The sequence below is a fragment of the Pteropus medius genome, unplaced genomic scaffold (genome assembly GCF_902729225.1).
Source record: "Pteropus medius unplaced genomic scaffold, Ma_sr-lr_union100, whole genome shotgun sequence".
NCBI classification, from domain to species: Eukaryota; Metazoa; Chordata; class Mammalia; order Chiroptera; family Pteropodidae; genus Pteropus; species Pteropus medius.
In genome coordinates this window covers 16,419,382-16,477,136 of record NW_024342471.1, presented here as the reverse complement: position 1 = coordinate 16,477,136, position 57,755 = coordinate 16,419,382, and the positions used below count along the sequence as shown (strand labels likewise).

At 50.1% G+C, this 57,755-nt stretch overlaps 3 protein-coding genes, 1 long non-coding RNA gene and 1 pseudogene across 17 annotated transcripts in view; 2 read left to right on the top strand and 3 right to left on the bottom strand.

The window, feature by feature from the left end:
* MMP9 (matrix metallopeptidase 9) overlaps nt 1-2,284 on the bottom strand; it is a 7,339-nt gene extending 5,055 nt beyond the window's left edge. The window contains exons 1-5 of the mRNA XM_039863728.1: nt 2,125-2,284; nt 1,367-1,599; nt 853-1,001; nt 425-553; nt 159-336 (exon numbers count right to left, since the gene is read on the bottom strand). Coding sequence (XP_039719662.1) covers nt 159-336; nt 425-553; nt 853-1,001; nt 1,367-1,599; nt 2,125-2,262 — 827 coding nt within the window. The 5' untranslated portion in view covers nt 2,263-2,284. The remainder of the gene's footprint in view (nt 1-158; nt 337-424; nt 554-852; nt 1,002-1,366; nt 1,600-2,124) is intronic.
* Nucleotides 2,285-17,933: 15,649 nt separating this feature from the next.
* Nucleotides 17,934-24,407, bottom strand: LOC120603743 (uncharacterized). Its single transcript, XR_005653107.1, has 3 exons — nt 24,187-24,407; nt 21,536-21,705; nt 17,934-20,151 (listed from the first exon to the last, which is right to left on the bottom strand). It is a non-coding gene; the product is annotated as an uncharacterized LOC120603743 (long non-coding RNA).
* Nucleotides 24,408-24,590: 183 nt separating this feature from the next.
* On the top strand, nt 24,591-48,577 carry ZNF335 (zinc finger protein 335). 8 transcript variants are annotated; one of them, XM_039864463.1, is made up of 30 exons: nt 24,591-24,735; nt 25,408-25,658; nt 27,006-27,246; nt 28,032-28,109; nt 28,353-28,658; nt 28,755-28,883; nt 29,729-29,872; nt 31,071-31,323; nt 31,407-31,584; nt 32,608-32,720; nt 34,177-34,195; nt 34,320-34,436; nt 34,522-34,598; nt 34,684-34,844; nt 35,624-35,856; nt 36,897-36,993; nt 37,126-37,220; nt 39,612-39,871; nt 40,796-40,907; nt 40,984-41,358; nt 42,061-42,203; nt 42,284-42,438; nt 42,577-42,680; nt 42,774-42,851; nt 43,023-43,106; nt 43,195-43,260; nt 43,338-43,419; nt 43,516-43,612; nt 43,968-44,082; nt 45,140-48,577. In XM_039864463.1, exons 2-29 carry the CDS (start codon nt 25,458-25,460, stop codon nt 44,038-44,040), a joined length of 4,071 nt encoding a protein of 1,356 aa, XP_039720397.1. In that variant the 5' UTR covers nt 24,591-24,735; nt 25,408-25,457; the 3' UTR covers nt 44,041-44,082; nt 45,140-48,577. The 8 variants fall into 8 exon arrangements, with proteins under 8 accessions (XP_039720397.1, XP_039720398.1, XP_039720401.1 ...); XM_039864464.1 differs by having other exon boundaries at nt 28,752-28,883; nt 43,519-43,612; XM_039864462.1 differs by having other exon boundaries at nt 24,592-24,735; nt 28,752-28,883; nt 36,900-36,993.
* Nucleotides 36,090-36,208, top strand: LOC120604043 (uncharacterized; annotated as a pseudogene).
* Nucleotides 44,486-56,049, bottom strand: PCIF1 (phosphorylated CTD interacting factor 1). Of its 7 annotated transcripts, none has more exons than XM_039864468.1 (18): nt 55,480-56,048; nt 53,501-53,786; nt 52,694-52,749; nt 52,086-52,228; nt 51,870-51,994; nt 50,622-50,759; nt 50,296-50,426; nt 50,021-50,175; nt 49,308-49,455; nt 49,129-49,212; nt 48,760-48,859; nt 47,585-47,747; nt 46,697-46,869; nt 46,463-46,549; nt 46,198-46,382; nt 45,404-45,497; nt 45,131-45,306; nt 44,486-45,048 (listed from the first exon to the last, which is right to left on the bottom strand). In XM_039864468.1, exons 2-18 carry the CDS (start codon nt 53,573-53,575, stop codon nt 44,820-44,822), a joined length of 2,262 nt encoding a protein of 753 aa, XP_039720402.1. In that variant the 5' UTR covers nt 53,576-53,786; nt 55,480-56,048; the 3' UTR covers nt 44,486-44,819. The 7 variants fall into 7 exon arrangements, with proteins under 7 accessions (XP_039720402.1, XP_039720408.1, XP_039720409.1 ...); XM_039864474.1 differs by having other exon boundaries at nt 44,794-44,996; nt 55,480-56,049; XM_039864471.1 differs by having other exon boundaries at nt 44,820-45,048; nt 52,595-52,749; nt 53,613-53,786; nt 55,480-56,046.
* Between the last annotated feature and the right edge of the window lie 1,706 nt (nt 56,050-57,755).

Sequence of the window (57,755 nt, the reverse complement as noted above, 5' to 3'; positions counted from 1 at the left end):
CACATTACCCCAAGTTTATTGACCCCTGTACTCCATCCCTCCTCTCCTCATTTCATAGTTGAGGAAACTAGGCCCAGAGAAGAGGAAGGTGACTTGCAGGCCACACAGCACTAGTGGCAGAGCCGGGATTAAAATCCCCCTTCGCCACGACCCCGCACTCACTCTCGCTGGGGCAGAAGCCGAACCGGCGGTCAGTGTCAAAGTTGGCAGTGGTGCTGCACCAGAGCAAGTCGTCCGAGCGGCCGTCCGTGGTGCAGGCGGAGTAGGAGCGGCCCTCGAAGGTGAAGGGGAAGTGACAGGGGGCTCCATCTGCGTTTCCAAAACGGGTCGATACCACTGCAAGAGGAGGCGGACCGGGTCAGGGGAACTGGTAATGGGCGTGAGAAGAGAAGGGAATAGGGGCCGCGGCAGCTCAGGATCTCACCGACGCCCTTGCCCAGAGACCACAACTCTTCGTCGTCGAAGTGGGCGTCTCCCTGAATGCCCGGGCCAGGAGGAAAGGCGTGCGCCAGGAGTCCGTCCTTCCCATCGAAGGGATACCCATCTCCGTGCTCTGAAAAAAGCAGGTGGGAAGAGGCGAGCTAGCTGAGTACGGGTGTGCAGACTGTGTGCTGCCCAGGGCGCTGGACCGAGAGCGGGCGGAAATTCCGCCCGCGGGCCGCTGTCCAAGCCTTGCGTCCCTGCTCTGGACCGTGTCGCGCAGGAGAGGGCGCCACAAGGGCGAGCGGAGGCCAGGTGCGCTGGGACAGGCAAGAGAAAGCCGGGTGCAGTGCCCCCTCCACTCTCTCCGTAGTCTTGTCTCCCCTGTCCCCGTCCCAGACCCGCTTGGCTTCTCCCTTCTCGCGTTCTCACCCCTAACTCCGAACTGGATGACGATGTCGGCTTCCAGGCTGTACACGCGAGTGAAGGTGAGCGGCGTCACGGCGCTCCAGGCCGCGAAAGCGCGGGCAAAGGCGTCGTCGATCACGTCGCGTGGCAAGTCTTCCGAGTAGTTTTGGATCCTGTAGAGGGAAAAAAAAAACAGGGGGACAGAGTCCAGAAGTGAGGGGGGGGGGAGGAAGCCGGAGCAGCAGCAACACCCCTGTTTCAGCAACTTCAGCGTATACAACGCTCCCTGTGCTCCGCGTTCTCATCAATAAAGCACTGCCAGACGCGTTTCTCTCTTCGGACACTCACAGTGGCCCTGGCAGGAGGACTCAGATTGCGAGGCCCATTTCCCCAAAGGAGAGACGGAGAATGCCCCAGGCTGCATCGTTAGTGAAACGCAGGGATGGGTCTAAGACAGTAGGAGTTTAGCCACAGCCCGCGCGCGGGCACCTATGCCCGCACCCCACCACGCCCGCCCCCGCGGTACCCCGCCGCGCACCAGTACGTGATGTTTTGGTGGTGCCACTTGAGGTCGCCCTCGAAGGTCTGGAATTTGCCCAGGTCTGGCACGCCGCAGCGCGGGGCGCGCATAGCCTCCAGGGTGGTGCTGTCCAGCTCACCAGTGACCGGCAGGTTCAGGCGCCTTTGGAGGACTCGCAGCGCCCGACCCAGGGACTGCTTGTTGTCGCTAAGCTCGGCCACTTTAGTGTAGCCATAACGGTACAGATACTCCTGTGGATGGAGGGGCAGAGACATCCCAGAGACTTGTCTCCCTTTCTCTACTGGGCCAGGACCTCAACCCTCTGGACGTTCAGGGACTAGCAACAAGGCATTGTATGCAGGATTTGGTGCCTTGGACACCAGTGCTTGTGCCCACCCAGGCATCTCCCCTCCCTGTAGCCATCCTCAGCTTCTTGGCATCCCTAGTTGCCCCTGGCCATGCCTACCTCAAGGCTCCCTAGGGTTTCCCCCTGTTCACCCATAGCCCATGCCCACTCCAGAACCCTCCAATGCTTTCCCACACCATTTCCCATTGCCCATCTAGGAAACTCTTATTAACCCATTTCTAGCCATCACGGCCCAGAGCCTCCACAGGACTCTGTCCCCGCTCCCTGGTGCCTGATCCTGGACACTTCTGTTCTCTAGACGTGCCCATCACCCGCAGTATGCCCCAAAGTATCTCCTCTGAGCCCCCATGACCTCCCTGGGATTCAACCGGCGGTCAGCGTCATAGTTGGCAGTGGGATGTTTGCCTACCTCTGCCAGCTGTATGTCAGTGCGATTGCTTCTCAGGTCTCCTGGGAAGACCACAAAAGTGGGCTGGCGCCGTCTGGGGGCAGCAGAGCAGCAACCCAGCACCAGGAGCGCCAAGACCAGGGGCAGCTGGGGGCTCATGGTGAAGGTAGCAGTGTCTGGCTGCAGCTGCCCTGGTGGGGGCTTTAAGGAAAACGCCTGTGAATCTAGTGACCCCACCCTCCCGATGACAGGAGGCAACTCAGGGATGGGGTGTGTGTGTGTGTGTGTGTTATTGTTGTGTATTATTATTATTGAGAGAGAAGAGAGAGAAAGAGAGAGAGAGAGAGAGCGCAGCTCCGGCATGAGAAGGCAGAGAAAAGACTTACACCACCTCCTCCTCCTCCTCCTCTCCCCGCTGCTTGCAGTCCCCATTGCTGAGTCAGGGAGGACCCCAGACCCACAGAGACCACAGGAAACCACAGACCCATAGGGGAAGGTTGGGTTTTGCAAACTGCAGAGCTTGGGAGAACTGTATGAAAGAGAAGAAGGAAAACGAGGCTGGAGGACTCCTTGAGCTCTCCGTCTGAAGGCCCCAAGTGGTCAGGCTAAGGGAAGGGGATGGAAAATTCTCTGAGGCCTCTGTCTGAACCCAGTGATTCCGCTTCCTGGTTAGACCCCTCTGTGGGCCACTCCTCACACTCCCTTCTCCTTTTCTTGTCCCTGGAAGCCTCTCTTGACTCAGCTTCCTCTCCCTGCTCCACCTGGCCTGGAAGGAGTGGGCTCAGCTGGGCAGGGATTGGGGAATTCCACTGGGGCAACCCCCTGTCTTCACAGGCTGACTCCTTCAGGTTAGTGAGGGGGAGTCTGGCACCTGGAAGCAGGCAGACATGCCTTTACTCTCTTCCTTCAGTGCCTCAAGCAAATGTCCTCACCACTCTGAATTTGTTTCCTCTCCCGTAAAAAAAGGGCCCTTTGTCCCTAAGTTGATGTGAAGATAAAATAAAATCAAACCCGTAGAATGCGTAATATAGTGTAGTTGCAAGTCCTCGACAGACGACCGTGATTGCCAGGACCATGATTCCGACTTGCAGTCAGGAGACTGGGGTCTTGGGCTCTAACCTGCTGTGTGACCTAGAGTAAATGCTTGCCCCTCCATGGGCTTTGGAGTCTTCAACTGCAAAATAGGGGGAAGGGGATGATCCCCAGGAGCCCTTTTGGTTCTCCTGCCCTGGTCCACCCACAAAAGCTCCAGCATCAGTTACCACCACTTATGTCAATAACCAGCAGCCTCCCTCCCTTCCTTCTCAGCCAGCCAGTGTGGGCCAGGATCTACATTTGCCTTTTTAGAAGCATTATTTGGGAAGAACAACAATAAAAATTCAACAAACTGTACTTAAAGGACTTACCATGTGCCAGGGACTTTATATACTTATCTAATAACTGAGTCTGTGCGATAGAGACCATTTGCTTCTCTGATAGGAAATGGAAGCTCTAGAGTTCACTAATTAAGGAGCATTTGCTTTGGAGTCATGCAATTCTGGTTTTCAGTCCCAGTTCTGCCATTCCCCAGCTATATGACCTTGGGCAAGACACTTCACCTCTAAGCCATAATAATAATGCATTTTTTGAGATTTACTGTGGAGTATGGTGATAAGTTTCCTATAAGCATCTCATCTCAACCACCATCTGTGAGGCAGGTTTAATCAGTACCCCTCCCATTTTCAAAGAAGGAAACTGAGGCTCAGAACAGTGAAGGAACTTGCCTGTGATCACCCAGTGAGTTAATACACAGAACCAGGATGCAAGCCCGGGGCTCCTCGGTTCTGAAGTTTTTCATATTTATGTCAATTTACAGGCAACTGAGATAACCAAGGGTTGGAGAGGAGTGGGGGCATGGGGTGGGGGAGGGGAGACCTAAAACCTGGACCTTTCTCCCCTGACCCCTTGCACCCACTGAAAATCAGAGAGGAGGTTTTGGGACTTTGGGGAATTAGCAGCCAGGATAAGGGACCCAAGGGGACTATATTCCAGACTTGAGAGTGTGGGCTCAGAGCCTGTATGATTTTAGAGATGGAAACAGAGAGACCTTCTAATCCAGGGGGTCTTCATCTGGAGGCAGACATAGGTGCTAGCAGAATCTATGAACCACCCCCAACTTGCCATCAATTGTACAAAATATGTCATGTCTATGTATATATGTCACATTTCTCAAATTTAGCAATGTCAACATTGGGAGCTGGTAATTCTTTGTTGGGGGTCATCCTGTACATTGTAAGATGTTTAGTAGTATCCCCAGCCTCCACTCTCTAGATGCCAGTAGCACCTCCCCCTGCCAGTTGTGACAACCAGAAATGTTGCCAAACATTGCCAAATGTCCTCTGGATGAGTGGGAGGGGCAAAGTCACCCCCAGTTGAGAACCACTGATATATGTGGATTCTTCTGTCAGGCATCCAAAACTTTCATCATATATTCAAACCATTGATGACCATCCTCAAATCTTTAAAGACCATTTATTCTGCAAATATTGGTTGAGTTTTTACAGGCCAGGTATTATGCTAAGAATTGGGAATATAATAGTGGCCAGGATAGCCTTCGTCCCTGTGCTCATGGCACTGACAGTCCAGTAGGGGAGAAACTGATCGAGTAATTCATTACCAGAGAGACAGACATCACAAGATGGAGGTGTACTTATCTACTCCGATTATCCCCATCGTGCAGATGAGGAAACTGAGGCCCAGAGTGAAGAACTTGCCTCTCTTAGGTCACAAAGCGAGCCAGGGATCAAGTGTGGGGGGCGATAAGGACTGGTAGCTAAGAGCCGACACTCTGGAGCCAAGCTGCTTAAGTTCGAATCTCAGCTATGGCATGGACCTGCTGCGTGATCTGAGCAGTTGACAGAATCTGTCAGTGTCTCAGTTTCCCCATCTGTAAGATGGGGTAATAATAGTGCTTACCTCAGTGAGTTAACAGATATAAAGTACCTGGCACATGGTAGTAAGTGCTTGGGGCTACTCTAATTATGTTTGCCTCTGGGCCAGCTGGCTGTTTTTTTACCAACTGGGGAGCGGGAGAGGACACCTCAACAAGAACTCCAAAGGTTGATTCCTGGAGTCAATCTAAGCAAGAACGCTCACTCCCTCCCAGCTTCCTCCTTTAGCCCCTGGCTCCCCAACCCCCATCAAGGGGAACTTGAGGAAAGCTTGGCTTTCAACAGCAATGGCAGGAAGTGGTTCTGGTTACCACATCCCCTTCCCCACTTCCCCTGCCCCTCCTTCCAATACCACAACAGAGTTTAGCCAAGGCCCTGGGAGAGGAGGCTGGGAGCAGGATACACCCCCAGGTGGGCACTCTCTAACCCTGACCCAGGTCATAGCTTGGACTCCAAGCTCCTCACCCAGTTAGAGGCCTCTTCAGGCTGGAGAAGGGGCTGATCCTGAAGCCCTGAGTCACCAGCTAGATGACACAGCCCTACAGACTGCTATTAGTAACTCCAGGCCCCCAAACCAGGGTCAGCCTCACGAGATGAGGAATCTCTCCCCCTATTTAGGATGGGGGAACTCCAAGCCTGTTTCTCCCCAACCTGTCAGAGAGAGGAGGGGTAGTCAGGCCTGAGAGGCCCTGGCAGGATGTGGAGAAGACGCTTGTGTCTAGGATGAAGCAGAAAGGTGTGTATATTGCAAGACATTGCCCTAGGGGAGAATATCACTCAAGTACACACACTCCTACCCACAAACACACCTGCCATCCCTAGCCCCAGGGTGGTGGCAATTCCCAGGCCGACTCTCAGAGGCCCTATTAATAATACTGTCGTGCCTCCCACTTATCTGTCTCGAGCTCCTTCAACAGGAAGCCATAGAACATAGACTTTGGAATCAGACCTCTTGGATTCAGATTCCAGCTCCTATGCTTTCTGACTGTGTGACCTTAGGCAAATCACTTTGCCTCTTTATGCCTCTATTTCTTCAGCTGTAAAATGGGAAGAGAACAGTCCTCACTCAAAGGATCGTGGGGCATTAAATGAGATTATACAGTGCAAGTTTTTAGCATATCGTAGGTACACAGAAACAGATTTAGCTATGATGATTCTGTTACTCCAGTGCTCTCATCTTTACAAATCAGGCCTCATGATCCCAGTTCACTTTACAAATCCAGATTCATAAGCCCCTTTTACTGGTGAGGAATCTGTGAGGCTTAGGGAGGTACCCAGGTCCACACAGCTAGAAAGGGCAGACTGGGGACTCAATCCAGACCTGACACCAGCACCCTGTTCTCTCTACCGCATTCTGCATGTGCCCCGAGCCACCTTAGTCTGTGATCATTCTCATAGTCAGTGAAGGAGTGGGGGAGTAAGTTTATCCAGCGCTGTCATGTATCTTATATCACATCTGATTTGCACAAAAGACAGATCTTAACATTGTATTTGAATCTGAGCTTTCAGAACTCCTTGGCATTCATGACAGGCAGAGACTGTAAACCATTTTCAAGGTGACTTGCCCAAGGCCCAGAGAAGTGCTTCAATTTGCTCACTGTCACACAGCTGGTGAGTGACAGAGCTCCTGCCCAGGCCTTCTGACTCGGAATCCCGTGCTAATATCAGGTCACTGGATCTGGCAAGAAGGAAGTCAGTGAGGGAAGCAGCCTGGGGGAATAGCGTGGCCCAGAAGTCAGGTTGGAGGGGGTAAGCCCAAGGACTAACAGGGGTGGGGTATTTGGCTGGGCTCTATAGGAAAAAAATGGGGGAGAGGATAAAAGAGGGAAAATTAGAGATTAAGTTGGCTGGAAGGGGCAGAGAACAATCAAGGAGAGTTTCCTTTAAGGTGAGAGGTTTGTGTGCAAAGAAAGGGATGGGGCTGTGGACGGAGAGGCGTGTGAATTAAAGGGGAAAGAGGTTCAGCCTGGGACCAGTTCCTTTGGTATCAAATTGCCCACTGACAGGTAAGATCATGCTTGGGAGTCCCAGCAAAGCAGGTGCGGCTCCAAAATACACGTTTAAAAGATTGTTTGTTTATTTGTTTATTAGGATTTTTGTTAGAGAGGTTTTAGGTTCACAGCAAAGTTAAAAGGAGAGTACAGAGATGTCTCATATACTACCTGCCCCCAACACATGCACAGCCCCGCCATTATCAATATCCCCTATCAGAGTGGGACATTTGTTACAACTGATGAAATTTCATTGACACATCATTATCACCCAAAGTCCGTAGTTTACCATTCACTCTTGGAGCTGTTCATTCTATGGGTTTGGACAAATGCATAGTGACATGTATCCACCATCATGTTATCATACAGATTAGTTTCACAGCCCTAAAAATCCTCTGTGCTCCACTTATTCATTCCTCCTCACCACAAAGATTGTTTTTGATATTTAAAAAAAAAAAAAAAAATCCTTAAAGTAGCCAGCATGGGAAAAATCAGATCTTTGTTGGACTTCCTTATATAGTCATTTCAGGGTTTAGTGTTGTTTTACTTTGGATGACATATGGGGAAGGGCACCATATTCTCAGTGATCGCAGCCCCTAAAGGTCTGAATCTGATCTCATTCACAGTGGCGACGGGGAAGCCCTAACCTTTGAAAATCCTAGGTTAAACATTCGGTGGCCACTCAGTCTGTGTTGGCCGTGAGCCATGGAGGAGGGAGACATCCACATAGCACACAGAGCAACTGGCAATTTCTTTGCCCTTTTACAGACCTAGGTTGCACCCCCACTCTTGGCTGGGCACGCTTTCTCGTGCATCTTCTAGTTCACGCAGTCCTCGAAGTACGGTCCCAGATGGTCCCAGAACCAGGAGCATCAGCAGCACCTGGGAACTGGTTAGAAATGCAGATCTTGCCTGCCCCCAACCCCACAACTATTGAATCAGCACCTCTGGATGGGGCCCAGCAATGTTTTAACAAGCCTGCCTACCAAGTGATTCTGATGCATGCTCGAGTTTGAGATCTCTGCTTTATTCTAGACTCATCCCAACACAGAGAGAGGGAGGGCTTTTGACCCTATTTCCAGAGGAGGAAACTGAGGCTCAAAGAGATGAAGCCACTTTCCCAAGGTCACGGAGCTAGCAGGTGGGAATCTAGGCCTTTCTGGCTGTAAGGCTGATGCTCCTCCCCACAACATTACAGCCGGGGCCGACATTCAAATATTTAACAACCAGCATCAGGAATCCTGACCAATCAAGAACTGATTCAGTATTGGGGGGGGGCAGGGTGGAACGGCAGTTTTTCATCCTTTCTCTCTTGGATCTGCAGTTTTAGGGGCCTGGGGGAAGGAGGCTACCGCTCTGAGGCACTTAGAAGGTTCAAAGCAGCACCTGTTACCAATGGGTAGGGAAAGATTTCAATATTTAACAACTGGTGCTTCTGTCCTGGTGCATACCAGCTGAACATCCACCTTGATGACAGTCCCCTCCCTAGGAGAGGTTCCTGAAATTTGCACCAGGGGTGGAGGACCTGGAGCTAAACATAGACCCCGAAGAGAACACAGGTATAACACATGTCTTATGAGGATACTGCCTGTTCAGCAGTGCTTCTCAAAAGTGGCTGCACATTGGGGTCACTGGGATTTTCTTTCAAACAGTGACGCCTGGATTTCAACTGCCGCCCCCAGGATTCTGACTTAATTGGTCCAGGGTACAGCCTAGGCTTTGGGATTTTTTTAAGCTCTCATGATTCCTATGCAGCCCAGGTTGAAAACAGGGCTCTATAGGATCCCTGAAACACGTAAGAGACTTCAGATTAAGAACCTGTGGTTTGCATCTGTATTTCCCAAGGCTGGAGACTTAAAAAAAATACAGATTCTCAAGAGATTCTGATTCAGTAATCAGTGGGGTCCGGAATTGGATGTTAGCAATCTCCTCTGGTTTAGAAATCAGTGACAGGGACAATCCCCCAAGGGCCAAGGGGCATAGAGATGTAGAGATTCTACCGCCTCCCCACTAGCCCACCCCCCAACAGAGTTGAAGCAATTGAGAACATTTTGCCAGGAAGCATCCAGAACCAATTTCCCCAGCTCTTCCTTCCTCTGTGCTGCGGAGACATTGCCTCAAAGAACATATTCTGAAACACAGCTCAAGACACCCTCCCGGGAGAGCCATTTTCGGGCGAGCCACAGAGCCCCAGGCCTGCTCTGATTGCCTTTTCTTCCCATTAATCCTGGGACACCCTCATTTAGATGCGATCTGCATATATTTGCATATTGAATTCCAGTGCCGCCTCCCCATCCCTGTGGCCTGTTAGGGGAAAATAAAACGAATGTATTCACAAAGCCTGCTGAGATCTGTTGGAACCTCACGCAGCGCTGAGGCTTTGGTACACCTGAAGCCAGGCGCTGGGGTGAAGGGAAGATGGCGCAGGTCTGGCGTGGAGCTGCAGGAAGGCTGCAGAAAGGACGGCACTAGAGCTCTGGAACCAGCAGTCCGGCCCTGCTCCCGATGAGAGACAATTTAGAATTACTCCAGTGGGAAAAGACGAGCAACACCAGTAGATGGGGTGAGGGGGCGCCCCCTTTAAGGCGCCGGTGAGATTCCTTCCCACCTCAGAAGGTGCCTAACTTAGAAACCACCTCTAAGGCTCTCCCACCTCCAGCTATGGGCTCCATGAAGAGCCTACCAGGCAACGGCTGATGCAGTGCAGGGGCCTGGGTGCTGGAATCCAACAGACCTGGTTTGAACTGTATGGCCTGGGGCAAATGACTTTCCCTCCCTGGACCTCAGTTTCCTCATCCTTATAATGGGAGCAGTCAGCTCTTACATGGTGATGGGAGCCATGCCTTTATTTGGTTACCCGGTAATTTCCTAGGCACCTTCCGAGGCTGGGAAGGAATCTGCTAACAGATACGAGTGGGAGGTGGCACTGGGAGCCCAGCAGCCTTGAGAGTTCTCCCCGCTGTCCCTGGACAATAATTCTGGCCTTGCTCACATCTGACCTCCTTCCCTTGCCTCCAGCTCACTTTACTAGTCTGGCCTCGAGCCTTCCCATCACGGCTGGGAGACTCCAGAAATCTTTTCAATACCTTCCTTTTTTGCTTAAGTTAGCCCAAAACAGTTTTGGCTGCTTGCAACCAAGGGCCCCAATTGACACAAGGACCATTTCTGCTCCTTCTCCTCAGCCTCATAAGGATCTCGCTTTAATCACAAGCACCACCAGCCTCATTTCCCAAAACCTCCTGGATAGCACGCACCTCCTGAAGGCCTCAGGACCCTTCCAGTGCAAAGTGGTCCAAATTCACTCCTCTCCAGCCCTGCTTTTCCCTCTAGGCACCCCCTTCCTGCTTCTATTCATGGCACTCTCTCCTCCCTAGTCTTCTCAATTTCTAAAACATCTGTGTATAATCCTATAGCGCATCCCCTCCCTGCATGTCATCCGAATAGTTGACAACCTGGTTAATCCTTTTAAATCCATCTTCTCTGTATTAGTCAGCTAGGGCTGCCATAACAAAATACCACAGACTGGGGAACTTAAACAACAGAAATTTATTTTCTCACAGTTTTGGAGGCTCGAAGTTCAAGGTCAAGGTGTGGACAGGGATGGTTTCTTCTGACGCCTGTGTCTCTGGCTTGTAGATGGCCATCTTCTCCGTGTGTCTTCGCATGGTCTTCCCTCTATGTGTGTCTATGTCCTAATTTCTTCTAAGGACACTAGTCATACTGGATTAGAATCCACTTTAATGAACTTGCTTTAACTTAATTATCACTTTAAAGACCATATCTCTAAATACAGTTACATTCTAAGGTACTGGGCATTAGGGCTTCAACATGTGAATTTTGAGGAATGCGATTCAGCCTATAACACCCTCCAACCCCTGCATTCTCACTGCCACTGCTGGCACTTCAGCCCTACAACGTCCCTCCTGGTAGTACAATAGCTCAGCCCCTCCAGTACTCAGCAGCCACGCTCCAAATACATCTCTTTGGTCAGCAATCCCTGATCATGCTCAGAAAGCTTCCACAGCTCCCTACTGTCTTTAGAATGAAGGCTGAACTCCTTAGCTTGGCATCTGAAGCCCTTCAGAATCTGGCTCCCATCTGCTTTAATAGTCATCATTGCAATTAGGGCCAGGAAAAATGACAATGTTGTCTAGCACCTTGCTCTTCAAGGTGTAATTCATGGACCTACAGCATTGGCACCACTTGGGAGCTTGTTAGAAATGTAGACTCTTGGACCAGCCCCAGACCTGGTGAGTCAGAATGTGTATCACCTGCACAGACCCCAGGAGATCCACATGCATCCTGGAGCTTGCAAGTTCACAGACACCAATAGTAACCAGAGAGGGACTCACAGGAGTGAGACCTGTGGTCACCTTGTTGAGTCAGAAACTTGACTTGGTCCCAACCGAACCATACAATTCACAAGAGTCTGGGATACACAACAGATGACAATTCTGAACAAATGAACTTGACTTCCCAAGGCTATTAAGAATGCCTAACACACAAGTATAAAATAAGTGAAAAGGTTGCCAGAGATGGCTCCCTGATGGGAAAGGCAAGGTTCTCATCTTTCATTTCCACTCACCAAACAGATATTGAGGCCCTGCTGAGTGCCAGGCTAGGTGCTGGGCATATGGAATGAAAGGAGGCCTGAGCTTTGTTCTGTAGGAGCTCACAAACCAGGAAGGGAGGCAGACCACAGGATATGCATTCAATAACCAGTGTCCATGCCAAGGGCACCCACCCACCCGCTCTATTCCTCCATTCCTCCAACCTCAGTTCTTGAACTACACCATGCTCTGGCCTCTGGACCTTTGCACTGTCTATTTTCCCTGCCTCAACCCTTCCCAAGCCTCCCTCTCTGCCCACCCTGTGTGTCTGGCTAAATCTTATTCATCTTTTAGATTTCAGCTGAGATGTCATTTTTTCCAGGAAAATGCTGCTGACCCCCCCAACCTGAGAAGTGGGCTCTTCTGTGCTCCCATGACCCCCCTCCACCAACCACTTCCCTTATGTGGCATTTTTTGTAATTCAGAGTGAATTTCCTGCTTATTCATCTATCTCTCCTTGCAGGCTGAGATCATTATGAGGGCAGGACCCTTATCTGCTCTGTTCACTGTATTCATAGGTATTTTTTAAACACAGAAAAATAATAGTAATACTAGTCAGCTTTTTTTTTTTTTAGCTCATACTATGTGCCAGGCACTGACATAAGTATTTATATGTATTAACTCATTTAATCCTCACAGCTACCAGTGAGGTGTGTGCTATTTTTCCCATTTCACAGATGATTTAAAAAAAAAAACAAAAAAAAACAGAGAAGTTAAGAAACTTGTCCAAGGTAACACAGCTATTAAGTGGCAGAGTAGGAAAGCAAAGTCAAACAGTCTGGCTCCAGAGTCTGCATATTAGAAGAGGGGTGGCTTTAGCAGGAATAATACCTGAGCCAAGTTTTGAAGAGTGAAGAGGAGTTTGCCACCTGGACAAGGAGCAGGACTTTGCAGACTTGACATCCTCCAACTCGCATCTGTCAGAGCAACAGCATCTTCCTGAAGGGCAAATGGAAGACAATTGACAGCACTCCAGATACTGGCTGATGAGGCTTAAAGAGGGTGAATGCCTTAGCATCCAGTTTCATCCTGAGTCACCCACGGGTGGGGCAAGCCAGGTTACTCATACCATAGGGCTCTGGTCCTTCAGTCCTTGTGTGGGTGGAGACACTTCCCTCCTCTCTTGCCACCCCCCAACCCCCAGGATTTGAGGCTTACTCCTAAACTACACCCCCATTGGTTGCAGGGATTGGCTCAGCACCTCAGAAGGAAGATCCCAGCCAGCACCCCTTCAGGTAGGTACAAGCCCAGAGCAGACCTGGAGACTGTGAGGACAGTGGGGATTTTCCTCAAAAACCCCACTCTGGGACCTTACAAACACTGTGGGAGCCTCCTCTGGCTCAACGGGCGGGCCCCTAGCTTTTTATTTTTTTAATTTTATTTATTTATCTTTTTAATTGAAGAAATGACTTAAATTTTTCCCTCTGTCTACCTCCCCCCTCCCCTCTGGTAACCACTAGTCCATTGTCCATGTCCATGAGTCTCTGTTTGTTTGTCCTGTTCATTTGTTGCTTTTAGGTTTATATCCCACATATAAGTGATATCACGTGATTTTCAACTTTTTCTGTCTGGCTTATTTCACTTAGTATGATTATTTCAAGGTCCATCCACGTTGTTGCAAATGGCAGTATTTCACCTCGCCTTATGGCTGAGTAATATTCCATTGCATATATGTACCACAGCTTCTTTAGCCAATCATCTATCATAGGACACTTCGGTTGCTTCCATGTCCTGGCCACTGTGAATAATGCTGCTATGAACATCGGTGTGCAAATATCTTTTCAGATATCAGTTTTCAAGTCTTTGGGGTAAATACCCAGTAGAGGGATTGCTGGATCATACAGTAGGTCGATTCTTAGTTTTTTGAGGAACCTCCATACTGTTTTCCATAGTGGCTGTACCAATTTGCAGTCCCACCAGTAGTGTATGAGGGTTCCTATTTCTCCACATCCTCTCCAACATTTATCATTACTAGTGCACAACAGGCCCCCAGCTTTTAAAGCTCCAGAACCCTTTCAGGAAATTAGATGTCAAGGGAACCCCAGTTTACAAGACAGATAAAGAGGAGTGCTGTTCAGCTCCCCATCTCCACTGATACTGTCCCTGTGAGGAACCCTGAGCCACCTCTTTTCACTTTTGAGATAACTAAGGCCTGGAGGAGGCCAAGGACACACAGCAGGTCAGGCCAACGCCTGGATGGGAACTCGGGTGTCCTGAGTTGGACCAGCACTCTTCTCTCTAAACAGCACCATCTCACCTGTCCTCTCTGTCCTGACCCCTCGAGTTTGAACTAGAAGACTCTACCCACCACCTCCATTCACACCATTCATTCATTCATTCATTCATTCATTCAGCAAACCTTTACTAGGCTCTTTCTAAGTGTCAGGCACTGAGCTGGGGCCATGACCTCAGAGAGTGGCAAACTAATGTGTAAGACAAACACATTCACAGACATGTACAATCCACAGCAGAGACCCTTCATCATTTTATTCTTGGGGTAGACACTCAAAATATATGAGGCGCACTGAGGAAGGAGAGACATGAGGATGGTGGGTTGACACGGTGGGAGGGCCATATTAGACTTCAGAGCCCCTCCCTCTTTTCCCTCTTTCTCTCCCTCTTCCCATCACTCAGCACCTCCTCAGTGACAATTGGCTGAGGACAAGAGATCTCAGCCCCATGCTCTGCCTGAGGTGCCAGCTTTATGCACTTGTTGGTCTAGACCCTGGCCATGAAGCCTGTGTGCTTGTATCAATTTGTTAATTAAAATTAGATAAAATTTAAAATTCAGTTCCCCAGGCTCACCAGCCACATTTCAAGTTCTTAAAAGCCAAATGTGGCTAGTGACAGCCATACTGAACAGCACAGGTTACAGAACATTGGTGTCATCACAGAAAGTTCTTGTGACCCATACTGCTAGTCCATAGCAGTGACTCCCAGATTAAAAATATTTGGGAACTGACATAAGATTGCCAAGTCTTCATTTTGCCAGAAAAATTTTAAAGCAGCAATAATGATTTTTTAAAAAGAAGAGCATAAACACTAAAAGAAATATGAAAGTTTTTATTGGATCCTGGGTTTTAAAAACTCACATTAAGGGCTATCCATGGGACAATTGGAGAAATTTGAATAGATTGAGTATTGAATAATTATACTCTGGTGATGGAAGAGATTGTTCGTTCTTTGGAGATTACGGGTGGAGGATTTAGGGGTGAAATATAAGGATGTCTGCAGCTAATTCCCTTGTGGCTCAGGGGGGGAAAGTATTACATAAATAAATATAGATATATAGATGTCTATATATGGAGGAAGCAAATGTGTCAATGTTAACAGCTAGTGAATCTAAGTGAATTTTATAGGAGTGCTCATTGTATTATTCTTGCATTGTAAAAAATCTGAAAACAAACATGTTGGTGCAACTCGATGGTGAGAATAAAGAGATAAATTCTGTTTTCATACGGTTGATCTGTATTCCAATAAGTTTTTCTTTCTCTTTAAACAGGTTCCACTCCAATTTGTGAAGATATTGGTAAGACAGATGTTATGCTGTAATAGAAGAATTCCCATCCCCGAGCTTGAAGCGAGAGTTGATGTAAGCAATTTCTGAAAGTTTGAGAGCTTTTTAAAATAAAAGTCGAGAGGAAAACAAGATGTCAAGAGAGCGGTTACTCCGTCGCTGAACAGAACATGAGATGAGACATCTTGTATAGGCCGTGCTGGTGCTCCCGTTCTTGATGTGGGATGTTGGTTACATGGTGTTGTGAATTGGGTGTACCCCATGCAAAAAATATATCACAGGAATCTATGAATGTGACTTTATTTGGAAAAAGGGTCTTTGCAGCTGTAATTAAGAATGTTGAGATGAGATCATTCTGGATTAGGGCAGGCCTTAAATCCAAAGACTGGTGTCCTTTTAAGAGAAGGTAGACGGAGATCTGAGACCCAGAGGCGCAAAGAGAAGGCTGTGTGGAGATGGAGGCAGAGATATTGGAGTGATGCTGCCACAAGCCAAGGAATTCTGGAACCACCAATAGCTAGAAGAGTCAAGGAAGGATTCTCCCCGAGAGCTTTAAGGGTTGCATGACACCTTAATCTTAGACTTCTGGTGTCCAAAACAAAGAGAATAAATTTCTGTTGTTTTAGGCCACCAGATTTGTGGAAATGTTACAGCAGCACTAGGACATTTACGCGGGGTGTTTACTTAGTGGAAATTCATCAAGCTGTACACTTATGATTTGTGCATGGCTACCTATGTATATTATACTCCTTAAAAATGTACTTTAAAATAAATAAACCAGAATGGCTATCGACTATCGGCATTCATTTATTTTAAAAAAAAATTTTTTTGAAGGTTTGGTAAGGACATAAGGTCAAAATCAAAGATAGGCTCTTAAAATGAAATTTCACTTTATGGTACCCTTCATTTTGCTAAGAATCCGCGAACATCCCATCAAAGATAAGCACCAGCTGCAAATCGGCTGCATCAGAATCACCTGGGGAGTTTTAAAAAATACAGAATCCCAGACAGACAGGTCACCAGGACAAGATAAGGAGTCCAGAAATAGACCCGAATACAAGTGGGAACTTAGTATCTGCTAAAAGTGGCATTTCAAATTAGTGGAGGAAGACAGATTATTCGATACGCTGTTGGTTCAACTGACTAGCCACTCGGAAAAAAATAAAGCTGTCTCTCTATTTCATCCACTCACCAAAATAAATTCCAGATGGATGAAAATGTTCATTAAAAAAAAACCACACACACACACACACACACACACACACACACACACACACACACACACACACACACACAGGGCTACAAGAGAATGTAAGCATTTTCCTTTTATAATCTCGAAGTAGGACTTGCCTTTAACAAACATTCACTGAATACTTATTCTCTAACTTTGTGTTCGGCGCTAGAGATGGGGACAAGCAGGGGTCCTTCCCCTCCAGGAACTCAAACCAGTGAGGGTGGTCTACAACAGCGGTTCCCAGGTTTTAAGATTTCACTAACCATTAAGAATCACTTTTAAATTCTTTGCCTTTTAATAATCTTACATTGGGGCAAGTATGTCTATGTGTACAATACAAAATTGCAAAGCTGTTATAGAAAAAGTTTAGTACACTTTACTACATAAAAACAAATTACCAAAGAACCAAACCAAACCAAACAAAAACAAGTGGCCTCGATGGGAGGGAGAGATAAAGATAGATTGCTTAAGGAGTGTGAGATTTCCTTTTGGGGTGATAAAAATGTTTTGGAACTAGATAGAGGTGGTGGTTGCACAACATTATGAATGTACTAAAAATACTACTGAATTATACACTTTAAAATGATGAATTTTATGTTATGTGAATTTCACTTCAATTTAAAAAAGTAGGAATACAAAATTTAAAGTCAATTAAAACAAAAACCCAAATGCCTTACTGGGAAAAATTTGCAACACAAGAGGGAGACAAGAATTCATTTCCCTAATATACAAAGAGTTCTGACAAATCAACAAGAGAACGATAAACGATCCGGTGTTGATGAGGGCATGGAGCAAGAGACAACCTCGTATATCATTGGTGAGAACATAAATTGCTATGAGGTTTTGGGACTATAATTTGGAAATAATTTGAATGTACATAGTTTTTGACCCAGCAATTTCACTGCTGAGATTTTCTTCTTACAAATATTGTTACACAAGTACTCTTGCAACCCGAGCAAACATATAGGTTCAAAGGTATTTTTTGCATTTTATAATAGTAAACAAACAACCTGTGTGCCCATCAGTAGGGAACTGGTTAAATATGGTACATCTTCTGGGTAGTGGATCCTACCCAATCATTAAAAAGATATATCTATATGTGCTTATGGAAAACTGTCTGAGGCAAGAACTATTAATGGTGTGTTTGGGGGATGAGGGAACACTTAGTATTATATATCCAGTGTGTGCAGATTCTTTAAACATTTCTAGGGGTACACAAGGAGCCACTAACAGTGGTTACCTCTAGAAAGTCGCACTGAGATTAGGGGACAAAGAGAGATTTTTACCTAAACTTCATACCTTTTTGTATTTCTTGAATATTTTTTAACCATGAATATATATTACTTTTTTCTATATTATTTTTAAGGTTAATTTTTAAATTATGAAAATTATGCTTAGGCATAGGAAATGTGTAGATAATGAAACAAACTCAAGTTCCCATCACCTAGATTAAATAATCTAATACAACAGACACAATATGAAGACCCCTGTGTACCCTTCTATGACCTCACTCCCTTCCCCGTTCCCTAGACATCATTCCAAATTTGGTGTTATCAGACATGCATGTTTTTATTCCATGTATTTTTTAAAATCTTCTATAATTTCTATATCTATCAACAAACAACATGTTGTTTTGCATATTTTATCTTTTACATAAATAGGGTTCATCTATACAGTATAGTTCTTAGACCCAGGCAAGTCAGGTCTTGGCCCCTAAGCTTTAGAGAGGTCTCTTTCTGGCCCTTCTCTGTCTGTGCCCCTCCTCATGGGGCAAGGAATCTGAGGGGACATGCACACCTGGAGCCTGGAGCCTCAGGGCACCCAGGACCCCAGAACTCTTGGCCCAAACAGCCTCCAGCGCTACGCAGCATCTATGCAGTACTTTCCAGAATCCATATTTCTAAGGGTGAGCCTTCTACCTAAGCGTATTGTTGCCTTGGACTTCCCTCTCCCCTCCCCCATACACACACATTAAATTCTACGTATTTGGCAACTTGCTTTTCCACTCAACATTACATTTTTTAGCATTATCTATATTAATATTTATAGCTCCAGTTTACTGATTTTCACTCCCATATAGCATGTCTTCAAAGTTTTAAAAATTTCAGATCCCTGGGCCCTCACCCAGAAGATTCTGATGTGGGAGGAGGGGCCAGAGGGGCTGAAACATCTGCGTATTTTTGAAGCTCTGCATGATGCATCTCAGCAGCCGTGTTTGAGAACCATGGGGAGACAAATTCCTCCAGAAATGCCCCTGACTTTGCACAGACCAGTGTTGTCACTTTCTGCTGTCCTTCCTTGTGTCCCCCTGGTCTGCTTGGATGGGCCTCTGCACAGGCCACCAAGCCAGTGGCCTGGTTCAGGACTGGGAGAGCTGGCAGAGGCAGCGGGCACCCCCTTCTGGAGACAAACGTATTCTGAGCATTCTGGTCCCTCCATCAGTCCCCTGCCACCCTCCCGCAGTTTCTCCCTCCTCTCCACAGTCTTTTGCAGCTCATTTAAGGTCTACTCCACTTGGATGCAAATAATTGCCATCTCTTCCTCTTTCAAAAAACGTTCTCACATAATATAGACTTTCTAACAGCTCCCTTTCATGGAGCCTTTATTAATGATGGAGGAGTGTGTGGTTGAGATTCCGCCAGGCTCAAATCCTGGTCCATCCTCTGATCACTGTGTGACCTCAGGCAAGTCACCGATGTCTGAATAACCCAGTTCCTCATGGATAAAATGGGACAGTAATGTCACCTATGTCATAAGACTGCTTTGAGGATTAGAGTTTAAAGGGGTGCCTGGCATGCAACCCAACTAGTTACTGTTAGATGCCAGACCCAGTGCTAATGATTTCTCACAGTGCTGAAAAGCTTACTTGTGCAGGTGCTGTTCTGTGCTCTTTCTGTTGATTATATCATTTATTCATCACAATTCCATGAGGTGAGTGTGCTTACATTCACCTTTATTTTACAGAGGAGGAAACTGAGGCACAGAGATCAAGCAATTTGCCCAAAGGCTCGCATTGGTCACAGAATGTGATTCGAACCCAGGCAATTGTACTCCAGAGCCCATACTTTTAATTACTACCTCCTCACGGCTATCTTTTAGGGCATGTCCTCATACCCACTACACAGCTGAAGACACAAAGGCTCAAAGAGGTGAAGTAACTTGCCTCAGATCACACAACTAATTAATATTAGAGCCCTGGCTTGGACTTGTCCCAGTTCTGTCTCCTTGCATTATCTCCTGTAATTCCATGACAACCCAGCAGGTGTAGTGGCCCTGGATGACAAGTCAGGACACTGAACTGAGATGGTTGAGTGACTTGCTCAAGGTCACAAAGCCAGTTAGTAGGAAGCTTTTTCTGTTGGGGGCGGGGCCCAAGGACATTCTGTTCAGGGCCCAGCACCTCTGCAGCGCCCTGCTGCAGCCCCTGGCCATCTCTTGTCTTTATGATCACGGCTCCTGTTCCCAAGCATCCGAGTTTAGCATCACTTGCTTCTGGACCAGCCTCAGCACAGCTGTCAACGTCGTGCTCTCAAGCTGTCACTCAGCTGAAGCCAAGCCTCAGCATTGGCTCTTGGAGCTTCTTGTATGGCATGGGGCTCTGATTCCATGCCCCTGCCCTCCTGGAGGCAGCTATACTATGGAAGGGGCAGGAGGTTGAAGCCAGACAGTCCAGGGTTCAAATCCAGCTGGATAAGTGTCCTCACCTCCTTTAAGTCCCATTCCATCACTAACATGGAGATAATAATGATCTGTGTTTTGCAGGCTCCTGTGAGGATAAAATGCAACAAAATATGTACACAGACTCTGGTACACAGTAGGTGCTGAGTAAATGTTAGATCCCTTTGCTAGTTCTTTGCTCCAGACCCTCATTTCCTACTGTGCATGCTCCCTCCTCACAGGCCCAGAAGTCCCCACCTTCCCTTCCAAGGTGGTCCCTTGAGTTTTACGAGAAGTCTCTGAGCCAGGGTTGGGGTGGTGTAGAACACACACCCTCTGTGATGTCTGGGGCAGAGGGAAAGGCATACACACCCTAGGCTCATAGGCAGAATAACAGCACCATATATAACTTAGTCTTTGTTCAATGGCCCAACAGAGATTGACTGAGCACCTACTATGTGCCAGTAATCGTGCTTGGTAATATGGCTACAGTGCTGAACAACTAAAACAAGATTCCTATTTCCTATATAGCAGGTCCTTGAATAACGTCATTTCATTCAACATCATTTCGTTGTTACATTGATGAAATGTCATAGAAACTTTACTCTTGTTTATCTCAATTAGCCTATGGTAAATTGGTTTCATTCATTATATCTCATTTCTTGGGTAGGGGGGTGGCTTCAGCAGCTACAGTGTCTCCTCTGTGGTTGCAGCTCGTGCTAGTAAGGCCCATCATGGCTCCAGCTTCTCTCTGGGTCTCAGTAATGCCATCTCCTCCTTTTACAGTTCCAGCCCCAGGGAAGGTCGTGGCTTCTTAAATTACTAATCTTAGGTTTGTCTCAACTTCCCCTGGTCGCTCTTTCTGCCCACCAAACAACTTTGTAACTAATTATTTATATTATAGATTTTCTTATTATAGAATCATCTGACATGGGTCTTGTTTTTCTGGCTAGATCCCTGATATTGTGTCTCTGCCTCCTTGTCTATAAAACGAGGGTTCATTCATTCATTCATTCATTCAACAAATAGGTATCTAGTAGCTCCCTTGTGACCGTAAAATTTACTAAGTGTTGGAAAAATCATAGAGAACAAGAAAGATGAAAAGACATGAAAATCCAGGTGCTGCCTACTCCTTATGCCTCTGTAATGATCAAATGAAATGTTTGCATAAATATCATCTGCTGCCTAGGTGTCAGGAATCACCATCACAAGCAAACATTATCTGGACAACAGACTATTTTCTAAATCCAACTATTCTGGTCCTAGGGCCTTTCCCCACCACCCCTTACCTTTTCCAATACTGAAGAAGAAAGATTTAAGACAAATAAAAAGAAGCCTTAATTTACACCATGGGGAGTCAACTTAAGGGACTCATTATCCCAAGTGGTGGTACAGTTTTAAGCTATAAATAGGTTTTTAAGAACAGGTTTAGCTAGCTCACAAATGGCAGTGGCGTGGAGAGAGAAGGTAGAGATGAGTCTGAGAGCACCCACCTGCTGACCGCCTATTCTCGACTCTGCTGCCCTCCTGGGGCATATAGTACAGTGGAAGGAGCACTGGACAGAGAGTCAGAAAACCAGGGTTTGAATCCCAGCTCTGCCAATCACCAAGTGCATAACGTTGGACAAGTCATTTCATTTCTCTTGAGCCTCTGTTTCCTCATCTGTAACATGGAAATCTTGAGAGTACCTATGATCTCTGGTTGTTGTGACAATTACAGTTTAGAAATGCCTATGAAGAACCTAATGCAGCATGTGGCACTTGGTAATTGCTCAACAAATATTCATTAGTATGATTATTATCTGTTGCAGGCGATTTGGCCTGGAATCGCAATCCTCTCTACTAGCCTAGGAAACTTGGTGTGAGTTGGGCAGAGGGTGGCAATCACTTTTCTCTCTGAGCTTCATTTTTTCATCTGTTAAATGGGAAAATAGTAACCACCTGCCTGACTCAGGAAAGATAAAGTATCATCTAAGAACCAGGTATTATGAACAATGGTACCATAATCTAAAAGTTGAGTCTGGAGCCAGATTGCTGAGTTTTCAATCCCAGCTCCACTCCTTACTTAGATAAGATTCCTTTACTGTTCTGTGCCTGTTTCTTCATATGTAAAATGGAGATAATGGCAACTACCTTGTAGGGTGTTTGCAGTAAATAAATTAATGTAGGTAAAGTGCTTAGAACAGTGACTGGACCAGAGTTTTTTAAGTGTTAAAATTACTAAGCATATTTCACATGGTACCAAAATTGCTTGGCGCTTTGGAATCAAACACATCTGCAGTTCTTATCTCAGCTCTACCCTCTTGCTGTGTGACCTTGGACAAGTCACTTCCCCTCTCTGAATCTTTGCTTCCTCCTCTCTACCATGGAAGGTGATAACAACCCCTGCTTCCTTAAGATAGATACCATGATGCAGTAAAACACATGTGCCTTGCCTGGCATGAGGTAAATGCTCATTGATGGTGCTTTCTCACTTCTTGCCTTGGCTCCTCTGCTCAGCATTTTTGGCAAAGGTATACTTTAATGTCCTTCTGACCTAGAGTACCTTCACTGCCTCTAGAAGTCTCCCCATCAAAGCTGAGGCCAGAACTACAAACTGTGGTTCTGATGCGAAGAACCCTGGATTAGTGGTCAGAAAACCAGGGTTGGCTTGTCTTTGTAATGGAAAGATTCTGATATGTTTTTTTTCTGGGGAGCCATGACCTTGGGCTCCTCTCTGGGCCTTGGGTTTCTCTTCTGTTTCACAATGAGGTTGTTACCTCCTATATGATAACACTCTGCAAATCTGAGATTTGGAGGCAAAGGCCAAGGTTAGGGTTGAGCCTTAGTTGGTCTGGGGATGGGAATGGGTACTGTGGGACTAATACTGAGTACTGCGACATGCTTGAGGCAGGATGCATCCTACTGGCATTGGGGGGTGGAGAGGGGCTCTATAGGGATGAGAAATCAGGTCCACTTTAGAAAACTACCAGTCAAGTGAGAAACCATTGTTGACCCAGCTCTCCTGGGCTGCTCTGGGGGCCCGGTCCTGCTGGACTGGGGGAGAGGGGGCTAGCCCATCCAGAGACTTCATGCTCTATTCTCCCTACCAAAACCTGCTCTTAGAAAGCACCAGGGAAACCTCCTCATACTCATGTGCATACAAATTATAACAGCTTAAAGCACCTTTGTCTTTTTAGACGGATTTTCCTTAAGGAATTTTTTTTTGAGATCCTCTCTCTGCCAAGTTTGTATTTTTCGATTAAGGAAAATAACTTGTGCAACACAACGACTTAAGGATAAACCAGGGCACCAGGCTCCCTTGCAAAATGCTAGAAAGGCTTAAACAGAGGGTGGGGCTAAAGGTGGCATTTTGGGTATCAGGAGGAGGGGCCTTTCTGAAGGGCTACAGACCTTTTAATACATCTACACCATCTACATTGACCAGAAGAGGGCGGTGGAGGATGTCTTGACCTACAGCTCTATCAATGTAACAAATATAAGTAGGCCTGCCCTTAGCTGTGGGGGATACATTCCAAGACCCACAAGTGGATGCCTGAAACAGTACCGAACCCTATACATATTATGTTTTTCCTATACATATATACCTATAATAAAGGTAATTTAGTTTATAAGTTAGGCACCATAAGAGATTAACAATAATAAATAGTAACAATTATAACAATACACTGTAATGAGGTATGAGAACTGGTCTCTGATAACTGAAAAATAAAAGGGCTATTAAATGACTAAAGGTGGGTATCATATACACAGGGAGGCTATTTAGGACAAAGGGAATGATCCATATCCCGGGTGGGAAAGAGCTGAGTGGCAAGGAGCTGGACAGCATGAGTCCACCATGCTACTCAGAACAGCCCGCAATTTAAAACTTATGAATTGTTTATTTCTGAAATTTTCCATTTAATATTTTCAAACCACAGTTAACCTTGGGTAACTGAAACTGAGGAAAGCAAAAAATTGCAGGTCAGAGGCACTACTGTATGTATATAAAGCTCACTAAGGGCTGGGTCTCCTCTCCATTTCCCCAATTCCAGACATCCAGACTTGCCTCCCAAGTCCCTCTACTTGACGTGACCTTGGACCAGCAACCTCCCATCTCCAGGCCTCAGTTTCCTCACCGGTACAAAGATTATATATTCCCCACCTCTCAAGCGACATTAAGCCTAATCAGAACCGATTCCATTAGGTTCAGTGAGAATATTAAGTAACCGGTTAAGAGCCAGGAGGAATGACCGATAACATTTCTCTACCTCCTTGTCAAATCTCCTACAGGACACAAGCTTTTCCGAGCTGTTCCGGGAAGGGCGTGGCCAGGCCACTGCGAGCCACGCCCCAAACAGCGGGGCAGCCTTCGCCACGCCCAACCCTGCGGCCCAGTGTAGGTACCCAGCACTGACGTGCCAAAAACCCCCTATGTAACCTTCCGCCAAGAAAGAAAGTAGTCCCGAACCCGTAGCGGACTCCGTCACCCACGCTAGAAGACATATAAAATCTTAGACTCTCTTTAGACTCGATTCTGGTTTTGAGGCTTCAGGTCACCTTCTGGCATCCTGAAAACCTGTCTTTCTCTAGGTCGGCGTAGGAAGTAGTTCCGGCCCACGCTAGGCCGGTGGGTCCCTCCGCAGCGTGGTAAAGAAGATGGCGACTTCGTCGATGCCGGAGTCGGAGAAGAACGCGGCTACAAAAGTGTCAGGTGAGTGTCAGGTAGATTCAGGTCGGCCCACTGCACCGTACCGTGAAGTGGGTCCACACTGCGGGGATACTCGGCGGCAAGGTCCCAGCCGGCGGGGCTGTCCAAACAGGGCCCCGGGGTCCCAGGCCCTTTAGTCGCTCTCGCACTTGCCTGAGCGGAAACCCAGCGCTGCCACAAGATGGCGTCGGGCCTGGAGCGCAGGCAGCGCCGGGGACAGCCCCGAGTCGCCAGGCCCCGGGACCGTAGCTGTCAGCCCCCTCCGCATGAGAACTAGGGGAGGGGGGAGCAAGCTGCTGACCAAGGGGGGCCCGTGGGCTGTACCACCGTCCCTGCACCCGGGGGAACTCGGGGGTCCGAAGGGCTGAACCACTGAGCCCGGACGGGGCCCTTAGAGCGAACCACGCTACGGGAATCGTGGAGCGGAGAAGAGAAGGGTCATACCGGCCTTTGACCACCCTCCCGGAGATAGGGAAGGTCCCTAGACTGGGAGGCAAGGCTTCTCGGTCATATTTGCCCGGAGCTCCCTTCTGTACACACGAGAAAGCCTCGCCCTGTCGGAGACTCAGTCTTTGTGCCTGCGAAATGGGCACACGAGTGCAGCTGGGTGGGTCATGGTTGCCGGCGCCAGTAAGGTGGCTCACCTGTACCAGTCCTCGTTACCTCTTCTCTCAGAGTGAAGGCCCCAGACCCCGCGCCCCGCTGTCGGGCGGCCCCCGGAGTCGATGGAGGAGAACGAGGTGGAGAGTAGTAGCGACGCGGCCCCTGGGCCTGACCAGCCGGAGGAGCCCTCTGAGAGCGGCTTGGGTATGGGCACCTCGGAAGCCGTGTCCGCCGACAGCAGCGACGCCGTGGCCGCCCCAGGGCCAACAGAGGCCGATGACTCCGGCGTGGGGCAAAGCTCGGATCGCGGCAGCAGCTCTCTGGTATGGGCCGTGCAGGCCGGCGTGGGTGGAGGCAGGGACCACGGGCAGCAATGCCTGGCAGCCAAGGGGAGGCAGCCAGCAAGGCTGGCTTATAACTAATGTTCGTTTTTGGTTTACTGTGTGTCAGGCACCACGCCGAGCCCCTAACATGGAGTTTCTTGTTTAAGCCTCGTACCTTGTAAGGCACATACGACTCAGAAAAGGAAACCGAGGCACTGAACACTGACAGAGCCAAGATTCAAATCTAGGCTACATACGGTCTTATCACTGCTCTTATTCACTGCCTTCACTCTTTGAGATAGATGTAGGTGTCCTGGTTCGAGTTTTGGCTCTGCCTCTGATTCACCAAGTACCTCTTTGAGGCTTTGTCTTACCATCTGTAAAATGGAGCGAAAACACCTGCTTCTGAGGGTGCTCTACTGTGAGCTCCACCAGACGTTTTCTTGGAAACACCTCCTAAAACCATTTCCTCCTGTCTCTGCCACTTCCCTATCTCCCTGGTGGTCTTGAACAAGCTACCCAACTTCCAGCTCTCCGTTTCCCCACCTGAAAATTGGGAGTGATGATTATACCTGCCTCCAATAGGGTTTGTGTGAGGATTAAATGAATTAATATGTGCAAAGCAATTAAAACAGTGCTCAACACATAGTAAACACTCAGTATTAGCCATTACCATTGTTATCATCTGCAAGATAGTGATCATTTTAAAGACATCACATTATTATTATCAAGACATCACTTTGGGGTCCAGGAGTTTCATTAATTCAGCAGAGGTGGGCCTACCATGTGCCCAGCTTGAGTTGGACCTTGGCGATACAGCAGGGGACAAGGCACATGTGGTCCCAGACCTTATGGAGGGTACAGTCAGACCTGGGAGATGTAACTTTGCAGAGTTAATGGTGCCATGATGGGGGGACACAGGCAACTGCAGCACAGAGGATGGAGAGGTTCTAACTTAGCCTTTGGAGTTTGGGTCAGCTTTCTAGAAGGGGTACCAGCTAAATGGCAGTGAGAGAGCTGAGTAGGAGTTAGCCATGGTGCAGTGCTGGGAAGCATTTCAGGGAGAGGGAACAGCTTATTCAAAAGCCCAATGAAAATAGCTCCTCTTGGCTGTTATGTGGGAGATGCTGGGCCCTTTACTTGACCAGAGCCAAGGACTTTGAAACTTGTTCTTGGAGGGCTCTGCAACTAGAGATCTTCTTGCACTGGTCCTCAATAAGGCTGAGGGTGTAGGCGATTCCACTCACCATGTCCTTGAGCCGAGGAGCGCTGTCTAGTGGGTGGCAGCACCCCCTGCCCCATCCCCAACTCCTAAACTCCCTCTCTCCCTGTTTCTTGTCCCCCCAGGAGGAGGTATCTGAGAGCAGCTCAAGTACAGACCCCCTGCCCCATGGCTACCTCCCCGATTCATCTTCTGTATCCCATGGGCCAGTGGCAGGGGTGACGGAGGGCCCCCCAGCCCTCGTGCACTCCAGCGCACTCCCAGACCCCAACATGCTGGTATCCGACTGCACAGCTTCTTCCTCGGACCTGGGTTCAGCCATCGACAAGATCATTGAGTCCACCATTGGGCCCGACCTCATCCAGAGTGAGTCGGGCAGAGGGTGGCAAGAGTTGGCCCACTGGGGTTTCCCTGTGGAGCCCAGCAGCGCAAACTCAGGCAAAAAGCCCTACTACTCTGAATGTGTAACGTGGGAACAATAACCTCTGTCACATAGTGGTGAATGGTGTAAAGATACAGCACAGAAAAATTCTTAGCATAGTGCTTGGTAGGGGATAAGTGCTCAGTACAGAAATGGTAACACCTAACTTTGTACTGGGGGTCTGTTCTAAACACTTTACATTTAGTAGCTTTTTAATCCTTCTAGGAACCCCAAAAAGTAGGTACTGTTATCCTCACAGTGTAGAGAAATTCGAGGCACCAAGGATGTAAAATAATTTACCCACTGTCACCAGCAAGTGTTGGGCCATGATTTACCACACTGTACTGTCTATTGATGATACACGTAAAGGCCATAGCAGGTGGAAAAGCCATGGGATGGTCTGGAAAGCCAACCCTAAGAAAGTGGTGCAGGAGCTGGGCCTTAACCTTGGGCAAGTTTGGAGAGGAAGGAGGGTGACTCTCCAGGTTTAGTGGTCAAAGGCAGGGCAACTGGGTAGCCATGGCATCTGTATAACTGTGGGCTGGCTCCTGGACGGGCATGGCACACAAACCAGACCCCCAATATCCCTGCTTTGGGTGGGTAATGGTGGGGGAGCCAAATGAAGCTCAGAGGGGTTCGCAGCTGGTTTACAGTCACATGGGTGAGCCAGAATGAGTGTGGGCAGTGACAGTTTATTAGCTGGGAATTCCCTCCCCACGTGTCTGCCCAGGCTGCATCACTGTGACCAGTGCTGAGGATGGTGGGCCTGAGACTACACGGTACCTGATCCTGCAGGGACCAGACGATGGTAAGATCCTAGGCGTCAGACCTAGGGAGCCCTGCAGTAGGTGGAGGAATAGGAGAGGCTCTGCCACAAAGTCACTGTGATCTTGACAGGTTATCCACTACTCTGGGCCGCGGTTTCCCCACTGTTACTCTGGTAGGGAGTTGGGTTCCAGGATCCCTGGGCCTGCCTCAGAAGGACAGCTGTAGCTCATGCCCAACCTCCTCTTCTACTCTTCTTCCCTCTGATTCCCTCATCCACCCCCAGGTGCCCCCATGGCATCACCAATGTCCAGTTCCACCCTGGCCCACAGTCTGGCAGCCATCGAGGCCCTGGCTGATGGCCCCACATCCACATCCACGTGCCTGGAGCCTCCTGAGGAAGCCCAGGGTGGGCCCAGCTCCCCAGCACAGCCTCCCCCAGCTTCTGGCACTGAAGAGCCCGACCTACAGAGCCTGGAGGCCATGATGGAGGTGGTGGTAGTGCAGCAATTCAAGTGCAAGATGTGTCAGTACCGGAGCAGCACGAAGGCCACACTATTGCGCCACATGCGGGAGAGACACTTCCGCCCAGGTGCATTGATAGCTGCCTGCCTGGCTGAGACTGCATAGGTCAGGGTGGGGTGCCAAGAGCCAGACATAGAAGCTTGTTTTACTGCCCCCTCAGCAGCAGCAGCAACTAGTAAGAAGGGACGTCCACGGAAGTGGGGCACCTCCACCAAGACCCAGGAGGAAGAGGCACCAGAGGAGGAAGACGATGATGACATTGTGGACGCTGGTGCTATTGACGACCTGGAGGGTAGGCCACCATGGCTGCCAGGCCTGCTACCTCTACCCCCATCTATAAATACTGAGCTCCTTCTGGCCCACATGGAGAGCCAGGAAAAAGGAATTTGTACAGGTGCAGCCACAGGTGTCTTCAGTGTAGAACAGAGGAGTTGGAGCCCTGGGACCAGGACCTCTGTGCAGTTGTGCAGGTTGTGCACTGACAAAGAGCACTTCTAAGAGGGCCGCATTCACATTTGTCCAACAGAAATAGAATGCAAGCCACATATGTACTTTTTTTTGTAGCCATGTTTTGTTTTTTTTAAAATGAAAAGGTAAAATTAAGTTTAATTATATATTTTACTCTATATCTAGAATATTATGTAGTATGCAGTCATAAAAATTATTAGTTATTTTACTTTTTTTCATACTAATTTTACTTTTTTTCATACTAATTGAAATTGGGTGTGTATCTTACACCTAATTATGTCTCAGTTTAGGCTAGGCATATTTCAAGGGCTCAACATCTAGTTACTGGCTCTTGCATTGTCATAGATTCTGGCCAGTCATACAAAGATTGTAGACTCAAATGTCTATTTCTTTTTCTTAGTGGCTGTAAAGTGTGTTGAGAAAAGGGTAGCTTTTTCTAGTTCACATAAAGGTGTTGTATAAGGCAAGGTGTCAGGAAAGGTGCAGAGAAAGGACTTCAGGGGCCTGGAAAGGGATGCACACCGTCAGCCAAGGAGCATCAGGAGGGCTGCCTGGAGGGCTTGGAGGGGTGAGCAGGGATCAAGAAGTAGTCCTATGAGTGAGGCAAGGGATCGGGACTGAAAGGGTGGATCCAGTACTGATGGCCACCTTTTCTTACTGTCCCCACAGAAGACAGTGACTACAATCCAGCTGAAGATGAGCCCCGGGGCCGGCAGCTACGACCTCAGCGCCCCACTCCCAGTACCCTGAGACCCCGTAGGAGACCTGGCCGGCCCCGGAAGCTCCCCTGCCTGGAGACAGACCTCCCGGATGGTGAGACTTGGTCTTGGGAGGGCCTCTGTGGGTGGGGCCAAGGGGTGGGCTCCTTCCCTGCTTGCTTTGGTGGAACCCTGGGGATTGAGGGCAGTGCAGAGCAGCATATCTCAAACTGGGGTGACCTGCAGGTCTCTTTGATAAGGGGGAAATCTCTCCCAAACCAGGCTTGAGGAAAAACCTTGAATTAAGAAATCATATATCAGCCTTATGGAAAGGCTTTTCAGTGGTAAGTTGTTACAGCCCAGAAGGTTGAGTCTGTATAGCTGAACTAGTAAGATAAGTTTTAAGTATTATTACCGAAAAGACAACAAGGCTGAGGCCTGAGACTGTATCCAAAGAGCATTGGCTTGGAGCAGTACAGGCTGGGGAAAGGAATGACCTATCGTGAGCAAGCATGCCAGCTCTGCCACCTACTAGCTATGTAACCTGGAGCATGTTACTTTGCCTCTTGAATCTCCTGTTCCCTTTTTGTGAATGCAGGTGATAGTATCTGCCTTTAGGATTGCTTTAAAGTGTAAGTGTACACCAGAAAGCACATGGTAGCTTTGTATATGCAATTGAGAGTTGTTACATTTTTTGTCTCCTTTTTAAAATAACTTTTTACTGAGTTATATGTGTGGAAAAGCACACTTCCAGGCACAACTCATTGAATCTTCACAAGGTGAACACTCTATAAACTAGCACCCCAATCAAGAGAACGTTATATTGAAAGACTATTGATGTGTTTACTCCCATCTGTTCTCCAGCCACCCAGGCTCCCTAGAGAAAACCAATGGGGTTAAAGTGCCGCTGTTGCTCTTGTCAGGTCAGTGGAGCAGTTGTCATCTCCATTAACCAAATGAGGAAATTGAGACCTAGAGAGAGAGTGGCTTTGCCTGAGGACACACAAGTGATTGATGAGCAGAACCTAGCTAGCAGATCTTACTGGGAAGGGTCCCCAGCGTTCCTGCTGCTGCTCTAGACTGTCACATTTAAGTCATGCTGTGCTGACAGCATGTCAGCGGCAAGAGGAGGGATATGTGTCCACACTGCCCTCTATCTGTACACAGGCTGTCCCTATCTGTCCCATGACCTGACGTGCCAGTTAGTGGACTATGACAATGTATAAGGGGGATATATTTTGGCCGCTGTCACACCTGCCTACATTTGTCCTGGTGTGTTGTGGCTGATTTGTGACCTGGCACATCTGTGGCAGGTGTGGAAGGAGAGCCTCTAGTGACTTCCCAGAGCGGACAGAACCCTCCGGAGCCACAGGACCCTGAGGCACCCAGCTCCTCAGGCCCAGGACGCCTGGTGGCCTTGGGCAAGACGGGTAGGGTTCCCGTGGAGCCCAGTGTGAGCCAGTCAGATGCAGAGAACACAGCACCCTCCTGCCAGGAGGAGCCCGATACCCCACCCCGCCGCCGTGGCCGACCCTCCAGGCGCTTCCTAGGCAAGAAATACCGCAAGTAAGTGGAACAGAGATGAGGGTTGGGGAGGCAGCCAAGTGGCCCCAGCCCAGCCAGACCTCTCCTCAACACCCTCCTGGCAGGTATTATTATAAGTCACCCAAACCACTTCTGCGGCCCTTTCTGTGCCGCATCTGTGGCTCCCGCTTCCTATCCCATGAGGACCTGCGCTTCCACGTAAACTCCCATGAGGCTGGAGACCCCCAGCTCTTCAAGTGCCTGCAGTGCAGCTATCGCTCCCGCCGCTGGTCCTCACTCAAGGTTCGTGAGTTGTAGCTGGAAAGGAAAGTGGCTGGGAAAGGGAAGGCACAGGGCATGGTAGAAGAAAAGAGGCTGCATGAGAGAAGGCAAAACCTGACTGGTGGCGCTGAGAAGAAGTGGTTAACAGGGCCTTCCCTGGCACCCACTACTGCTGCTTCAAGGAGCACACATCTGAGTCGTCAGGGGCTGTTTTGCATGCCTCACTCACACTGCAAAGCAGCATCGCATCTTTAGGGATGCTGTTTGCATGGTGGGCAGCATAGTTTGCTCGTTCACCACCATAGCCAGCAGATGGCAGTAACGCTGGTTTTATCTAATTCAGTATGCTAAAAATTTTCCAGCAGATAGCAGTAACATGTCTCAAGAGGGGCTCCTTTTTCTCATTAACCCAAATGTGTGGTGTGGGCCTGCAGCAGCCCCGAGCCACCTTTTGCCCACTACCCAAGCCTCGGAGGCCACTCTCATTTAGGCCTCATGCAGCTCAGGAGGTCAGAGGTGTCAATAGTCTCATTTTACCGACTCAGGAAACTGCAGTTTGGCTGGAACAAAATGAGGCAGCAAGTTGGCTGTCATTGGGGATGGGGGGGTGGGGCGGTCTTCAAACACAGATGGCCAGAACCCCTGTGCTTTGCATGCCAGCATCCTCTTGACTCATGACCTGGAAGTTGTTTTCTAGAACCCTAATAGTGGGGGGCAAGGGGGCTGTCCCATACTTCAGTGGGGAGGGTGTAGACTATGGAGCTCTGCAACCTGGGTTCAGCTCCAAATTCACAAGGTCACTCTGGGACTATGATAAGTCACTTTACTCTGAGCCTCAGTATCCTCCTCTATCAAATGGTCAGTGGGCAGTGTGGTACAGAGCAGGTGCTCTCAATGGGGAGAGTCCGCAACCCTTACAGGCCCTGACCCTGGCAGCACTCCCTCATTCTGTGAGCCTGCTCCCACGGTAGCTCTAGGGCTGTGGTGAGGTGCAGCAGCAGGGGAGGCCGAGCTCAGCCCACTGTCCTTTTGTCTCTCTCCCAGGAGCACATGTTCAACCATGTGGGCAGTAAGCCCTACAAGTGTGATGAATGCAGCTATACCAGCGTCTACCGGAAGGACGTCATCCGGCATGCAGCTGTGCACAGCAGGGACCGGTCAGTGGGTGTGAGTGGGATGGGGCCGGGGTGGGAAAGTGGAGGCCCAGGATGTCCATGGTTCCTAGTTAGTGAGCACGTGCTCAGGGCCAGCCATTTGTAGCACTTTACAGACATTGGAAAGGTAAGGCCACTCATCCCAGATGACTTGGCTCAGAAGAGGGCAGTAGCAGGGCCTTGAGGTCCCTTAGTTTTTTCCTTGCTATGACCTTTAGTTTCCCATCTGTAAGGTGGTGACAGTCATTGGTGAGGAGATTAAAGGAAATTGTGTGCCTGAAGGGGCTCAGTAAATGATCTAAAGATCTTCCAGATTCTAGGTCCACACTCATCTTTCATGACACCGAAAAGGCAGACTTAGGACAAGTGGGTGGCCAGACAAAAATCTTCAGGGGCCTAGTGATACCTCTCTGAATTATACTTCAATCTGCAGCTTTAGGAAGGAGTTAGCTTCACGGGAAGGAGGTGGGGAGTGAGTACAGATTAGGTATAGGGATCTACAAGGTGGACTTGTTAACAAAAATTCCAAAAAAAATTAAAATAGAATCTTATTCATATATAATTTGCAAATCAGAATAGTAGCTCTCAATATGAACCAAAGACTTGCTGGCAGGAGTTGGGGGATGGGGAGGCGAGGGGTGGGCAAGATTTTTAAAAGGAGAATGGTTGCTAGGGAAACTAGATTATGGACTTACCCCATTCTTTTTTTTTTTTTCATATTGCAATATATAAATGTATCGAATCAACAGATATACACTTTATTCATTTTCTGATTGTTGGGGACAACTGGATTTTTCAACAGTGGGCTGACTCAGTGGTCAGCAAATGGGGCTATGATACAAAAACTATGGCTAACATGTGAATAGGCATCTGTCAGTGTCCTAGTTCCAGTTCAGGCTTGTAGAACAAAAGCTTTGGGGTTACTGAACAGAAATCAAACAGCACAGAGAGACCGTTTGTTCTGTAGGCAGTTCCCAAGTCCAAAGAGCGGCGGTGTGCTCTGTAAGCAGCCTCCGAGTTCTAACTGCGAAACTCCAGATGCTGTGTTTGTGGGAAAGCCAGCTCTCCAAAATGCTTATAGGTTTTCTTAAGGAAAAAAAAAAAGGAAGGGAGTTTTGTGTCCAAGCAGGATTAGGGATAACAGGTTTACTAGTTTAACAGCATTATTTCCTGCAGGACTTCTCAGAGCCTTTAAAATGCAAATGTATTTTGTGACTGTGTGAGAGAAAGAATGCACCATTCCCAAACATAGTGAAGTATAGAACTTATAGTACCCTCTTAGCATTTTCCCCAGCGAACTCTTGCTGGGGATTGGGAAATAGCGGTCTGAGAGAAAGGGGCTTGGGTGGAGAGTAGGGACACTCAGTGCTGAGACAGGGTCTGGGGTCTGGTCCATGCTAGACAGTCTGGGGTAGGCTTGGGGAAGTGATGGTCTAACTCCTGTACCTTCCTCCCCCAGGAAGAAGAGGCCAGATCCGGTAAGTCTGGGTCCCTGGCCTGGGAAGGGAGCTACTTGAGGGCTGCTTGTGGGCGTGGGGGCAGGAAACGAGGTCTCTCCCCCGCTTCTCTTTCTCCATTCGGTCCCCTCTTGTCCCTCTCCAGACCCCAAAGCTGAGCTCCTTCCCCTGCCCCGTGTGTGGTCGTGTCTACCCCATGCAGAAGAGACTCACGCAGCACATGAAGACACACAGCACTGAGAAGCCCCACATGTGTGACAAGGTGGGTGGGGCCGAAGGCTGGGCAGGAGTGGGGGCCGGGGGCTTCCTAGGGTGATCCACTACCCAACTCAGCCCACCCCTTACAGTGCGGAAAGTCCTTTAAGAAGCGCTACACCTTCAAGATGCACCTGCTCACACACATCCAGGCTGTTGCCAACCGCAGGTATACTCTCTGGGAGGCCTCTGGGGCTGGAGCAACCCCCACCTTCACCCTACCGCTGAGCTGCCCTCCCTCTGACCACCCCCAGATTCAAGTGTGAGTTCTGCGAGTTTGTTTGCGAGGACAAGAAGGCACTGCTGAACCACCAGCTGTCCCATGTCAGTGACAAGCCCTTCAAATGCAGCTTTTGCCCCTATCGCACCTTCCGGGAGGACTTCCTGCTGTCTCACGTGGCTGTCAAGCACACTGGTCAGGCCAGCCGCACCCCTCCCTGTCAGCCCTTAACTCACCGTGGCCCACAGTCAGAGGCTCAGCTCTGTCCCCCTCTCCCCACTGCAGCACAGCCAGAACCCTTTAATTCTAAAGGAAATTCTCTTGGGGGCATCACTCTCTAACCTTAGCTCCAGTTCCAGCTCAGCCCACTACTCTCAGGGTAGCTCTGGGCCAGTCACTTTTCCTGAGCCTTCCTTAGCTGTGAAATGGGGAAATAAGAAGTACCTACCCTTTGGTGATTATAAAAGTGAGTTCTGTTCGTTCTCTGAGCCCTGTCTCTGCTGAGTGCTGGGGCTAGAGTCAGGTCTTAGATAGGCCCTTCCCTCGGCAGATGAAGTAGCAGAAATAGCATGAATCATATTCTTGCCCCACAGAAGGTGTACAACAAAAGTTGGTTCTTTCTTCTCCTTGGTGCCCAGCCTTCTGGCAGGCACACTAGGAAGTTTAGAGAAAGGAAGCCAGGGCCTCCCTTCGCCCGCTTCCTGTCTACCTGGGGTCCAGTGATTCATAAAAGGAGTGTGTAGTCATGTGACCTTAAAAATAGGCACTCGCAGGAAAACTGAGTGCAGAGCGCCGACCTGGCTTCTCTGCTGGCTCACCACCATGGACAGCGGCAGGCGTTTGCCTGAGTTAAAGCAGTCACTGGGAGTTAATCAGTTGGAGAGGTCCTTAGGGTTATGGTAGGCTTCCAGGAGAGGGAAGAGGGCAGACAAGGGGGTGGGCAGGAGCAAGCATTCCCCCACGTGTGCCTACAGGGGCCAAGCCCTTTGCTTGTGAGTACTGCCACTTCAGCACACGGCACAAGAAGAATCTACGCCTGCACGTCCGGTGCCGACACGCAAGCAGCTTCGAGGAGTGGGCGCGGCGCCACCCTGAGGAGCCCCCCTCCCGCCGTCGTCCCTTCTTCTCTCTGCAACAGATCGAAGAGCTGAAGCAACAGCACAGTACAGCCCCTGGACCACCCGCCAGCTCCCTAGGACCTCCCGAGGTAAGCTTAGCCAAGCAGGCAGCAGACAGAAGGGGCTTGGGGGCATGGCCTGGGATGACAGTGTGATATCCATCCTCATTTGCACATTGGGTACAACAAAGTGATCTCTGCTCTGGATTGTGGTAAAGACCAGTTGAGGTCACAGACATGCCAGCCTTGAGCTCAGAATAGGAGTGGCTTTCTAGTGCTAGTAATAAGAGAATGGGAATATCAGTAGTTAAATTGTGGTACTAGTCTATGGCCATGCCTCCCTGAACAAGCCCGATCCCATCTGATCTCAGAAGCTAAGCAAGGTCAGGCCTGGTTAGTACTTGGATGGGAGACCACTTAGGAATATCAGGTGCTGTAGGCGTAAAAAAAAAAATTGTGGTACTAGTTTATTATTCTCTCATGTAAAAGAAGTTCAAAAGTCAGCAGTCCAGGGCTGGTGTGACAGCTCCATGGTCAGTCATCAGGGACCAAGCTCTCTCCGTATTTTTTCCCAGCCCTCTTAGGCATATGACTTCCATCTTTGTGGTTGCCTCATGATTCAGTATAGCTGCAGGAGCTCCAGCCTTCCTAGCCACATCCTGGGCAAGAAACGGGAGGAAAAAATGGGGGAAGGGCAAGAAGGATGCCTACCATCTATCCATCTGTCTTCCTTGTGAACTTTACCAGAAACTCCTCTCAGCCATGTGGCCATACTTTACCTAACTGCAGGGGAGACTGAGAAATATAGTCCTGTAGCGGAGTACGTTGCTTCCCGACTCCCGCACCAAAAGATGGACCTGTGTGCTGATGGAACACAGGCTCTGAAATCAGACAGTCTTGTGTTCAAGTCCCAGTTCTGCTTACTAGTTGTGAGATCTTAAGCCAGATGCTTCACTTCTTTGAGCCTCAGCCAGTTAATCTGTAATATTGAGTTGGCAAATATTTTGAAAAGTCGTTGTGAAGATGAAACAGGCCAACAGATATAAAGTGCCCAACACACAAGCGGGGCTTGGTAAGTGGCGCTTGAATCAGAGCTGCCCTCTCTCAGGGTTGGCCATGTCCCCACCCAGCAGGTCCCCCCAGAGGCAGCACCTTTACAGCCACCTGAGGCCCCCCCACTGCTCTGTTCTGACACCCTGGGTGGCGCCACCATCATCTATCAGCAAGGTGAGCTCTAAGGGCGGGTAAGAGCCAGGGTGCTGGGCAGGGGCAGGGCTTGGGCTAGTGGGGGCTGAAAGATAGGAAGGGGGTCATTGGGTACCAGTTTTCTAGCCGTTTCTAAGGTCCCGCCTACCCCAGGAGCTGAGGAGTCAACCGCTATGGCCACACAGACAGCCTTGGATCTGCTGCTGAACATGAGTGCTCAGCGGGAACTGGGGGGCGCCGCCTTGCAGGTGAGCCAGCTGGGGACCTCTTCCCCTGCCCAGGTACCTTAGGTGCCATCTCTGCGCTGGACACTGAGAGGAGAGGAGAGCGATGAGACAGACATCCCCACCCTTGGGGAGCTTCCAATTAGGGAGACAGACCCATTGACATCCACTGGGCACATGCCAGGAAGCCCTGGGAGGGCGGGGAGGTCAGAGGGTCTCCCGTTCCATTCTTCAGAGTCGCCAGTGACCTCTGCCATGCTGAGCAGTGAGCACCACTTCCATGCCTTCTGGGGCCCTTTTGTTTGATTTTCCTCCTAGCTCTGTGGCCTCCCTGTTCCTGTGGGTCTGAACTAGCTTCTTATCTAGCTTAGTGCCCTCATTCATGACACCTTATACAGCATGAGGACTCCAAGACTTTCTTCAGCTCAGACCTCTCTCTTGTCCATGCAACTCAAGCCCACACATGTACCCCCAAGTTCATCATCTTTACTTCTCCCTCCTCCACTCTGCTGCCTGGGATCAGCTTCCCCCCTGCCTCCTTTACCCCTGCATCTCCCTATACTTCTCAAAGACAGGGAGAAGTTTCTGCCTGCCTCCTGTCTCCCAGCCTTTGAAAACACGTAGTGTATGTATTTAGAATGATAAATTCCAGGAACTTGGAGCAATAATGTGCTGCTGGGGGCTGGGCCACATACAGAACATGGAGAGGGGAGCCTGGCTTTGGACCCAGACATCTCCATAGGATTTAGCTCTTGGTGTTTGGGGGTATAGAGAAATCTTACATTTTTAGATAGTTAAATGTATCAGCCTTTTATCATTTTTGCCGTTGGTATCATCCCTAGACTGTAACCCCAAGACTGTATAAACATTGATTTGTACTTTTTTCTTAGAGTTTCACTTTTTACACTTAAACCCTCACTCCAATTTATTTTGAGTGTATGCAGAAAGGCAGGGGACTAACTTTTTATTCCAAAAGTTGTCCAGTGCAGTATATCAAATAATCTTCCCCCATGGTTCGGAATGTCCCCTTTATCATGTTCTAGATTCCTGCATGGATAGGAGTCTATTTCTAGATGTACCGTTGATCTGTTTTCTCATGTTCGTATCATGCACGTTGGGGTTTTTTTCTGATTACAGAAATATAGGCCAATAAAAAAATAAAGTGAACATTAAGAAATGTTCTAGACATAAGGCGAAAGTCCTTAATGGTCCTCCCTTCCCTCAGGTAACCACTGTTAATGGGTTAAGTATTTCTCCAGTTTTGTCCATATGGACACTAACACATAGACCTTTTGTTCCTTAAAAAATGGGATTGCACTGTGCATCTCGACAACCTGTTCCTTCTTCACTCAGCAGTACGGGAGGCACGGCCTGGCTGGCACATGCAGATCTTCCTAAAAATCTCCAAATCACACCTCCACATCCTTCCATCATACACTTGTTCTAAAGTTTAGTCAGTCCTTGATTGGTTGCGTTTTTTCCAGTTTTTCATTAACTCAAGGCAGTGCTTTAGTACACATATATTTTTAGGTGCTCATAACCTTCTGTGTAACAAGTATATTTCATGGTCATAAATTATAATTTTGTGAATCATAATTTATGATTTATGCTCATAAGATTGAACTTTTTGTATGTTCGTAGACCATTTTATTCTCTGACCCACCTTTTTGTGTCTTATATCGATTTAATTTTTAATTAAATTGTTAGGTTTTTTTATTACTGCTTTGCAAGAGCTCTTTGTATATGAAGGAAGTACACCTTTTATCTCTCCTACAAATTGTTAGATCACACCAACCCACCTCCCATTCCTTAGTTTTCTGATTTCATTTTAGTTTGTCTTTCTGTAGCTTCTAGCATTTCTTTCTGTCATGATTAGAAAACTATTCCTATAAAAATACTTATCCACATTTTCTCTTCATATTTTTAGAGTTTTATTATTACATTTCAGTCTTTAATCCATTTGAAGCAGACTTTAGAGTAGGATGTGAGATCAAGCTCTTGACCTTTTTTTTTTCTTAAATACTTTGCCTCTTGTCCCTCTATCCCAAGATTTCTCAACCTTGGCACTTTGGGCCAGATAATTTTGTTGTGGAGCCATCCTGTGCGTTGTGGGACATTTAGCAGTCCTGACCTCTACCCCATAAATGCCAGTTGCGACAACCAAAAACTGTCTCCAGACATTGATTGCCCGAGGCCCCTGATGGGCAGTGTCACTACCCTGGTCTCGTTAAGTCTATTTCCAGTAGCTGGGTGGGATTTGGAAATCCAGGGTGTTGGGGTTGTACAAATGGGTGGTGGCGGCACTGGGTCTGGCCAGAGCCTGGTGAGTTTTGAGACCCTGAGATAGCAAAGGGCCTTGAACACCAGCTCCTTTACAACAGACCCTGCTCAAAATGCCCATTGGTGCCATCGCAGGTGGCTGTGGTGAAGTCAGAGGATGCGGAAGCAGATTTAGCATCCCCTGGTGGGCAGCCCTCCCCAGCAAGTGCCACTCCACAAGTGGTAACCCTCCATGTGGCAGAGCCGGGAGGCGGTGTGGCAGCCGAGAGCCAGATAGGCACCCCTGACCTACAGCAGATCACCCTGGCACCCGGTCCATTTGGCGCGGCTGGCTACAGCGTCATCACGGCACCCCCTATGGAAGAGGGGACATCAGCTCCTGGCACACCTTACAGGTAAGACCTGCCATCTGCAAGGCCTCCTTCAGGCAGTTACAGGTATTCTGAGGGGAAGTCAGATGAGGACCCTGCCCATCCAAGCCTAGTCGGCAGGAGGTGGAAATCCTAATACATATAAAGTGGCCGTAAGGGAGTCGCGTCCTTCTCAGGAAGGCAGAAGCTACTATGTTTTGGCCACTTAAATGTTCCAGGCACTTGACATTCATGAACTCATGTAAGCCATTCCCATGAGATCCATGTTTCCCTTATTTTACAAATGAGGAAACTGACTACAGAGTTTAAGTAACTCACCTAAGGTGAGACATGCAGTAGGTGAGGATTTGAACCCTGCTCCCTTTGGTTCCAAAGCCTATGTGCTCTTTGTTCTGGATGATTCCAGAGGTGTTTTCCAGTTTTGACCTTCAGAGCAAGCTCAGGCTCCTTGCTGGCATCGGAGGCCTGACACTCGGCTTCTTCCACACTGAGCGAGTTGGGGGCAGAAATGTTTATCATTTGTTTGTTGACCAAACTCCTGGGTAGTCTAAGGAAGTCGTGAATCCAAATACCAAACTCTTCAGTTGAGATGGGAGTCAAGATCACTGGGCCAGTGCCTGGGCAGCCCAGCCTCTTGGCACCTGCCTTTTACTTTTAGGATGTGAGTACTTGTCAGCCCTGCCTCTCCCACTTGGCCAGACTTAGGCTGGCCTGTGGGGCCCTCTGCCTCGCTGCTTCTTACCACTTCTGAGCAGGACAATACTTTTGGACACCTGGTCACTATTTACGGAAGAGACAGTAGAGGTTTAGCTGGTAAAGGGCTAAGCCAGGATGCAGTCCACGAGTCCGTCTGCAGTGCAGTAACCCCTCACTTGATGACTTCCTTGGGGGAGGGGACTCCTTTCCCCTCCCAGAAGCATGAATCACCCCTTCCCTCTGTGCCCACAGTGAGGAGCCCCCAGGGGAGGCAGCCCAGGCTGTGGTTGTGAGTGACACCCTGAAGGAATCTGGCGCCCACTACATCATGGCAGCCGACGGGACCCAGCTGCATCACATCGAGGTGAGGCTGGGCAGCTCACCCCACCCCATTTCCTACCCTTCCCTCCTCAGTACCTCATGCTCCCATCTCTCCACAGCTGACTGCAGATGGCTCCATTTCCTTCCCAAGTCCTGATGCCCTGCCCTCTGCAACAAAGTGGCCCCTGCTGCAATGTGGGGGGCCACCCAGAGACGGTCCTGAGCCCCCCTCTCCAGCCAGGACTCACCCGCTAGGGGACCCTCAGGGCTCTGCCTCCCCACCTCCTACAGCCAGCAAAGCCCTGGGCCTGGTAGCGCCCCACTCATCGCCATCTGCAGCCACTGCATCGTCAAAGAAGTTCTCTTGCAAGATTTGTGCAGAGGCCTTCCCTGGGCGAGCTGAGATGGAGAGTCACAAACGGGCCCACGCCGGGCCGAGTGCCTTCAAGTGCCCTGACTGCCCCTTCAGCGCCCGCCAGTGGCCCGAGGTCCGGGTAGGTACCGCCCCCTGTACCTCTGCTGGCACTCACTTGGTTAAGAAACCTTGACTGAGCACTGCCTTGAGCTAGCCCTCTGCTCCTCTCTAGTCAGAAGTGACTCAGCAAGGCTCTCAGGGGGCTCAGTCTGCGGGGAGGGAGACTGGACATGTAACTGATGCCCAACAGTGACCCCAGAGTGAACAGTGCACATGGCAGGGAACAAGTCAAGTGGACTCGGTGCTAGGAGACGTCACAGGTGGTGTGGCAGCATGAGCTGCACTTGGGGAAATTCAAGTTGTTGAAAATGTGGCAGGTATGGAGTTCAAAGGCCGTTCCAGGGCTAGTTCACGGTACAGTTTGGGGGCTCCCTCCCTTCACCTGAGGATTTCGTTTTCAGTTCCGACCTTGCACGGAATCCTCACAGCAGCTCGGTGAGGGAAGCTGGGTCCTAGAATGTCAGGCTGAGGGCGACCTCAGAGGTCACTTCATCCAAATCCATGTGTTACATAGGGGTATACTGAGTCTGAAAGCAGGGACAGGATTTTCCAAGTGACCTAATGATGGAACCTATAGCTTTTCCCTTTCAAGCATACAGCACCAAACCTTACCCAGCTCCTCTCAGATCCACTTCAGAGGGTAGGTTCTGTGTCGGCTCTGCGTGCGGAAGCTCTGTCCTGACCCAGCTGATGCCCACCCCACCCCCCGCTCCTTCCGTAGGCCCATATGGCGCAGCACTCGAGCCTGCGGCCCCACCAGTGCAGCCAGTGCAGCTTTGCTTCCAAGAACAAGAAGGACCTGCGGCGGCACATGCTGACCCACACCAATGAGAAGCCTTTTTCATGCCACCTCTGCGGGCAGCGGTGAGGCCAGCAACAGTTGGGGTGGGGCTGCTGAGTAAGGATGGTAGGGCCACCCCTGAGCCTTCGTCCCTCCCCAACAGTTTCAACCGGAACGGGCACCTCAAGTTCCACATCCAGCGGCTACATAGTCCCGACGGGAGAAAGGCAGGGACCCCTACTGCCCGGGCCCCAGCCCAGACCCCCACCCAGACCATCATCCTGAACAGTGATGACGAGACACTGGCCACACTGCACAGTGAGCTGCCCTAGGGGCCCCAGGGTGGACCAGGGACTTGAGCCACCGCTTCAGAAAGCACCTTTGGGTCATGGTGGGGGCCAGGGCATTTCAGGTTTCTCTGGAACCCCTGAATGAGCATCCTTCATCTCTGTCCAGCCGCACTCCAGTCCAGTCACGGAGTCCTGGGCCCAGAGCAACTTCAGCAGGCACTGGGCCAGGAACACATTATTGTGGCCCAGGAGCAGACGGTGACCAATCAGGTGAGAGTCTAGTTGGGGGGCCCTGCTGGCAGATCAAGGGCAGAGGTAGGGGTGCATGGAGAGCTGAGGCTAGAGCTGGCTTGGCCCTGGCAGGAGGAAGCCACCTACATTCAGGAGATCACCACAGCAGATGGCCAGACAGTACAGCATCTGGTGACCTCTGACAACCAGGTGAGCTGCTGCTGAAGACTTCAGCACCCCACTTTTGGGGGGAACAATACTTTCCAAGCCACCTCTCCTAGAGTATTGCCAATGGTGGGTGTCCCTGGTCCCCCTGCTCTGCCATCCTGAGCTCCTGGTGGGTGGAGCCCTAGCACCTGCCTCCTTTCCACCCTCCTTCAGGTACAGTACATCATCTCTCAGGACGGAGTCCAGCACCTGCTCCCCCAGGAATATGTTGTAGTCCCAGAGGGCCATCACATCCAGGTAGTCCAGACCTGGGGCAAGGGTGGGGTGTGAGGGGAGGGATGCACAACCTCCTTCTGGGATCACCAGGTTGGCTTCCTCTCTCTAGGTACAGGAGGGCCAGATCACACATATCCAGTACGAACAAGGAGCCCCATTCCTTCAGGAGTCCCAGGTAAGTCTCTTGGGGGACCAAGTGGAGCATGAGCAGGGTTCTTACAAGGCCACATCTCATTGGCTGCTTTTCTCCAGATCCAGTATGTGCCTGTGTCTCCAGGCCAGCAGCTTGTCACACAGGCCCAGCTTGAGGCTGCAGCACACTCAGCTGTAACAGGTACGGACGGGGCTGGACCCTGAGGATCATGGGGGCCGGGCCTCAGGCCTAGTTTCTGGGGCCTCAGGCTCACCATCCTTTCCCCTCCCCTGGCAGCAGTGGCTGATGCTGCCATGGCCCAAGCCCAGGGCCTATTTGGCACAGAGGAGGCAGTGCCTGAACACATCCAGCAGCTGCAACACCAGGGCATCGAGTACGACGTCATCACCCTGACCGATGACTGAGCCCCTGGGACCCAACGCAGACCATGGATATTGGGGCCAGTCCTGCTGGGGGTTGAGGGGACCCATGGGGACTCACCTCCCTGCTCCACCTAGGGTCTCCAGATACTGGGCAGCCAGTATTCTGTCACTCCAAGGGAGCCAGACCTGTGCTGTGGGGGTTGGGGGACAGCCATGGGCCCCAGCCAGGACATGTTGGGTGCCCCAGCCTGCAGGCGGGCTTTGGGAGATAAATTTATTTTTGTTTGGACCCACTGGCCCCTCAGTCTCAATAAAGGGACCAGAGTCCAGCCCTGGCCAGCTCACTTTGTCCACTTGCTGCTGCAGCCTGAAGCAGGCAAGGACTGACTTGGGGAGCAGAAAGAAGGAGGAGCCTGTTACAGCCACAAGGGGGGAGTGAGGCGAAGGCGGCCTAGCCCACAGTGCCTCCAGCCTTGCCTCTGTAAGTATGGTGGCCCAGCAGGGCAGACCCTTGGGGCAGAGGCCTGACACAGCCTGTGAGAGCCCCAGCTTCCCCTGGGCCCCAGGAGAGCATCTGCTCCATGCCTAGAGGTCCTTGGAGGGCAGTGCAGCCAGGAGCCTGTCTGCACTGAGGCCTGTGGTGGCTCCAGGGCCAGCAGATGTCTAGCTTTCTACCTGAGCACAGCTGCCAGTCCTCTGCTCACCAGAGGGACCAGCCCAGGCCCAGCTGTGGGAGTTTGGGACTTACCAGATAGATGGTGCAGGGCTCTGGACTCAGACCTGCTGAGCATAGGCAGAGGCCACCAAGGTCCCAGTTGTGGCCTCAGGAAGGTGAGAAGTTAGATACTGGAGCCTGGGGTGGGGTCCCAGAAGTAGCTGCAGGCTCCTGAGTTTCCCCTGCCCTCAAGACCCTCATACGTTCTTGCGGAGGGGGGTTCTGTATTTCCTTTTACAAATGAAACAAGGTGGCAAAGGATGGGAGTGGGGGAGGGAGGACATAGGGCCTATTTACAGGGGACTTGGAGGGAGTTTGAGGTGGGAAGTCCAGGATGGGGGCAGGGAGGGGGAGCCCTGGCAGAGCCATAATTTTCCTATGTCATTGGCAGTCTGAGTCCTGCTGCCACCCCAGGAGGATCCTGGGGTCTGCTCAGCCCCAAGAGCCCTGAGTCCCAGCAGTCCATACCAGCACCCTGGGGCTCCTCCTCCCCGCAGGATGTGTTAAGTGGGGTGAGGCTCGCGGCTGGGGCCCTGCTCTCGGCCTGAGTCTCGGTCCTTGGCCTCCGAGGAGGATGATGAGGAGCTGGAGCCATGGCTTCGGCCTGACTGCCGGTAGGCGGTGCTCAGCTCCTGTAGCCGCTCAGGTGTCGGACCCCACTTGGCAAAGCCAGGGTCATTCTGCAGGAAGAGCACGGCTGTGTTGTGGACGGCCTTGTAGTGCATTTCCTCCCTGCGGGCAGAGGCAGCGGCTCAGGGTAGGGCTCAGCCTGGCCAGCCCAGCCCTCCTACCCCTGCCCTCCCCGGGCACCCACTTCTTGCAGATGTGCTGGGACCCACTGCGGTACTCATGCTCGAAGGCAGGCAGGACCAGCTGGTGGCGTTTGAAGCGGCTCTGCTCCATGCGGGTGAGCACCGGTGTCGGGGGTTCCCGCCACTCAGGGATGAACACGATGAAGGACAGGGGCTCTGGTGAGCTCTCCAGCAGTTTCTGTGGGAGGGGGCACAGGGTGGACATCAGGGGCTGCCCTCCAAGAGGCTGGCAATCTGGCTTGCCAACCCCACACTAGCAGCAGCAGCAGACCCACCTCGAAGTGAGAAACCATGGCATCCATGAGCTCCTCGCAGAACGGAGGGTTGGCCTCAAAGGAACCACTCAGCGGGGAGAAGTCCAGGCAGGGCCTAGGGACAGAGGTGAGCATTCTAAGTCCCACCAGGGCTCAGTCCTTCAGCCAAAAACAGGTGCCACCCCCACCCTTAGGCAGCCACATTAAAGAGATGGCTCTAATCAGGCCAGAGGCCAACATTCATCCTTAGTTCTTCCTGGGACAAGGTGTGGCCATCTCTTCTGAAAGGATGAGGACATAGAGAGGCTCAGGCTTGGCAGCCTAAGTCCAAAAAGCTGATAAGCAGAGGAGTGGGAGCTCATATCCAGTGCTGACACCCACTGCCACCACAGCAACGAGCCGCACCCAGGAATTCCCTAGCTGCTGAGCTTTCCCTCTTGCTGGCCTGGCCCTGTCTTCCTACTGGAGGTAGCATTATCTCATTCCATCTGTGCTCACCTCCCACCCCCGCGTTAGTCTGTAAGGTCTCTGAGGTCTATATCACCACTTTCCATTCCTCTCAGTACTCCAAACTTCGGCTAATTCACTGAGAACCCCATAGGCTTGGTTGGAGGGAATCACAGGCTCCCAGAGGTCCAGTACTGTGTCCAAGGTCATACATACAGTTGATGGGGTGAAGGCAGGGACTATACCCAAGACTGCCTGACTCCAAAGCCCTAAAGCATTAGGAAGTGGCTGGTTGAGGTGGGATCTGTGCTCTGGAGGACAACTTCCTGGGCCCAGGCAAGAGGGGCCCAGCAGCCGCTGGCTCTCACCCGCGGGAGCCAAAGTAGCCGTCTGTATCAGGGAAGGCAGAGCAGTACTGGCGGAAGTAGCAGTTGAGGGGCGAGGCGAAGCACTCGAAGCTGACACCAAAGAGTCGGTGGAGGACCTCGAAGACATGCACCGGCAGTGATCCCTGCAGGCCTGTCCCCTCGTAGAGGCCCACGCCAAACATCATCTGTAGAGTGACCACTATCAGCACCTGGGGCTCAGACTGCCCCTCCAAAGGAGCCCTCCCCTGCTGCCCCAGGCCTGTACCTGGTACCGTCGAAGAAGACACCAGACTCGGGGCAGGAACCTCTCAAAGGCAGAGTCGTCAATGCAGCTGTAGCGGTAAAGGAGCCACTGTGGGACAGAAAGCAGGGGGCTTTAGGTCCCTCCCTCGTCACTGGCCTCTTGCTGAGGACTCTGGGTCAAAAAAGATCCAGCTCTCATTTCTCCCACCTGAAGGGACCTGCTTTCCCCCCTCCCCTTGCTTCCTCTTCCTCTTACCAGCTTGCTGAAGTAGTTGCGGCTGACCTTGACCATCTCCCCCTTATACCGGATGCAGACCACATTATTCTCCATATGCATCTCCACGCTGGGCATGGGGGGCGCAGACACCGCCAGCCGTACTGGGTAGCAGTACACCAGCCGGGGCTCTACCTCTGGGGCCTCCACCTCCTCTGCAGACAGGGAGAGCAGTGAGGGGTCATCCTGCCCCTGCTCTGCCAATGCTCACCCCAGACAGCCTCAGTGCCCACTGTGCCAGGGGCTTCCCACCACATCCCAGTAACTAAGGGAGGTACGTCTCAACCCCCCGAGTAAATGAAACTCCAGCAGTTCAGCAACAACAGCCGGGGAACTGGTAGAAGCAAGAACTGGTGGCTTGTGTCAATATGCTCTGTACTGATGCAGGCCCCCAGTGTGCCAGACCTCAGGGTCTGGTAGGCTCAGGTGCCATGCAGAGAGGTACAATAACTGCATTGCCTTCATCATCATAATTACAGTACTCCATTTAGAGATCTTTTTGGGCCCAGCAATTTGAGCTACCATTGAATCCTCACAGGATCCTATGGCTAGGTATCAGACCTCAGTTTGAGGAAACTGAGGTCTGCAGAGAATGGGTATAAACGCAGGTCCTCCTAACTCCTTACCCCTACCTGTCTTTCTCTGCCACCTTTTGGCTCTCCCTTTCTCCACACTTCTGTTTGCTAGAGTACTGCTAAGACCCCTGACCAAAGGACACAGCAGGTCCTGCCCCAGGCAATGCTGGGAGAAATGCACCTCCCCAAACCAGTCCATGGCCTTGAGGCTCAGCCTCACTTGTCCCTTCAATCGGGAGCCTGGAATAGAGAGTTGATGGCATCACAGTTAGCTCCCTGCCACCTGGCCCCCTACCTGAGATGTTGTTTTCCTTGAGGATGGCAAGGTGCTTCTCTCGGATCCTTCTGACATACTCCAGGGAGATGTGGTAGATCTTACTGCAGATGCCTTCCACGGAGTCCTTGGCCGCAGCCGAGACGTGGGGGCCACACTGCTTCCGCAGATGCTCCAGGCGATCCTGGAGGAGACACTCCTGATGAGGGCTCTAGTGGGCGGGCAGGAGAGGGCTGCTGGACTGCAGCAATCCTTGTTTTGAAATCAGCTCTGCTACTTACTAGCTAGTGTCACTTAGACAAATCCCTTGGCGTTTCTCTCATTCCTCAACTATTAAGGGAACAGAAAATACCTCAGAAAGCAGCTGGCATATTAATGTGATCATTCCCATTAAGGGCTACCAAGCCCCTGGCATACAGTAAGTGTCCAATATATGCCTGCACCTAACGTTTGGGTTATACTGTGCCAGATGCCATGATGCTTGCTGGGGAAGCACAATCAGGCATAGTCCATTTATAAAGCATTTGCAGTCTATCAGACCATTACAAAATGGGACCCTAGGTCACTGCAAATTTGAAATTTGAGCTTTTAGCAACTTGCAAGGATAAACGTAGGCATTTATAATTTTTGTTGAATCACACGTGTGAAAGTAATGAGTGAAAATGAGTCACTGGCTAGTGAGCACACCTACCTTTGTCACTACGTGTCAAGTACAGTTACTATCGTGAAGTGGGAAACCTTGCCTCTTGTGAAAAATGGTCCTGAAAAGAAAGCCCATTGCTAGTGCTGGTGGAGAATTAAAGAAATGATGGGTTTGGGCCAGAAAAAACTATTTTGGACACATTAAAATGGGAATTAATTCTTGTGGTAGCTCTTAACTGTGATATGAACACACACCCCCAAGAAAAGGCAGTTTCAATCTGTTTCCAAAAATCTACTCAAGGGAGATGTGGACCATTAAGTTGAAAAGGCAGCTATTGGTGTGTGTGGCTGAGCACTGGATTCCATTAGGAACCTTAACAAAAATGTTCCTTGGGAGAAAGTTGCCTAGACAAGCAACTCCATATCCATGAGTTTCGGGACATGAGTGTCAAAGGGCCACTGTGGGGCCCTGCTCAGCGTGGGCAGGCAGAGTGGGCTTCATGGAGGAAGTGGCCACAGAGCCCTTTCCATTGGCCTCGCCCAGGGCCACTCACCATGTAGTCCTCCTTGGAGGCTGAGTGGTCCTTCCGCAGCCAGCTGAAAGTGTCCTCCACGTTCCACTTGACCACCTTCCTGCTGTCAGGGGATGCACTCCTACCGGTTGAGGGTGCATAAGGGAGCCAGCAGTTAAGTGTCTGCTCTGCCCTCACTTCCCCCATCCCGCTTCCACTGGCTTTCAGGCATCAACCCCTAGGCTTCCTTCGCAGCCTTTGTTCTGCCTTTGGGAGCCAGCCCCGCTTTTGCCACCAAGAGCAATGACAGGCTTGTGCAAGTGAGCCAGATGGCCTACGATTCTCCCCCACTCTGCACCCCCGCCTCTGATCACAGACTCATCCTACTGGGGACAGGAGAGACAGCCAAACCTGGACTCGATGAGTCGCCTGGCAGCCTCTGCATATTTAAAGAGCAGGCGCTTGGCTTCCTCCCGGAACTTGATTCGGGATAACCTGGGTTAGAGAGTGGGCAGTGTTAGAGCTCTTCTATACAGAACTGGGCACAGAAACTAAATGGCCCTGGGCTGGCCTCAGCTGTGGAGCTGTACCTGATGGGAATGTCATTCATGATTTCTCGAAACATGGAAGGCGATACAACTGGTTCACAGTTGCTTGGCAACAGGGGGTCAGAGCCTTTGTCCACGACCTTGCGTTCCAGCATCCAGCGGTTGAAAGATTCCCGAGGGGGCTCAATGCCTGCAGAACAGGAAAATTGATGACAGTCTGGATTGAGTCAGCAGAGTCCATGCTGCCCAGCACATAGGAGGCATCGCATGGGCACCAGCAGTGCAACGAAACGAGAGGCCCTGTTACGTCAGGAGCTTCCACTCTAGGCAACATCTTCCGAAGTATATTCTGAGAATCACTAGTTTTATAAAGGATGTTAATAAGTGTTTATACAGAGTAAAAAGGGGGCGGAGTCTATATTTCAGCCTAGTAAAGAAGCTTCCAACAGTGCCTAGTGAACAGTAAGCACTCAAAGTGTTAATGACTCTGTGGTTACTGATCTCAGCCACCCTTTACACAGGCACTAGTATTGTTCCTCTTACAGATGAGGAGACCGAAGTGCAGAGTTTAAATGATGAGCCTATGGTCATAAAGCCAGCACTTGGAGTGGTAACCCCAACGGGCCTATCCCCTCCATAGCACATGCACTCAACCACTGACTGGGCTCCCTGGTGCCATTCCCCAGGCCCAGCAGGCTGACACCTGCTCCTGCTAAAGGTGGATGGAAACAAAGGAGGCCCAAAGAGGCAGTTACCCTCTCGCTGCTGGCACAGCTCCCGGTAGTGCTGCCGAAGCTTCAGAATGAGCTGGGAGCGGAGCAGCTCCACCTCGGGATGCGGGGGCAGCACCTCCGAAGGTCCCCGGTGCTTGATGACAGCATTGGTCTGAATGTCTAGATCCCAGTACACCCTGGGGGCACAGATAGGAGCAATGAGAAAAGTAAAGAAGAGGGAAGGAGGGGCACCATACCCCACAGTCCGGGCATGCTGGCCATCAATGGGCGCCCTAAGCCAATCAGCAGGAACTCACTCAGTGGGTCGGAGGAGAGCTGCCTGCTGTTTATCTTCAGGGGATGTCCCCCAAATCTTCAGTGTTGGGGTTCCTGGGACATTGGGGGAGCTGGGCACCGATGGGCCTGTGGGTGTCACAGGGATTTCAATCTGGAGCAAAAGAGTCAAAGGCACTGAGTTAGGAGAGTTGGCTGATGGCTCCAGCGCTGTGTGTACCCGGGGAGCTTAACCCCAGGGCCCCCTCCCAACCAACCCGCCAACGCTCGGCCCTTGCAAGGAACCTGCTGGCTGCCGACCTGGGCCAGCCACATACCAGCTAGTTCCCCAGAGCCCGCAGAAACTCACCTTAGGCTTCTTCACACCATTGCCACTTGGCTGCTCTTCTGTGAGCTGCTGCTTTCGGGGCCTGCTCTCAGCAAGGGGGGTTTCCACCAAGCTTGAGTCTTGGGGCAGTGGGGTCGCATTCAGCCCCAAAGGGTCCGACTGGAGGAGGGAGACCAGCAGTGTTGCAACCAGGGCCAGTGGCTTAGGAGTCCCAGTACCATGGAATCTCAATGTCTCCCTCCCCGACTCCTACTCCTTGGAGAAGAGCAGAGGGGCTGGGATGCAGAAAGAACACTGGGCTCTACTCCTGCCTGCTACTTGCAACTGTGTGACCTTGAGGATTACTTCTCTTCTTATTCCCTCACTTGCAAAACAGCCATGCTGAGCCCTGCTTTGCCACTGACACAATGATTAAACAAGTCAATGAATATGACCAGCTTAACGTGACAACTAGCATGAGATCAGCACTCAATACACATTTTTTCTCTTAAGAACCAAGATAAAAGTCAGAAATAAAGGAAAAACTCAAGAAATACTTGTTCAGAAAGCAAGGCCCCATGAATGGAACTCCTGTGATGACACTAAGAGTATGAATGTGATGGTAGGCACTGTGGCCCAGAAATCACATCAGGTGCAAGTCCTGCTCTGAGACCTCTTACTGGCTGTGAGGTCTTGGGCCAGTCATTTCCCCTCTCTGAGACTCAGTGTCTTCATCTGCAAAATGGGGATACCAACTGGCTTGACTGTTCCCACGAAAAGAAAGTCTTGCCCTAACTGAGAGACCCAAAGGCCCACGCTCCCACCAGATCACCCATACTTCCCCTACCACACTGAAATTGTAGTTCCTAACCACATTCCCCCTTAGTCAATCTTCTCACCTTAAAACGCTAATTCCGAAAAGCTTTCCCTGTTCCCATCCACCCTCAGACCCAGTCAGGATCCATTCTGCATGCAAGTGCCACATTGTAATCCTACTGGCCCCCTCCAGCAGATAGTGTGCCCCTGAGAATGCAAGGGCAGGACCACTTCTGTCTTGTTCACAACTGTATCCCTGGCACAGTGCCCAACATGTACTACATGTTCAATATCACGCGCTATTTCAATCATCCATTTATATATCAGTCTCTCAGGTTCCATGAGGGCAGGGATTGTGTCTGTCTTGTCATTGTACCCCCAGGACTAGGCACACAACAGCTGCTCAGTGTACATTTGAGGAAGACCCAGATGCCAGAAGCTGCTCTGAGACCCCTTCCCTAGGCTGGCACTCACAATCACGTCATGCTGGCCCAGCACGGGCATCTCCCAGAGGGACTGGTTGGTGAATCGGTTGAAGTAGTAGGGACGGTTCTCCCTCCTGCTCCAGCACTTCTCCCAGCCCGCATGCACCAGCTCCTCTGCAAACAAGCACGGAACCCAGCCCAGGTCAGGGCTGCTTCTGGGGCAACCTTCCTACCCCGCCACCCTGCCACTGCCCCTCGCCAGTACCTGGGAGGTCCTGCACCAGGCGGATGGGCTTTGGAGAGCAGGGCTGGCTCTGATTGGAGGTGCCCGGGGAGTGACTCAGCAAGGACGCTTCCTCCCGGGGGCTGCCGTGATTCTCATTGGCCATCTCAGCACCCACACCGGACCTGCCACACAGAGGACCAAAGGGTGTCAGGGCCAGCAGGGCATGGAGGTCAACTCCACCCACCCACCCACCAGTTACAACCCTGGGGCCCCAGGGACCACCTGCAGGTGTGCAGAAATCAATCCAGTCCTGTCCTGGAGGGCCAGCGTGGTGCCACAGGAGCTCTGGGATCTAAGTTGCAGTTCCCTCACTGTAAAACGGGTCCACTCTTGTTTCTCCTTCTGTCTGAAATACTCTTTCCCCAATTCTCTGCCTGGCTTGCCACTAGGTTCACTTTTCCAAGAAGCCCTCCTTGACTAACCCCACCCCAAGCCAGGTGGTCAGAGCCCCTCCTCAGGGCCATGAACACCTGCATTGTAGCACTCACAAAGTCTGGCCTATCAGCTGGGTTTGTCTCCCTGTTAAGGCTGTCAGAACTCCCAGGACTAGGAACTGGGTACAGTTTAGCTCTCTCCAGAGTGCTCACCAAGGCACCTGGACCCGACAGGAGCTCTGGTCACTCTGCAAGTATTTACAAAGCACCTGGAGTGACAAGACAGAAGAAGGGCTGCCCTTGCAAAGATATTTCCACAAGAAGGCACTGTAGTTCCTCTTTCCTGTTACTATCCAATAAAATCTAACTGGCACAAAGCACAGCCAGGGAAGGGACATGGCATCTAACTGGATGCCTCATTTTACACTACAGGGCAGGAAGCAATCTGTTGCTAAAAGAACCAGTGGAGCTGAGAAAGAGGATCTAATTCAGTCCTTCATAATCCCGAGGTGAAATTTTATTTAAATACCAGGAGGTGGTCAGCTCCGTCAGATTTGTATTCCCTACTGCCCCCACCCAAAACACACCCAGTGTCAATGGCCAAAGTAGTTCCCATCCTGGCTGTTATAGACTCCTAGGTGGCCAGCTGAGTTGGGACTGGTGAACTCCTAAGTGTTTTCAATATCACAATACCCAAAAGAAATCAAACATTTACCCACAAAAAGACCACAAAGGCACATTTTAACATCAGTTATCTTTGCTTGCTGAAATTTTATCAACTCATTGTGGTCACACTGATTATCTCATGCTGATCAGAAGCTCTGATTGGCTGTTGACAACATAGGAATCATTGGGACATTGATTTTATTGTACACTCAGTCGTAGACATCTTTGTTAATTTGGAAAGGGAAAAGTGAATCGTTACTTCATCGGTACAGTCTGGCAGATAAAAACACAGGGAGCAAGAGGACATACATACAACAAGGGGCCATGATAACAAAAAGGTCTGGAACCACTAACCAAGGGGAGAAAAAGCTGTAGCTGCCTTGGTTCTTTAGGGAGGAGGGGTTCCCGGTGCCTTGGGGCTGAGCCCATAGGTATCAAGGCTGAACGAGGTCCCTCTTTTTCTCACCCTCCGGGGTCTGCAATGCTAGCATGAGAGTGTTTTCTTCTCCGGCTGGATGGACCCCCACGGCACGGGGTCCCACAGAGGCAGGGGGAAGGCCTGTAGGAAGGTTCAGCACAGGTGGGTGGGCTGGTCAGCAGTGGAGTGGACGAGGGCCCAGGGAATTCCTTTCATCAGCAACTGAAGAGCAAATAGAAAAAATGAGTCACAGACCTGTGAAATGCTGCAGAACAGGAACAAAAGCAAGAGGGGCAATGACAGAGCAAGTTAGAAGCCCCCAGGACAGGACAGGGCAGGACACACTGTGGGAGATCTGGGGTTCTAGGGGCGAAAATGGTAATTCTCAAGCTTTCCAACCAACAGGTTCACATTCATGAACTTGCAGCCTGCACAGTCGCACAGGGCCCCATGTTGAGGAGGGTCCTGAGCCTGGTTTTAATGCTCTGTTGTCACTGTCTTGTAATTATTAATACATGTTTGACAAGGGGCCCACATTTTCATTTTGCACACTGGACCCCTGCAACTTGTGTAGCTGGTTCTGCTTACCAAAGTACATCTAAAACAAAGGTGAACAACCATACATATAACAAATTGGGGGCAAGTCCCAAACCCCCCATAGTGGGTGGAAGACACACTTCTTTGAGGTCTTTAAAAAAAAAAAACACATGCAAATGCATTATCTAACACAGCATTTCATCTTTATTGAAAAAAATTTTCCCCAAGAAATACTGTGATACTGATGCACCAGGCAGATAAATTATGCAAAGGAGGCACTGTAGCACAGCTTAGGCCGAATGGGGACACTGCAGTGTTTCCGAAACCGACTGTCCATCAGAATCATCAGGGAGTTTGTAAAAAAACAGATTTCTGTCCCTCACTCCACATCTTAGGAGTCAGAAAAGAGGGACGTACACCAGAATTTGTATTTTTAAATGCATCTCAAGAGGGACTGAGAGAAAGCACAACCAATCTTTTTGCTTTACACCATTTCAAATCTTTACCAATTTTTGCGATTAAAATTTTTTTAAAATTTCCCAGCTGACTTGGAGGCAGCACGTCGGTGGCCGAAGTACCAGCTCTGGGTTTGGACAGACCTGGGTTCCAAACCCTTCTGCTGCTTTCCGATTTATAAACCGGAATCACTCAACCTCTATGGTCTCTATGTGTAGAAGTTAGCACATCTATATACACTCTCAGTAAGAGATAACTCCTGTTATTAACGTTTTTATTTGTTCTGTGGCTCCCTGGCCCCCACGCATACCGCAATTTTGACAGTGCCCAGCAGTTTAAAGATAAACGGCTGTATCTGCGCAACTAAAGGAACCCACCAGAAAGAAGAGTCCGATTCCGGGATTGGAGGAAGACGGGGCAGGATAATCTCAGTAATGAACCAATCACCATCCTCCAGCCCAGTAGGGCGGAGTCAAAAAGACTTAAAGAGTGCGCAGGTGCGGGGGGGGCGCGCGAGGCGGGGCGACCCCCAGCGCGCGCACACCTTCCCTACCCCCCAACCCGAGGGGGCGGGCTGTTTGGCGCGCGCGCGCCAGCCCATCTCCTGGGCTCCGCCCCCCGCCCCGCCGCGCGCTCCCGCCCCCGGGCTGAGGCGACTCAGAGTCGGAGCCCGACACAAAGGCGGTGGCGGCGGCAGTGGAGGGGCCCTGGAGGCCGCTCCGCCCGCGCTCTCCAGGCCCACCTCCCTCACCCAGACCATCGGCCTGGTCGCCCACCCACGGGCCTAAGATGGCGGCGACGGCAGGGACGAGGCAAGCCGTGGCCCCGAGTGGAAAGCATCGGATGGGCCACCGCTGCTCGGCTTCGGACCCCGGACGCTGGCGCGGCTCGCGGCGGGACCATGACTTCCTGGGGCGCTTACCTGCCCGAAGCGGACTCGAGGGGACGCGGCTATACGTTCTGCTCGGCCGCCCGTTTTGCCGCCTCCGCCTCGCCCTCCCCAGTGCCGCTCCCGCCATCTTGTGTCCCGGGCCGGGACTCCGCGCTGCGCATGCGTCGGTACCGCCTTTGAGGGACTTCGCCGCTGTCGTGCCGCCATCTTGAGTGTGGCAAGTCCGGCCGGTCCTCAGTCCCTGCTTGATTTTGGCCCCCTCCCCTTCCTCTCGTTTTTCCTTGCTGTTTTATCCTGCGGATCTGAGGAGGGGGAAGCAACTTTGTGGGCCCTGGGTTGTGAACTAAGGAAAGAACAAACTCACAAGCACGTCCCCTGCCTCAGTTTCCCCCATGAGCACACCCGCTGGGGCCGGAGGACCCAAGTGGGTGGTACTCTAGCAGGGTGGGACTGAGTGTGCGCACCAGGGGGCGCGGGGCGAGTTTAGAACCTGCGAGGTTTGGGCTTAGTCGCTGACCCGGAGGCGGAGTCCTGGTTACGTAATCTCTGAATGTAGTGTGGTCCTGGGTCCCAGCTCTGGTACAGTTCTGTGACTTCCCACTAGTGTCCAAAATATTTTCCAACCATTTCCAATAACCAGGCTGCATGCGAATTGAACCTTCTCCCATAACAAAACTGCACAAGTTATAAGTGTTCTTGATTATAAGGGAGAACGAGTCGTGGGAGACAATAAAGATGGTTTTTGGCAAAGTTGGGACCTGATGATGTATCTGGGGGGCTTCCCCACACTAATGTATTTATTGCTACGAGTTGCAGTGCAAATCCTTGTAGACCTCGAGTCAGCCACAAAAGTTGCCCAGCGGTAGGCTGGCAGCCGCTAGGTTCCCCATACCCGGCTCCCTGCAGGATTCTTTGGTGGTGGGTGGGCACGGACTCACTAGCTCCATCTACCTCTGGTCGGCCAAGTAAGCCATCTTGCCAGTGATAGAGCTTGAGAGGGCAAGCTTACCACCTGCTGTTTGCCTTGCAATTCCTACTTGGAGCCAAAGGCAGCCAATGCCCCAGTTGGGCAGCCTCTTTGGTACCTGGTGCCAGACAGTTTGTGGAGATGGGACAGTGTCAACAAAACTGGAGGCAGTAATGTGAATAGTAATTAACTAGGGTTCTCTATCAAAAAGACAACTAGTGTTGGCTAGGATGTGAAGAAAAAGGAACCCTCATGCACAGTTGATGGGACCTAAATTGGTATAGCCACTATGGAAAAACAGTAAGGGGGAGTTAAAGAGCTACCATGTGATCCAGGTATTCCACTGCTGGGTACCTATCCGAATGAAATGAAAACATTAATTTGAAAAAAATGGATGCACCCCTATGTTCACTGCAGCCAACGTGAATGTCCATTGATGGAGGAATTGGTAAAGATGTGCTACACACATACACAATGGAATACTAGGCCATAAAGAAAGAAATTCTGCCATTGCAACAACACGAATGGCCCTTGAGGGTACTGTGCTAAATGTCAGAAAAAGACAATGTATGATTTTTTATTTCACTTACATGTAGAATCTAAAAGAGGAAAACAAAAGTAATAGATACAGAGAGCTATTTGGTGTTTATCAGAGGGAAAGGGGGTTGGGAGTGGGTAAATGGTTGAAGCGGGTCAATTGTATGGCGATGGCAACTAAACTTATTGTGATCACTTTGTAGTGTATACAAAGATTGAATTATTCTGTTAAACACCTGAAACTAATATAATCTTATATACCAATTTTATCTCAAAAAACAAAAAAACTAGGTTTCTCATCAGACTGGGTTCAGACCCTCATCTCTTTACTTTCCACTTATAGTCAAAATCAACCTCCTCATCCTTATTTCCACTACTTTAGAGCAAACCTCATTGACTTTAAAACTTTTTATTAAATAGCCCACATACAGAAATGTGCACAAAGCAGAAATGTAAAACAATGTACATTGGGTAAACATCACTTAGTGTCAAGGTATTGTCAAGCAGAAACCCCCAATGGGGTAATCACTGTCTCCACTACTTTTGTGATAATCACTTCCTTTTATAGTTTTACCACTAAAGCATGCATCCCTGGACACTACAGTTTTGTTTTGCCTGTTTCTTGAACTTGATATAACTGGAATTATACGATCCTATTTTGTGCCTTCTTTTGCTCAACATTGCATTTGCAAGACTCATCCATACTGTTGCATGTGGCTATAGTTAAGTTGATTTTCATTACTGTATTCTGTCTTCCAATGTATATTTATCTACCATTGGGGGATATTTGAAACCTACCCTA

Excerpts from the sequence above, each read along its gene's own strand:
- ZNF335 (XM_039864461.1), top strand. The coding sequence starts at position 25,458 with ATGGAGGAGAACGAGGTGGAGAGTAGTAGCGACGCGGCCCCTGGGCCT. Across the intron at positions 28,659-28,751 it reads GGAGAGACACTTCCGCCCAG|CAGCAGCAGCAACTAGTAAG; the intron begins GTGCATTGATAG and ends CTGCCCCCTCAG. Across the intron at positions 35,857-36,896 it reads GCTCCCTAGGACCTCCCGAG|CAGGTCCCCCCAGAGGCAGC; the intron begins GTAAGCTTAGCC and ends GTCCCCACCCAG.
- PCIF1 (XM_039864468.1), bottom strand. The coding sequence starts at position 53,575 with ATGGGCTCAGCCCCAAGGCACCGGGAACCCCTCCTCCCTAAAGAACCA. Across the intron at positions 52,229-52,693 it reads TGTCGGGTCCAGGTGCCTTG|GTCCGGTGTGGGTGCTGAGA; the intron begins GTGAGCACTCTG and ends TCTGTGTGGCAG. Across the intron at positions 48,860-49,128 it reads AGGCGACTCATCGAGTCCAG|GAGTGCATCCCCTGACAGCA; the intron begins GTTTGGCTGTCT and ends CTCAACCGGTAG.